Below are 72089 nucleotides of genomic sequence, written 5' to 3'. Positions count from 1 at the left end.
AGTTCACACTATCATTACATTATTATCTTAAACGCACCGGACATGCATATCAGAAGCACTATTGTTTGTATATGGATTCACGTGACTCATGTAAGCGCTAAGAGGCAGCCATAAATGTTCAAACAAAAAAAATATGGATAACTTAATCGATTGTTTTTCAAACTCCAGTCCTCGGCGACCCACCATATTACGTATTTCCGCGTTTACCCATTTACTCCCAATAAAATACAAATTAACTCATGCCACGCTGCACGCGCGCGATGATCGTTAAACACGTCCCAGCAATTAATGCATCGCGTGAAACTACGTCCAAACACCCGATATCTCAATCCTAATTTGAATCGGTATTATTAACGCAGTGTTCATTTATTAGCGTGTCACGTGTTTAACAATCAATCATCGGGCACGTGCAGCGTCGAACGCGTTAATTTGAATGGGTCGGCGAGGACTGGAGTTTGGGAAACGCGGAGTCTTAATCGGATACAAACATTGCATTGCCATGAAGGATTATGGGTGAAAACAAATATTAGCAGACCTCTGTTCTCTGTCTCCACACGTAATATATATTTCAGTTTCTTGGCTTATTGACTATTAGGCTACATTTGGTTATTCTTAGTAAATAATAGTAAATAAATGCTGCGGGTGCCCCCCACCGTTATTAACTCACTTGACGTTTATTGCCCACGCATTTCTTGACTTCCACTTCTCTTCTTCCAGATTCCTTGTCCTCTTTGTTGTCATCTCTTATCCTTCATTCTTTTCCCACTCTTCCCTGCATAACCCTACAGCTCATATCCATACATCACGACGTAGTATTGCGGAAAGTCCTCGCTGAATGTTTTTTGTACAACGCATTTTCGCAATACACGGTTCTCTGTCAGGGGACACGTTTCGCACAATGTGGAACGCGTCCGTTATAACGAGGTTTCTTAGTGGTCGACGGCGAACTACTTTCTTGAGCTGTGCGGCTGAGCAGTTGATACAGTGCGTGTAATAATAAGTACGCAATAGCGTACACGCATCTGAGTTCATTGCCCCACCATGGAATGACTACAGGCGGATTTTATAGTGCAAATGTGATTCAATACAGTGAATCCTCGCTTAACACATTTTCGCTTAACCCGGCACTTTCAGGACCGCATCTACCACGTTAAACGAGGAATTACTCTACAATGGTTCCGTTCCACAGGTATCCTCATTCCTGTCATCCGTCCACCTTCGAATTGTTTCTTTGATGCTTGTTACCAAGAAGCCTGCGTAAAAATATGACTCTACTTGCTGGTTCACCAGATGTTACTTTCAAGCGCACTTCATATCAAGTATGGAATGAAAGTGTAAAAAGCAATACCGTACACAAACCCATAATCATGCTTTCCCGTGCGTCATTGTAGGTAAACTCAAATGCTGCGTGAGAATATTTGGTCTGCAATGCCAATAAGGCTGGTTCGACTAAAATATATACAGTACTGTACCTGTATAGGACTGTATCTTATATGTGAAGACGAGAACGGAGTTGAATTAATTTAATTTAATCCAATAGCTGCAATTCTATGGAATGCCACAAGGGGGTGATCCCCTGTATAAGCTGAATAGACTGTTGGGGCAAGTGCTGTTAGCGAGTAGCACCGTTGAAGGCAGGCACGGCACACGAGGGGGTGGGTGGCCAGCACCATGCCCGACCGCCTTTGTCTCCCCAGTTCCGATGCTTCCACACCGCACCAGGCACTCGTTTTAGGCTCAGTTCAGATATTCGTCACTGGCGTTGGCCGTGAATCGAATTCTGGTGCGCGGGTTCGTAGCGCAGCGCGCCAACCGCGACACTACCGCTCCACAATGTGGATCGATCATCCATCCACTCAACGCAGTCAAACTGAAATTCTCAATGAGGAACTATCGCATTTCCGAGTGATAAACGGAGCATATTTAAACACCCCACGCCCACCCCCTGTTATTTATATGCCGTCCAAAAGGGGATTTCCAGGCAACTTTACCCAGCTCACAATCTTCAAAATCAATAACCCTGCTGTTGTTTTTGTCAGCTCACAATGTGGCAGTGCGGTCACTCGCTCGCTGAAAACAATGTCCGGTGCGAGTGAAAATGAAGATAATTCTTCATAAATATTAGAATCAGAAAAAAACACTTGAAGCAGAGCTTGAATTACGCCCTGTAGCTACTGTTTGTGTGCGTTTATAGCTGAGTTTATCAATACTTTTCTGGATTGAGGGCCGGCCCCAAAGAAAGTAGGGGTTTTAACGTAAGTAGACTTCACGCTGGCCAGTGTGGGTTTACTTGTAATTTAAAAGAATTTATTCGTAAACAAAATAAAAACACTACAGTATCTGCAGGTTACATTTAGAGTAGATCAGGTAATCATGAATGCACATTCAAGAATAAGAATAATAATGCCTTTTATCCAGGAAAGCCTGGCCGAGCCTGAATGCTTTATTATCAATAGTTTATTATTATCCTTTATTATAGAGCCTCAATACTCTTTCTGAAGAGGACCTTGCTTTGGGGTAACGCTAAAAGCTCCGCACAGATAGATCTAGAAGCCATTGCGCAACTGCCACCTGTCCATTTCACAGAGGTGAATACCGTAAAATTAGAAGGCGCATAGGTTGATGGACTAAGTTTTTTTCCTTTTGTTGATAATATAATTATCCCTGTTCATGAACTAAAGTGAACGTCTATGCTAATCTACATGAGCATTATTTCCTCCTGGCACTGACGCATTTATTATAATAAACAGGTGTCATTGTCCCCAAACCTTTTCGATATGAAGGTGAATTAACGTTAATCGATAGCTTATCTGCTATCCTGTGTATGTGGTTAGTTTGTTATTCTACGTCAGCACAGTACCATGAAAAACAACTCGTAGGTAGTTAATGCCAAGTCCACGCTTGCCATTGATGTACTGCAACCTTGAAAAGCTTTGCTATACACTTGTAATAACAGTAGAGTAACCTACAGTGCGAGTGGACTAGTGGCCACGGGATGTAATGACAGGAGAGTCAACCTTTAGAATAGGGGCGTGGCCAGGTGATGTAAGAGGACAGTGGAGTCTATTACGGAGAGGGCAGAGTGGTTAGTCAGTAGGTTGGCTGCGTACAGTGGGAAAGAGGTTCAGCATACGCTCTGCTACACACCCAGGCCAAGCTCAATTCCCACCCACGCCTACTAACGTCATTGGCGAGTCATCTGAACACGTACCCCACTTCAACCACCACCCCAACCGCCCCTCAGCTACCTGCGCGTTACCCAGCCGTAGCCAACCATGCTAACTTCCGATTAGCACGGTCCACTACGTAATGTCCGAAAGAGGTTCAGCATAACATACACACAACTATTGACCGACACGACGTTGGAGAAGTGCCTTCATAACTAAATGTGCTAGTATGTACTCTATTGGCAGCGTACATGTGTAGTGACACAGCGCTGACTGCTGTACAGCATCTGCAACTGCAGGTGAACATTTCGATTTAAAGCTTTCGTGACTGCAGGGATTCATCTTCTTGGTTCTTTCGGTAAAGTCACGTAGAAGGGAAGTAATAAAATAATAAAAACAAAACAATAAAATAATTCTCACGACGTTTCGGCCACAACGCAAGCAGCCGTCCTCAGGTGAAGAACATGTCTGTCGATAAGACAGAGTCTGAATGACACGTCCTAGGCTTGGAGCGTCTATTTAAGCTGGGAGGGAGGAGGAAGAGCGCCTTGACAAAAGAATTTGCATATGAAGAGGAATTTAGCCTATTTATGGGAAATGCATTTGCAGAACCAAGAAGATGCAGGTGAACACTTAGCGCACACGCCGTTGAGCATATTCCGGCAGGGTGGAGGAACTGGAGCAAGGGTCACGGTAGACCTCATAGGGAGGCCCCTGGAACCCTCTGGTGATTTCTAGAAGGAAGGCGTGGCTAGGGCAGAGTCAAGCCGCGCCGAGGAGAATATAAGCAGCAGAGAGCGAAAGCTCCGGGCTGCCGGTTCTGGGAGTTGACTCATCTCGTCATCGCTGCTGTCGTCGCCGCCTTCATCGCTGCCGCCTTTGCCCGATCATTGCGCGGCCGAACAGTAGTTGGCTGTCTTGGTCGATGCCGTCGGTGCAACGTGGGCAAGGTCGTGTCTGGGCCGGGCCGTACGGCACCATGGTCGTGAGAGAGGGGGGCAGAGTTGGTGGCGTGAACATAATAAAGGAAAGAAGGTGCCTTCTGCGACTACCTCGTCTCCGACTGAGTGTGTGCGTCGCATGCCACCCGCACACACACGCCTCGAGAAGGGAGCGATCTACGACACTACACTTGTGAAAATGCTAACCACTATAAAACATATTAACGTGTATCTGTTTTGACATCGCCATTGGCACCTGCACACACTGCCCCTTGGCTAGCATGGCCCCATACATTTTAATGTTGTGTACATCTCGCAGTGGTTCTGAATTCCAGTCCTCATGGCATCACAAGGTACAACTTTTGTGATTTACCACGGTTGTCTCCTTATATGGAGACGAACCCACCTGACACTGCACACACCTGATGGTTTATCATCATGGAACACTATGGAACGGAGTTATGAGGACCAGAGTTTAGATACACTGGCATACAGGTGCAATTAACACCAAAACAATCGACACATTCGTCAATTTAAAAAAGTCTTAAAATATATATTGTAATAGATGACATTAGCCTAACATCAATTAATGTTGAGTCAACGTTGCGTATTTACTGAGTGTGCGCCGAGTCTTCAACATCTCTGAAGCATATGCATATCTCGAGGGTTTAATTTCTCACTCGATATATTACTGAACACCACTAGGCCAGCTTGGAGTAGAGATTATCGGCATAAGGCACTTCCCATAGGAGTACAAGGTATGCCGATCCATAATTCTATCTTCTACCCTATATTTATAACACAGTACATAATAGGTAGTTCTAGGCTATATCAAAATAAAATGCATGGTATGGTTTTTGTTTGACATTGTATGAAAACAGTATTGGCCAATGAGGTGAGATGGATGTGTCAGGGTGCCAAAAAATATTCCCGGAGCTGCATTCCATACTGTTCTGGATTAAATTCAGCACCACATGAACCTAATCTCCAAGTAAAAAATATATTACCTCCATTATATGCTGATTGTTTCTCCCCTATGAAGGTCATGCAAATAAAGAAATCGGTCATCCTGAAGCCATGCTCGACGTTCAATCCTCTAGATATTTAAGCTATTTTCATGCAGCTTCAAAAACTAATAGGACTACAGGCATGTCTGAAAACTGACAATCTGAGTTTGATTTCCTGGCCAAGGTTAGCAATATTGGCTGGACTAACCCTTGGCCCTATTCAACATCAACCCGCACTGACCAGCATGGTGTGGTATGGTCAAGATATAGGGTCTTCAAAAATTACTCACACCGACACGTTGTAACAAGTCACCTGTTTACGCTTTATTCACCTATTCTTGCACCAGTTGTAGGCACTCCTATAACTATCTTTATGGTAATTTATTAATCTTGATTTGAAGCGTTCGTGGCTGCAGGAATCCGTACTCTTTGGTTCTTTCGGTAAAGTCACGTAGGTAGAAATAAAATAAAATAAATCATGACGTTTCGATCACAACATATTTTTTCTGCCCCAGCAGTTCTCCATCTGTATATATGTATCACTTGAGGATGATTGCTTGTATTGTGATCGAAACGTCGTGATTTATTAAATTTTATTTCTACCTACGTGACTTTACCGAAAGATCCAAACTATGGTCACTTATATTTCGATTTAAAGCTTTCGTGACTGCAGGGATTCATCTTCTTGGTTCTTTCGGTAAAGTCAACCTCTCCCCACTCTTATCTACCTTTCACCTCCCTTATCCTGCACTCAGCAGCTCTGCTCTCAGCGACTCTGCACACAGCATCCTCGCACACAGCGTCTCCGCACACAGCGTCTCCGTACACAGCGACTCTACATCTCCACCGCTGCCCTCACCTATGCTCCCTCAGACCCGCTCACCCATCTGTCCCAGGCGGGGGGGATCAGCCAACACCCGCCCAGCGACGGCATGAGGGTTGAGGTCCCGTTGACGGCTGGAGCGGCAGTGGCGAGATGCCTTCACACTTGGTCCCCGACAACAACTCCCTCTCCGCTCACGCACACACCCTTATATCCCTCTGCTAATTATCCGAGACCTCTCGTGTGTCTTTTTAGCTCTCGCCAGGCTGGCGCCTGTTGGCCCATCAATCAACCCTTATCTCCCGTTTTCCTGGCAACACCTCCGGTCTCAACGTGCACACCCGTCGACCCCGTTTGCACCTGCTTCGCCCCTTAATTGGGTGGCGGTTTGTCCGTGCAAACTCATGTTGTACACGCGCACTTGTTTGCCCTCACTTGCCCTCGGTTAACTGTGCTCACCATGTATTTCACTCCTCTATAAAAGTAACACCCACAACTAAAAGCAGTTGGTGGGGGGATTCATCCAGACGTTGAGCGACGAAAGGCTGCAAATTATTGTTTTTCTCACTCAAAAGACCATTGCAAAACCAGCCCGTGTGGGAAAATAATAACCTGATTCTTACTTCCTGATTGTAGATTGAACTTCCCCTCCAGTTGAGATAATGCAATACTCATGTTGTCACGTGACATGTCTCAAGAATAAACATGTATAGCTGCTAGTGGTCCAAGGAGACAAGAAGAGCGTTTTATGGGTGAGGGTTAATTCTAGTAAACTGTGTTTGAAATGTCTTTGAATGTTGTGATGTGATTTTTTGTTTTGTTTACATTACAGTTACTGAGCATGATCGATTACACCACTGTTCAGGGGGAAATAAATCATAGTCAATTCGTTTCTTGAACTTAGCAAGGTAAATAACTTGAGTAAAGAGAAGATGGGAGGGAATTCCAAGTCAAGCTGTCCCAGGAAAGAAGCAGAATGAGAAGTGTTTTCACCTGCTGTGTGGTGAATGAGTGGATGGATGGGTGAATAGTTGAGTGAGTGCGTGAGTCTTGGTCTTCATATGGCAGATCCTGATATAGAGCAAGAACTATAATTTGCCATTGAGGTGATTTAGCCAAATATTTACGTCAGGAGTAGCGGAATATATCACTGTGTTGATGCTTCCTCCATATTTGTGATTAGAGCATTGAATTGTTATATGTTTCATGGTCTGGGTTACCACAATCGCACACTGGAGAGTTTTAATTTTCCATTTGTGCATCAAGTACCTGCATCTGTCATCGTTTGTGTGGATGTTATTGAGGGTTCCCCATAAGCTGTGCAAAGGATCGAAGCCAGGGATGTTCTGCGCTGGGTTATTCACGAAGTGTTTGTGGCTTCTTGTGAACGACATTCGGGGTTTCAAGCATCATTTTTGAAGGTTAAGCGTGTGGGTCCAAAAGGACATAACTTCAAATAATGATGAGGGACATTATTGAGATCCTGCAGTTCACTGGACTTCCTGAAGAGTTGCAACATCACAAAAAATGGATGGGTGATGTGTGACAATACGGGAAGCAAGGGAATCGGGGTCGAGTTGAGAGTTCTAGTGATGTACCACATTGCAGTTTTCAGTTTGACATCAACAAGTCGAGTGTGGCTACTGCTGTCCCATGCTGGTAATGCACAATACTTGGCTACGGAGTACACAATGACCATCACTGATGTCTGTAGGACCAGTGCTAATGCTTCCCAGCTTGTGATTGCCAATTCATGGACTAGATTTAATCTTTTCTTCATCTTAGCGGCTACATTCTGCAGGTGTTCGTGGAAGGTTAACATGCGGTCCAGCTTCACTCCGAGAGAGGTCGGAATTGGATCATGTTTCTGCGCAGTGTTGCAGCAAAAAACACTTTCAGGATATGCTTAGTGTTCCTGTTATTAATTGCAGTGTCTGTTGTTTTGTGGGGGTTTGGCCTGAGCCTCCATTTCTGAAAATATCTCTCCATGGTGTTTAGGTCGACGTTCAAGGTGGACACGATGTCATTTCAGGTGGTTGCTTAAGGTCCCAGGGCAAGGTCATCCAAATAGGAAAATTTGCGTGACTTCTTTGGCGGTATATCGCACATATCGACAGTAAAGAGCATCAGTGCGAGTACTGAGCCCTGTGCAATGTGTCGTTGAGGCATCGTTGTCCATAGCAGGCATAGTACTTTGATGCAGGAGATAATGCTTGTCAGCTTCATCATCATACATTTAATCTAGACGTGTCATAGGCTGGTGGCAGTTCTACAAAGGCTGTGCCAGTCTTGGATTTCTTCTTGAATCTGGCCTCAATGTGCATTGCAAGGATCAACACTTAGTCTCAGCAACAGCCTTTAGGCCAGAATCCTGCTTGTTCTTCGGGGATCACTGACTTGATGCAAGGGCTGATTCTCCGGAGGATGATATGTTCCAAGACTGTGTAGGTCATGCACAAGAGAGATATTATCTTATAGGTTCACAGGTTATCAGTCGGTTTCTCTGGTTTGAGTGTAGCAATATCTATCGCATCCTCTAGCCACGCTTTTGGAATGCATCCAGATTCCAAGGTTAAGGTTTCTACCGTTTGTTTACCCATTGGAGAACTCGGGGGCCTAGTTGATGAAGAAATCCTGGGGGATATAATCTTTTTTGGCTGTCTTCTATTTATTAATTGTGGCTAAACCCTCCTTCACTTCCTCTGTGCTGATGGTGGTGTGGTCTTTTGGAAAAAAAATAAGTAATTGTTCAGTGGAGTTGACGATGGTGTGTGAGTATATGAGTGTTTGTGTTATGGTGGTTGAAAACTAAGAAGAAACCAGATCCACACATCGCAAAGCTGGATGTTAACAAGACCGTGATTAATCAGAGTAACATCCCAATTTCTGACAATCTAAAAACGGTACTGGCCAACGGACTAAATTTCGCCGTCACCCCTAAATATATACCAGTAGAGGATATGATTTCTCAGATTGATGTAGCCCTCAGAGGCATAGGACACATCCATGCGGATGTAGCAAGAGCTGAAATAGCTACTATTCTTAAGAATGCTAAGAAACCCACTAGTAACAAAAAAAAAACGAACGCTCTGAACTCGCGGACCTAAAAAAGAGAGATGATATAGTCATCCTCTCGGCAGACAAGGGCAATGCCACGGTCATCATGGATAAAGATTCATACAACAACAAAATCCTGGACCTTCTTAATGATGGGAGTTACTCCAAAATTAAAAACGATCCCACTAAAAGCCTAACGACAAAAACCAACAGTATCATCACGAGTTCGACTTCCCTAATCGAACCAAGCAAACGTCCCTCTCTAAAACCATCGGCGGCTAGACCTCCCAGACTTTATGGTCTTCCCAAAATCCATAAAGAAGGCACCACGCTATGACCCATCGTGTCGACGATAACTATCAGATACTCTGCTTCCCTTCACAGGCAAGACCTCTTCGGCAGTACTCAACTCAACCCAATTAGTCTATATGGTTAAGGACATGGTACTATCTCCTGATGACATCCTCGTCAGTTTTGATGTAGTATCTTTGTTTACCAAAGTCCCAGTACTGGACACCCTAACAATAATTGAGGACTTAGTCCAACATGGATTGAATTCTGATGTACCTGCGCTGGTTAGGCATTGCCTCACCAACACCTATTTTACCTGGAATGGCACCTTCTACAAACAGAATGAGGGTACCCCTATGGGCTCCTCCTTGTCACCAGTTATAGCCAACATGTTCATGGAAAAGTTTGAATCAGACGCCATCCAGACATCCACCCTGCGTCCTTCCCTATGGAAGAGGTATGTGGATGACACTTTCGTCATCTGGCCACATGGCCTCCCAGCATTGAACCACTTCTTGGACCACATCAATTCTAGACACCCATCCAGCAGATTCACCATGGAAGTGGAGAAAGACGGTAAACTACCATTCTTGGATATTCTGTTTGAGAGGAGGCCTGATGGATCCTTGGGACATTCTGTCTACAGGAAAGCCACCCACACAGATTCCTACTTGAAACCGGATTCCCACCACCACCCATCTCAAAAGAATTCTCTCATCAAAACGCTATACCACAGAGCCCATGGCATTTCTGACCAACACCACCTGGCCGGTGAATTAAGACATGTACATCGGGCCCTCAGGATGAACGGATACTCTGACCGCACTATCCGCCAAGCTGTTTCTCCCACCACACAGAAACAGCCACATGAGACTCCGACCAAAACTATCACGTTACCATACATAGCAGGCGTGACCAAAAATATCTCCAAAATTCTAAACAAACATAAGATCCAAGTCCGACTCAGTACAGTGCATAAAATCCGTGATCTGATTCCATCTGTGAAGGATGTCGTTCCTGACTTACAGTATCCTGGAGTCTACAAATTGAGTTGCATTTGTGGTGATTGCTACATTGGAGAAACGAAACGTCATGTTTCTGATCGTGTCCGCGAGCACAAGTCAGATCTGAAACACGGCAGAACTGATTCTTCGGCCGTTGCCGATCATTGCTACAACTCGGTGGGCTCTCATGAAATTGTCTTTTCCAAGACCAAGGTTCTCTGCAAACCTCCTGGCTACCATCAAAGGTTTGTACACGAAGCCATACAAATATACAAACACAGACATAATTTCAACCGTGATGATGGTTACAAACTGAGTAATCATTGGAAAGATGTGATTAACCATGCAAAAAGATTTAACTACACTTATTTGGCCAATCGTATTTGACAGACATCTATTACAGGTTATTGATAGACAGCCAGGCTTGTTTTACCATGTTTAGTTGTTTCTTTTTTCACACTATTGTTATGTAGGCCAGGCCTTGTTACAAACCGTACCTCTCCATAACAAACGCTCAGCCTCTTAAGCCTCACCTTACCATATGAATAAAAAGTGTGCCGTACTTGGCCCTTCCCCCCTCTCCAACCATTATATATACGGAGTGGTAGCTCTTGCAATCTCTCATTTACTTGATACAGCTGTCGTGGCTGTGACGGTTCCACCTGAAGACGGAAGTTTGTGTTGCCTCCGAAACGTCGTGATTTTTATTTTATTTTACTTTTATTAATTTTAATGGTTTACCTACGTGACTTTACCGAAAAAAACTAAGAATATGGGGAGCAGTAGCGCACTGTGCTACGAACCTGGTGACCCAGGTTCGATTTCTGCCCACGGTCAAAAATAGTGACGATTATCTGAACTGGTCCTGGGCCTCCCATAGATCGACTCAGCCTCACATGAAAACCTGGTGCGGTGTGTAAACATCGCCACTTGGGAGACAACGGCGGTCGGGCGTGGTTCTGACCACCCACCCCCTAATGTGCCATGTTGGTCTTCAAAGGTGCTCACTTACAGCATTGTCCCTACAGTTTGTTAACGCCATACGGGAGGTCTTTGTCTTTGGAATGATTGAACACAGAATGGATGAGACGAAGCAGTCTGCTAGACCAAGCCTTCGGCATAAATGGAAGAATCAGTGAGTGATGTTCAGAGGAACAGGAACCATGGTGGTCACAATAGAAGAGTGGTAAGGAAGCAGTGCACAAATTATGCCATTCACATAGTCGAGTAATTATATACAAGCAGTCATGTCTTGGATTCAGCAGTTTTGTGTAATGGCTTCAACCTGTTGACTCTGAGCAAAGGGTGATGGTGCTGGAGTTAAAAATAGAACCTAAAGGGTGACGGTGCTGAAGTTTAAAATGGAATCTATATTTGCACTAAATTTGACAATTACTCAGAGATAAGTATACAACACTGACGTCTATTATTTACATTTTTCATATTATTCATAATCATTAGAATTAATGCTTTGGTTCCCAAGTCCCCTTTATTACATTAATGAATAATTTTCTGTAGTTACTGTTTTTTGCTTGATATAAATACGTAATTAGCACATCTGAGGTGACTACATGAAGACAATCTATTTAAAGTGTATTCCTTTACGTCTCCCAATCCCCAAGTTTAAAAAAGCATATAGTTGCATCGCTGTGAATATAGTTGGCAAAAGTGCTGCCTCTTCGTCTGACTCTGGTTTTAACAATGCATCCAATTCACAAAATTTCCGTTTGTTATAAATTGTGTATAACATTATAATTATAACGTATTTTTGTGTGTATGTATGTTGAACTTCTTTCACACCGTACGTAGCCAACCATGCTAATCGGAAGTGCGGGGGAAGGACAACAAACTAAAAACTATGGACTTGATGAATAGAAGTGGGCTTTTTTCCAACTCACTCCTGGTAAAAAAACAAGCGTAGGCCAATCTTACAGGTGAGTGCCATTCTCATTTCCAAGTACTAACCATGCTCAAGCATGCTTAAGAGTATAACTTCCGATGAGATCAGTCATATTCAGAGTACATTGGTTGCAGTCGTTTTCATTATTAAATAACGACAGGGTGCTCTTTTCCTTGTCCAGACAAAGACCTGTAAAGCTCTGTGCCACATTTTCACCGTGTTTGTCATAACGGAGAACACAGCAGCCATTTAGCATGACTTTTGATATTTATCCCTCCACTTTTGAGATCTAAGATCGAGGATGAGAATTCAAACGTGGTCTGGAGGGATTTAAGCAACTTGCAACGAGTCATCTGAGTTGCATTCTCAGTCAAGGCTAACAACATGGCCTTAATGCTCCACCCACAACCCACATCGACCCACGTGAAGTATGGGGTAGTGATCGGGTAGGCCTGGTCGTGGCTGGGAGGTCGGGGCAGGGAGTAGCAGTAGCATGATTGGCAAGGGAGAAGGGATGGGGGTTGCTTTAAGGGAGGAACATAAGTAGGGTAGTGACGATGATTGTTTTATGTGCAGTGGGTATTTGTTCCAGTGAAGGAGTGCAAGAGGCGAAAATGAATGATAGCGTGATCGGGCGTAGGGCGAGGGAGGCATGGTGATTGACAGTCGAGACTGGGAGCGTAAAGGATGGGATGGAGCAGAGTCGCAAGGTATGAGAGAAGCAAGATGAGGTGGGGCAAGACCATGGAGGGTTTTATAGACTAGCGTGAGACATTTAAACAACAATAGTTGCCAGGCAGCCAGTGTAGTTGGGAAAGCAGAACACAAGTGTGGGAATTGTGGGGGAGGTAAAATATTGTCTGGGCCAGGGGTCTGCAACCTTTAAGACATAAAGAGCCACTTGGACCCGTTTCCGAAGGAAAAAATAAACTGGGAGCCGCAAAACCATTGCAACTATTAAAACAAATATAACACTGCATATATTGTTTCTTACCTTATTGCTATATACAGGATCGTGCAGTCAGCTGTCAATCTGAATAAAAAAATGACTTTTTCACTTAACAATGTAAAATATATTTTTGCAAATTAATAGCTAAATTACCTGGTTAATGGGATTTTTGCTCCTGAACCTCAGTGCACAGTGTCTGCACATCAGGGCTGTAAGACGTCACCTTCATTTTCACACAGGCTTGCAAGCTGTCATCTGTGAGGCGTGATCGATGTTTGTTTTTAATATAGTTCATGTTGGAGAAGACCTCCTCACATACATATGTGGAGCCGAAGATCGACAGGACTCCAAATGCATACTTTTTCATGTTTATATAAGTGTTGGGGATGGCATTCCATGTTTCGAATACAAGTTTGTCCAGTTTGGGAAGGTTTTCAATATCACTCCATTTATGATTCTGAGCCAGAATGGCCTTCTGACGGGCAACATCCTCAAGAGTAGCGGTCAAGCATTTGAACTTGGACACCCATATATCTTTGTCGGCTATATCGGCCAGTTCCATCTCAAGATCAGGTTGACTTACACCTGCAAATGCAGTCATATTCAATAGGGATGGATCGATCGCCAGGGGAGTGACAGGGAAGGATAATGTCGTTTTTTCCTCTCTGAACTCACAGAATCGTTTCCCAAACGAACTTTGCATTGTGGTGATTGCAGACTTGAAATATTCCAAATTTATCGTATCATGACTTTGTTTGAACTCTCTCAAAGAGGGAAAGTGAGACAGTGTACCTCTCTGTAAATCTTTGACAAACACTGTCAACTTGCGCTCGAATGCCAAAACCTCCTCCAGCATGTGCAGGGCTGTGCCTCCTTTCCCCTGAAGGGTTGTATTTAGCGTGTTTAGATGTGCTGTCATGTCTACCATAAAATGTAATTTTTCCAGCCACTCTGGCTGTTCCAGCTCAGCAAAGGTGAGCTCTTTGCTGCCCAGGAAGGTTTTTACTTCTTCCAAACATGTGACAAAGCAACGGCAACGTTATTGCCTGTCACCGGGCGGGCAGTGTGGAGCGGAGCGGCGACCTGTCAGCAGCGGCAACGCCAGAGCAGGTGTCACAGTGCGCCTCCTCCCCTCGCTAGCATCCGCCCCGGAGCCGCGGTCAAGGTTCAAAAGAGCCGCATGCGGCTCCGGAGCCGCAGGTTGCCGACCCCTGGTCTGGGCTGAGGCATTTTGTATTTGTTGGGAGACGAGCGAAGGCGTAGACAGGTAGACCGAGAGGAAGAGAGATGCAGTCGTCAAGGTGAATGAAAACGAGGGAATTAATCGGGAGTTTAGCAGCAGAGTGTGAGATGAGGGGGTGAATTTGCATGAGGAAATGCAAGTGCTCGTAACAAACAACTCACGCACCAGATACAATTCTAACCTCGTTGCCAATGTATCTTGTCAGCAACCTACCTGCTGTACTGTATTTTATTGCCCTGCCCACCTGCAGCCATGTTACGTGCATGTTGGCGATATCATTGGGTGATTCTCAAAATTGCTGCTCGATTACAGTTTTACACCATGGCACAACTGGCACGTTGCAGAACGGGTTCTATTTGTGCAGTGTTGAAGTCCAATTTTAAACACAACGAACCGATCACTCGGATAAACTGTACTTCACACCAACCAGTACACTCAAACAGTCCAGTGATGGGAGTGGTTGCGTGGGCGACATGAAACATAGCTACCAAAGAATAATTTCCCTGCACACACCTGACATCAGTGGTAGGCGATATCCCAATCAGTGGTGTCCTTCACACCGAGCTCAACCAGCCCGCACTAACCAGAGTGGTGAAGTATGGTCACAAAACCCCACAACAAACTTACATGGCCTGGGCAGACCTTTATCCAGCAGTGGATGGACAAAGTTTTGTCAATTATTATTATGAGCCCATTGCCAAACATATTTTGCATTGGATGCAGCACACCATTTATTTATTTAATACAGTTGATCAAAGTACAGAGAGTGGCACAGTTTGCCGTGCACTATGCTATGAACTCGGCTATCATCAGTGACTAGACACAGTAACGTATATCTACAACGTCCCTGCACCCCCTGCCCACCACTCAAGAACCCGTATTGACCAGCACGGTCCATTACAGTACTGTCAAATAACACCAATAGCCAATATGGCATGGAGAGGCCTTCATATAGCCGTGCATTGACACAAGGCAGTGCGTAATATTAAAACAACAGCTTTTCTCCTAAGTCTTCCTTGCGAGGGATTAAACAAATCAACACATTCGTCAATAACACTGTGGCTTTAGGAAAATATATATAATAGGCTACGTGATGTTTCGGGCAATGGCACTTCTTCATAACGAGGGCCATTGTCAGAAGGGCGCCACGGTGGCGAGATGTTAACTACCTCGCCTGGTATACAGAAGGTTGTGGTGTTCGATCCCTACCCTGACTGATGCCTGTACATTTGGAGTGGATTTTTTACCAGGTCCCGGCTGATATACATTTCCACATAAGCCACTTCTTCAAGCTATTATTTGGAACCAGGTCACTTTGAAAAAGAGCTATATTGCTCAGTGGGCCTTACCTGGTGAAAAAAAGTTCTTTAGTTTAAATGTCACGTCGCCTATTTTTGTTCTTGAAAGGTCATAGGTGTTATTGACGAATGTGTTGAGTGTTTTTTGGTTTTTTAAATCCTGTTTCTGCACTGCCACCACAGCAACAACACCAACTAACGTGCAGGGGAGTTATCTCTTTCAAGGGACAATGAATATTGAACCCAGTGATTAACGTATGCCACGTACATACAGTATGTTAAACACTGGGCAGAACTGGAAATGCAGTAATTTGTTTTGTCCATGACCCACTGGGGGTCCTGGAAAGTCCCTGGCAGCGAGCCACGTGTCGCGCCTTGGCACGTAGCCAAGTAATAATGGCTGGCTTTAACCCTCACCTCTCGCCAAATCAGCATATCACAATAGTACTATACACATCAATTGGCGATGCTTGCAGCGTTGGCAAGTAGTGCACAAGCATAAATAACAAAAGCATAATTTTAATCAATGACACTGTGGCCTTAAAAGGTACAAATATGTTTTAATAAATCTGTATTTGTATCACAATTGTAGATGTATATGAGCAGCGAGCCTGCGAGCAAGTAACATGAACCTATGACTAAATTTAGCCGCAACGCGCTCAGTCTCGTCAGTTATCGGAAGCTAAGCAGTTAACAGCCTGGATAGCGCTCGGGGTTCATGGTTGTGGGAAGCAGAGGGCTGTGCAGCAACACACAATGTTGTACTGTACTTCTATGCAACCCCCCACCCCGCCGTTACCAACCCGTACTGACAAGCGTGGTGAAGCATGTGCCAATGTATGAAGGCTTCCCATGCTATATTGGTCATTGATGTTGTTTTGACCATACTAAACTTTATCTTTTTTATTTTACCGGGTAAGGCCCACTGAGCTCTATAGTTATTTTTCAGAAGCGACCTGGTCACAAACGACAGCTCAACGTAGTGGCTTTTCACGTGGAAATTTATAGCAACCATATACTCGAAACGCACGTTTATAAATGTGGAGGTAAAAAGCAGAGGATCCGGAGAAAAATCCATGCGACCAAAGGGAGCACATGCAAACCCCAAATACACAGGTGTCAGGTTTGGGATCGAATCCGCGAGCCTGGGTTAAAGTGCTGTTTGTGAGCACTGCGTAGTGTAAACCAATTTCGTTATTTACCCACACTGTTACCATCGACGCACTGTCAAGGCGTAGCCAGCATAACCCAGACAGCATTGTCGACTTCGACGTGCATATATAATAATATAAAAACATATTCTGCATTCCAAGCGTTCTCAAGAACAAAAATAGTACAAAGGACTATAGATATATCTAAAATTAGAAGGAAAAAAATCCCCCTTTGTAAAATGTAGATTCGTTTTTTTTAAGGGCTTGAAATTACTGAGGGCAAACGCATGCAGTGCAGAGATTGGTTCGAGATTGGCTCGCTTGGGGCACCTTTTGACAGATGAGTAAATTACAATATTATTTTAAATCAATAAACAATCATTACTAAACCACAGCACTACCGTGATTGTTTTGTCGTTGCATTGAAAATTATGTTTTCATCTTCATCAATAGAACTATCGTGTGTATTACTCATAATACTTTCTTTTGGGTTCGATTGTGCCGGTGAAATGCTATTTTTTTTTTAACTATTACCCTCCACTACGGGACAAAACCAATCAAATCAAGTTGTCACGTGGGCAAATGTGCCAATTGGTCTACACCCTCTAACGCAAAATAAACTAATTATGAATCATACAATTAGTCGTGAAAGCCTACATATAACACTATTACTGTCAGGTATGTTTGTTTCTTCACAATCATCATACTAAGACTGCTACTGATGTCCTGGATGACGTTTGTCCATCACTCCACGTTTAACTTCAGAACCAGGAGCAGTACACGCACGAATCTCCTGTAAAATCCAATAAAAAACCAACTCCACGCATTCGTCAATAACTGTGCCCTTAAAAGAAAACACTATTACACTATAATAGGCACACGAGGAAGGGCACAATACAGTACAATACCTTTGTGTAGGCTTGCCACCTCTGAGTTACACGAACCTGGGGCATATTATGGGGAAGAAGAATATCTTACAATACCGCAAGAGAGGAGAACTACATGGGAATGCATGGTCTTGAGCGGTGCACTATTATTACTATGCATATGACAATAACCAGACACGTTTAATGTCCAGAGAAGGCTAGGGAAGCTACATCAATAGAAGCCTAACGTTCCTGGGAAAACCAGGACAGGGGGGCTAACACAACTTAAAAGCCAACAACGAACAAATCCTAACATTACATAGACACATGTCGTGTTGAAGCGCACACAATATAACTCTGTCACGTCCACACAGGGTATGCATGCGTCGGTGGTAACTGTGGGTAAATAGAGAAACTTGTACATAGTCACGCTCCTATCAAAACCGATTGGTTCTGTCTTTATCCCATGGGGGTGGTGAGGAAGATATACTGCCAGTATGCACGTGGACAGTTTCCACCATAGGCAGACAGCTTCGCATACATATACAGCAGGTACGTTAAGCTTCCTGCCGAAGGCAGACGTCGTCATATTCTGTACCCATCTTATATGCATGTGATATTTTTCCTACACAAGAAAAGCTGCCACAATGACCTTACTGTGAGACATATTCGTGACCTTGAGATAACATTCTCAAAATCACTATGAGCATTTGCCACCCTGAGGGTGACCGATAGCCACGTTTGGGATATTAGCTCAAGGAGCTATTTCTAATTACAGTACAGTACTGTACATACAATTTTTATTGACCGTGACTATGCATACGAGCGAATCTTGTAATCTGTTAGGATCTTTCCAGGAAGTGATAAACAGCTAAGCGCTGGCATTTACGATTCAAGACGTCATTATGGCTAAAGCCGCAGATGCCAACCGCCAGATACCGTAGCCAAAGTCCTAGCTAGCAAACCTGGACCATCTGCATGCTCCAAATCCCATTGTGTTCGTGAGTACACAGTCCAGCACGACAACATGTGCGAACAAACGTGGTGAAATATGGATACAAACAAAACAACTTTGCCTGGACTTCCACGAGATCAGCTCGGCCACCAAATGAGCACATGCTGTGGCGTTAGGTCAACATCAACACTGGGAGACAAAGGCGGCTAGACGTGCCTTTGGCCACACCACCACTTCGTATGCTCTACCAGCCTAAATAGGTGCTGGCTAACGGCACTGGCCCTAACAGCCTGAACGTCCACACGGGGTACGGTGGTGATCTATGTTCTGTTGGTAGTTATGCTTCATTAACATTACAGTATAATATGCTACATATTGCAATCTACACATGCATGCAATGCCGCCCCTAGGGTACGGCGAATCTCGACAACCGCCCCGGGCCCCGCACTTTGGGGGGGCCCCACGCTTCGACGTCACAGTGTCAAGATATAATACTTCCAGCTTCGTTTGAAGGCATTAGGGGCCCACAGTGCGATTTTCCCTGGGCCCCGCACCGCCCCTATTGATAGCCATGCATACTTATGTGTCTGTCAACCCAGCCACGTGAGTTTGATTCCCCGGCACGGCTAACAGTGATTAAGTCCTACTCTCTTTCGCACCCTTCACCAATCTTGCACTGATACATTAATTAGTGGTGGTGAGGATTGGTGATACACATCACTCAGATCGATATGGCGGTGGGGATCAGGCGATTGACAATGGTATTATTCATTTGTTTCTTTAGTGTTACATCATCGTGTAGTCATGTTAACATTTAACTATAACCCTTCACCACCCAACAGAACCAATAAAACCAAGTTGCCATGGGCCCAAATAGACAAATTGATTGTTTTTTTTCACCAAACCAGAATTTTGAAAGGCAAGCAAATTTTTCACAATTCATAAAATGTCAAGATGTCACTCGTCTTTCATTAGGTTTCCTCAAAAAACAAATGCATTTGTATATTTGCCCACGTGGCAACTAGATTTGATTAACTCCGTCGGGTGGTGAAGTATCGTGGAAAACAATCACATTATACCTACACAGTGCTCTAACCCAAAATAAAATATGAATAAAATTATTGGTCAATGAAATACTGCATATGAAATTAACAAAGGAATGAATGATGTATTGCTATATGGGTTATGTAGCTGGATACCTATTAACTACGTATTATAGGACCTAGAACGTGTTATAGGACCTAACCCACATTCACTACGTGTTCTAAGACCTTACTTAGGGTCTATGTTTTCCTGTCCTGTTCATATTACCAACGTTTCGGCTCAGGTTACACATTGTTACCTGCCCATAGGGTTCAATGAAGTACACCTGGAAAGCCCCTTCTGACGGTTGCACTGTGTTAGTGTCTGTCATTACCGATGCGTGCGTACGTGTGCATGTCTGTATGTGCGTTTATTATTGTGGGTGTTTGGCTGAGTATGCGCGTGACTGGCAAAAACCGATTACTTTAATCTGGACCAGTACTGGGCCTCCCCTAGGTCGACTCAGCCTCAAATTAATACCTGGTGCAGTGTGTAACACACTGCCACTAGGGAGACAAATGTGGTCGGGCATGGTGCCGTCCACCCACTTCCTTGTGTACCGTGCAGCCTTCACAAGTGCTCGCTAACAGCACTTGCCCCAACAGTATGTTAAGGCTCTAGGGGGGATCTTTGTTTTTGTTTGAAGACTTTGTATTTATGGTGAGGAGCAGTAATGTTGCGGTGAGCGGTGCACTACAAACCCGGCGACTCTCGACCCTAGTTCGATTCCCGCTTCCGACCAACACCAGTGACGATTATCTGAACTGATCCTGGGTCTCCCCAAGGTCAACTTAGCCTCTGAGTATATGGTGTGGTGTGTAAACATCGCCATAACAAAGGCGGCCGGGCATGTTGCTGGCCACCCACCCCCTCGCTGTTCCGGAGGATCGAAAGATTTTTATTTGTGTACTTACATGTGTGAATGCGCATTTGTATATTTTGGTGCATCTGTCAAGTCATCTAGTTCATTCAACTCATGGCACATAACTGGGTCTGTTCCGTCACCTGAAAGCAATGTCTTCCGCGCTTCACGTGGCCTCAATGTGCACCGAGCCTGGCACAAGCGCCGTGGTGATGTCACCTGCACTTCGTGGAATACGGCGATTTTTGTGTGTATGCAGTCTCCAATAATTACCTGGTGTGGTGTGGTGCTAGCCACCCTCCCCTTCGAGTGTCGTGCCGGCCTTCATAGGGACTAACTAACAGCACATACCCCAAAAATAGGTTAAGGCTATATGGGGGATTTTTGGGTTTGCATGCACATGTGGCCAGCAGACTTACACATTGTTACAGTATTTAGCTCCTGAACATGTTGCCACAGGCAACAATAGAATAGCCTAAATAAGTAGCTGGTGCAGTGCGTAAACATTGGCGCAAGGGAGACAAATGCGGCCGTGCATGGTGCTGGCCACCCACCCCTTCGTGTGCTGTGCTGCCATTAATAGGTCCTCGCTAACTTGACCCACAACATGCCTTTTTGGAAATGTTGCCTCTGTATAAGGAAATAGTTCCGGGCGAATAGAAACAAACCCACTCCAGGAACTAATGTAAGGCTGAGTCGATCTTGGGAAGGCCCATAACTGATTCTGACATTACTCGCCGCCGGGAGTCGAACTCTGGTTACCCGTGGTTTTGTAACACAGTGCGCTAACCACTATGCCACCGTCCCCCACGCTGCAGACACACACACGTGTGATCCCGTCTCTAGCCTTGTCCCAATTTTAGGGGAAAGTATCTGATGTCTGCCGTTACCAGTAATGGTGAAGATCGCGTCGTGAATCCGACCATACTCGTTTGTCGCGCCTGTACCAAAAATTTACAATAAAAAGTCCCAGACTATTCGTATCACACTCGGCACGTACCCAGACTAGTTTGTGGGTGGATGTATTATATACACACAATATATAGAAAGGGGGTTTTGCAGTCCCTTTTTTAACAGAAGAATGTCACATTCTCTACGGAGGGTATATTAACATATTTAGTGTGTTTATAGCCCATTGAAAGTGAGCATTCAGAGAACTTACTCCACACGTCGAGATAAAAGGCACGAATTGGGGGATTTTTACAGGCGAATTGTATCAGATCATCGAGATATGGTGACGCCTATCGCTATTTTTCTTGCTTTCCATTCAAGTTAATATTCTCAGGTTTTTTCGGTAAAGTCACGTAGGCAAAACACCAAAAGTAATGAAAGTAAAATAAAACAAAACAAAAATAAAAATAAAATTCACGACGTTTCGGAGGCAACACAAGTCTCCGTCATCAGGTGGGACCGTCACAGCCAGATTAGCTGCATCAAGTGAAGCAATGATTCAAAATGTAATCCCTTATAAGCAAGTTGAAGGGGGGGAGGAGAGGGGGGGGGGGAGTTCATCAGAATGTGGTAGCCAATGAATGGAACGTATCGGGAGGGAGGGGGGGTGGGAGGGGGAGGGAGCCAACAAAACATTTGGCGACGGCTTGGACGCGGCTGCTGCGCACGCCAACACAATGGGCAGAAAGGGGGGAGGGGAGGTCTGATACACATGATAGAACAAAGGAACGAAAATGCCCATGTTTATACCAATGCAGGCTGAAAAATGAAGAGAGTACTGTTAAAAATAACTGGGGATGTTAACACTCGGTGAAGTAAATTAAAATAGTGCCTGTCAGATAAGATGGTCCAAAAAGTGTAATTAAGTCTTTTTTTTGCGTGGTTAATAACATCTTTCCAGTGATTACTGAGTTTGTACCCATCATCACGGTTGAAATTATGTCTGTGTTTGTATATTTGTATGGCTTCGTGTACAAACCTTTGATGGTAGCCAGGAGGCTTGCAGAGAACCTTGATGATGGGTACAAACTCAGTAATCACTGGAAAGATGTTATTAACCACGCAAAAAAGACTTAATTATACTTTTTGGACCATCTTATCTGACAGGCACTATTTTAATTTACTTCACCGAGTGTTAACATCCCCAGTTATTTTTAACAGTACTCTCTTCATTTTTCAGCCTGCATTGGTATAAACATGGGCATTTTCGTTCCTTTGTTCTATCATGTGTATCAGACCTCCCCTCCCCCCTTTCTGCCCATTGTGTTGGCGTGCGCAGCAGCCGCGTCCAAGCCGTCGCCAAATGTTTTGTTGGCTCCCTCCCCCTCCCACCCCCCTCCCTCCCGATACGTTCCATTCATTGGCTACCACATTCTGATGAACTCCCCCCCCCTCTCCTCCCCCCCTTCAACTTGCTTATAAGGGATTACATTTTGAATCATTGCTTCACTTGATGCAGCTAATCTGGCTGTGACGGTCCCACCTGATGACGGAGACTTGTGTTGCCTCCGAAACGTCGTGAATTTTATTTTTATTTTTGTTTTGTTTTATTTTACTTTCATTACTTTTGGTGTTTTGCCTACGTGACTTTACCGAAAAAACCTGAGAATATGGATCATTGCAGTCACGAAAGCTTCAAATCTAGAATCATTCAAGTTAAGTTTAAAACAACACAAAGACGTATAACTCCACGCCATGGATATTATGGTTTCATCAGCAGCAGTCATGGTCAATCCACTGCTGGGTGAAGGCCTACTCAAGCTGCAGGCGCACATGGCGATCCTACAATGCAATGATTAATTCACTTATTGGGGTAAATGTACTGTACAAAAACTCACCCTGGCTACTTAGAGACGCTGTCATTTTTCGTTGGTCGCACATGTCTGTGATTGCGTGCTTTGGAGGCAAGGGTTGGTGGATCACGTGGACGGTGGTGCTGGTCCTAGCAAATCGGGGGCCCGAAGCAGGAATTAATTGTGCAGACTCCTCGTTTAAATATATAATCTACTAGCGAGAAGACAGAAAATGTATAGTAGATATCGTTGATAAATAAGGTAACAGAAATGTAGACATATAAACGCGGTGAGATAGGTTAGATACAGACAAAAGCTAGAAATTACAAAGAGTAAATAGATTTTTATTTGAATTTGAGCTCACATTTGCTGTCCCCTATTTTTTCTTTGAGTCCTCGGCCTCGTGAGCTGCTTGAGTCTCTTAGCGTTTGCCTGGGGTGCCGATGCGTATAGCTGTGCCACGTGCCTCCATCAGTCTCGAGACTGCTCTTCCAGTGAGTCAGGTATTGGGGAGTGTTTGGCCAAGACAATTTCCAAGCACATGAAGCCAAACTACCCGGGTGTGAGAGGAGAGTGTTGGACTTGAGGCGGGCTGGTCTTTGTCATAATAGACTCTCTCAATCTAAGCACCAGTGCTTAATTCCAGTCGGAATAGTCCGCACCTCTGTTCCGGGAATATGTTTCTGACATGCCACAGCAATCTCGCTCTATTTTAATTCCCATGGTAGGTATTGTGACGATGTGTGCAGTGGGAATGCAAACACGTGCTTAGGGGGCGTCCATAAATGACGTCACGCGATTTTGGACGATTTTTGACCCCCCCCCCCCCTCGTCTTACGGCGTCACAAAAAGTCAGACCCCTCTCAAATATGACGTCACAAAGCTCTGCGCCCCCCCCCCCCCCCAAAACCATATTTCCATTTTGAAAAGAAAATATGCTTCAAATCGCTTTAAACTATCATCATTGTAGTGCGTATCGCTGTATCGTCATATCGTGTCGTCCCTAATTCTCATGAAGATTTAACGTGAATGTGTGGGGAAGACCACAGTGTATTTGCGGTTGGAAGTGTTTCCTTATTTTCAACAGCGTTGCAAGGGGGCAACCCCCTGAGTAGGTTTACATATCACAACAGTTGAAAACAGATCCAATGGAGAGGTCTGCATTGTCACGGCAGACGAAATCAAATCTAATAGGCAGGTATTCGTGGTCAAAGAAGATCAAATCAGATACAATAGATCCAATCTGAGGGGTTGTTATTGCACATTTTGTTCCGGAATCTGCAAATTTGACCACAACCAGGGAGAAATTAGGCGTTAGATGTAATCAAATTAGATTTTGAGAATAAAACAGGAAGACATCTACGTACAGCACGCAGAAGCAAATACCACATTTTACATGTAGACTTTAACGACCAATATCACGATTCATAATTAGTTTATTTTGGTTTAGTTCGTGTCGTTATGAAGTTACATTGTTTGACTTTAACCCTCCACCACTCTATAGATCCAATCTAATAAAGTTGTAACGTAGGCAAATACTGTATGCCAATTGTTTGTCGGCAAAGCAGAATGTCAAAACCCACAATTGCGGGCACATTTTGACCACCGGTGCCCTCAAGCATACTCTTTGGTTCTTTCGGTAAAGTCACGTAGGTGAAAAAATAAAAATAAATTAAATCACGACGTTTTGGGCGCAACACAAGCGCCCATCATCAGGTGGGAACAACCACAGCAAGACACACTTGCTGAAGTAGGCAAAAGAGCTGCTAGTAACAAAGGATTATATAGATGAGGGGGGGGGGGGAGCCAGGGATAGAGAGGGTAGGGGTGGGGGGCGTGGGTCAGAGGAGAGTGGGATGCTGAAGCACGGTAAATTTCCAAGAGACTGGAATGAGCCGGGATGGGCATAAGAAACTGGAATTGCGGGTATGAAGGCCAACTACAGAGCAGCTAAGGTTTTACATGGTTAATAACTTCCTTCCAATGATTGCTCAATTTGTATCCATCTTCTCGATTGAAGTTATGTCTATGTTTATATATCTGGATGGCTTCATGAACAAACCTTTGATAGTAGCCAGACGGTCTGCAGAGCACTTTGGTCTCGGAAAAAACATAATCATGGGAGCCCACAGCGTTAAAGCAATGGTCAGCAACTGCGGAAGAATTAGTCCTGCCGTGTTTCCAATCTGACTTGTGCTCGCGGACACGGTCAGAGACATGACGTTTCGTTTCCCCAATGTAACAATCACCACAGATGCAACTTAGTTCTCAAGCATCTCGGATAAAGTGTGAAAAACAAAAGTCAATGACGGAATCTTGCGGGTGAGCGATGTGTTAGTCCCATTTACGGGAAGCCGATGAGTAACTCTACTATTTTGCTTGCGCCATTTTTAAATATTCATCCAGGACAAAGAGCATGATAACGAAGCAGCGTAACTAGAGACATAACGTGGGCATTGAATTGGTGATGGTCTGTACTATCGTGCTGTGGTTCTCAACCGGGGGTACGCGGACTTGGGGGGGGGGGGGGGCAATGCCCCAGGGGGGACACGAGGGGATTATTAAATGTGTGAAATTATATCATACATGCGAATCACTAGTGAATAATTATGTATGAATCTGGCAATATAGAATAACTACGATAACATTTTAACCCATATGGTAACCTACAGCGATACCAAAGACCTTTATAAAACTCGTTGATCGTAAACAATGTGGTTTCCAAGAGTAAGCAACGCAGCACAAACAATTACGTCACGCATGCTGAGTGTCCGTTGATTTTTTTGTATACTCTTGCAGTTACTAGCTGGTTGGGATACCTCACAAAAATGACAATTGGTTAAAATATTGTTGTTCATTATTGTGTTTTGCGATTTGACCCCCTCCCGCCCCATTGAGGAGGCACGCAGTATTGCATCGCTATAGGGCATCCACAACAGTCACTTCTCGAAGAGGAAATGATACCAATGTGAAAGCACTAAGAGTCACCACCCACTCGTTGCCAAGTCAGTTGTCAGCTCGGCTCGGTCCTATGCTAACGCTCAACTCACACCGGCGGTGCAAGGTATGTGTTGCATCTAGTGCTGGATACAGTCACATTTGCAAAATGTGATGTGTAACTTTATCCTTACCTGTGTATCGATAGTTCAATGTTAAATTGACATTTTATCTTGGTGTGGTCCTGGACTGTTTTTGTTGTTGCTTTGCTGCCTTGCCCAAGCGTGTTAAATCGGACCTATATAATGAAAGCAAGTATTATATATTTATATTTAGTGACTTGCTTACCATTTTCTCCATTTTACACTCCTATAGTTTTTTCCTATTGTTTGCTCTTGTAACTTGCTGACCCGCCCATACTAGACATCTGTGAAAAGGATATCCATAGCTCATCGGATTCCTCCAGTCCAAATAAAGATTCTGATTGCAACTGTCGCTCATTGTGCCCTTCCTGCTTAAATAAATACAATCTAAACTAATAACGTTTCACCACAACGTGTTCTGCGTACAATTCTACAGAAAGAGGGTTTTGTAATTGACGGGTGCAGTCATGGGCAGAGACAAAAAGGCTCCTAGTCTGTTCTTAAACGGGGGAAGAGATTTGAGCGGCAGGGTGGCGAAGTGGTAACACTTGTGCCTTTACAGCAAGACGTCTCTGGGTTCGATTACCGACTGGTGCCATGTCTGCGTGCATTGTGTACGTTCTCCCCTTCTGCATGGGTTTCTTTCGGGTTCTCCGCTTTTCATCTAGAGGTAAGGAAGCACAGAATGTTACTGGTGTTAACCAAACATCTCAATGCGAAACTAAGTACTGTACATGGAAATTTTCTCAATTTGGATTATGCACAGCAGCATCACCCCTCACTTGAAAACTTGGCAGGACTCTTAAACAAGAGACGTGAGACTCAGTGAGGTTTTTTCTGGATAAACAAGATTTACAATATTTAAAAAATTCAATATTATATCCAGCAGGGACTTCTGAGTACAGACTACAAGGAGGAAAAGCAGAATGGGCGACCTACCACTCTGCAATTCCTAAAGCTGCCCTTAGTGTGCCGCTACGAGCAAATGGGCATTCAAATTGAATCCTAATCGACATGAATGTGCTTTAGTCTTGCCCTATGACATCGGGCATGAGCACTGAACCTGACGAATGGTGAGAGTGCTGAGCTGACAAAAACCGATATCCTGGGTTAAAACTGAGTGTCGTGAGTCGATAGGGCACAAATGACCGCACAGAAAAATTTCATGAAATATTTAGTTCTGCACTTAATTTGGCAAAAATTCTAGGTCTGAGAATGTTGACAAACATTTTCTCCAGTAGGGCGAGTGGGAAGTTCCCTCCGACCCCGAGTTAGTGTGTGGATCAGACCTAATTTGAAGGGATATCAGAGGTAGCTCAGTGTTATCTGCTTCCGTGGATCATTCTCTAACATGAAAGGTTGCATTGTGACAAAAAATCCCAATAGATACGTCAACTCATGACAACATAAAGCAAATAATGTATTGCTGTGTGTGCAGTGTTGATCGTGTACAGATCGTGGCCACGTCATCATGAAGGTCTATTTGCCGCTTCTGTTGCTGCTGTGGCAGCTGATCCTGCCGTGTTACTCAAAAGTGGAAAAGGAAAAGCGAAGTATGGATGATTTTGATTGCAATCCTGCACAAAGAAGGATTTCAGACTCACATGTTTCCTTCCACATGCACTTTTATCATCTCAGTTACCTCGTTTATAGCTGGAAAACTTAACACATTCGCTAATGCTAACTCGTTTAAGACTTAGCTTTGACGGCACCTTTGGCGCCATCTCGCTGCCGCGACTGTCCCCGGTTGCCTTCATTTCGCTGCTATGGATTGATGATGCCGTGGTATGCATTCTGACAAGTCACTGGCATCTTGTAGACTTGATGAGATGAAGGTTCTGTACCAGATGGGATATTAAGTTTGAGCTTGAGTTGCAGAGATGATCCCGTTTTGCCAGTTTCCTGGCTATTTTACCATGGAGATCCATGGTGGGTGAGCACAGCAAAATAACAAACTATAGACAAAAAACATCAATATTGTATAGAACTAGTACAGGGTCCTTAAGGAATATAGCACCACAAACAAACGAGGTATTTCACAATGCAAAATAAATCATCTATAAATGATTTATTTTGGTAAAGTCACGTAGATATGTTGAAATAATTCCTGCAGTCACGAAAGCTTTAAGTCAAGACAGCATATAAATAATCTCTAAATTCGTATATACATTCTGCATTGGATAAGACTGGTTCTCCATCCAACAATACAAGGGTTCAGTTCCAGATGAGACATTATTATATTGGTTAGGGCAATAGTTTGTTACCAGATCAACGAGGATTCAGTCCCAGATGAGACATTAGTTTTATATTTCATAAGACTATGGTTCTCTGCCAGATTGAGACAGTTATGTATCGGATAAGACCAGATGAGACATTGCGTATCAGATAAGACAAGGGGTCTCGAAGACTATTGACTGCGTCAGTGGTAAAGCTAAAATTCTCTTGTAATGGGAAGCTTCAGCTTTAACCTCGTGCCATATTCATCGCAGTCTACAACTTCACTTCCCCACTACGAATAACAAACACATCGACATATTGTGGCAGTCTCTATGTGGATACACATGTGTACATAATTTGCATGCAAGGGTGTATGCGTAGTTAAAATATGGTTTTGGGTGCTAGCCACCATGATACAATCTAGTCGCGCTCACTTCATATCCCTGTATGTATATATGTTGAACTTATTTCGCACCGTATGTAGCCTACCGTGCTAATCGGAGGTGTAGGGGAAGGACAATAAACTAAACACGATAAGCAGTTGTAAAGGAATTAGTTTTCAAACAGAAATTACATTTTCAAATATCCTCATGCTGGTATCTCAGCATTGCTAATTAAGAAAACTATGGATACATTTATGTCTAGCTTAAACAAACATGCATGCCTTGAAGTTCCATAGGTCAAACAAACTGCATTATATTCAGTGTTGGTTTCACAAAGGGATGCAAATTAGCGCAGTATAACATTTTTGCACTATTTATATTCGGAGTCCGTGAAGGTATAATTAATTTTTGTTGCATTACAATTGGGAATAATTTTGAGCTGTGTGCTTCAAAGGTTGGTGATGTATTACATGCTTAAAATTTTAAACTGTATATATCAGGTGATCATCAATAGCACATAGCAGAAGCATTCAAAGAAATTGTGCTTGAGATGCTGACCAATACCTCGATGCAATGTTCGTTTCCATCTTCATGGCAAACATTTCCCATGGTAAACATTTAACATGAAGATGGATAATAATAGCCCGTGAGTCAAAATTACATATAGATGCCAACTGTATGTTTCACCCAACCGCCTCACCATGTCGTTTCCTTGTGTGTCCGTGTGTTTCGTGTGTTTGTTTGCACGTGTGTTTAGAGTTCACGGATGTACAGGTGCAGGAAAAATGCAAGTTTTCCTTGAAGGAAATCCACGGTATGAGCTCAAGTTACACAATAGGCACCAGGCTCTGGACGCACCAATCCATTCTGCATATCATTGCATTTGCTTTTCTTTATAGCCTCGCTCTATCTCCCAGCTCTCTCATGCTACCCTTCTCTTCTCTCTTGGGACCGACAGACGTGCTAACCCAAAAGGATTGCTCTAAGTATTACAGAACAATCCTAAAATCCACAATTCGGCAATCCCTGAAGCCCTGAAATTCGTGGATTACTGCACCCATAATCCGCGGGACACCGTGGCGGGAAAAAAAAAGTTTTTCGGAGTTACAAACTGCGATCCTTAGAAGTAAGCAGGGCTAACACAGAGCTACGGCATTTGAGCTGCAGGGAACTACTAAGGGAAATACCGAAAGAACCAAGAATAGGAAATACAAAGGTTTTTATTATATTTGGCAATCTGCACAGGCTAGCTGTGTTGACCTGAATTGTTTCGTAGATAAGATTTTGTTTGCATTTTTTTTATTTAGACACCAAGGCAAAACAATGCATAGCATTCTTTAACGTTCACCCATATGACAAATTTGCCCAATTTGGGTCTAAGTAAAATCCATGTCTTAATCTGTAGATTTATCGCAAAATACATTAGCCGGTAGTCACATGCCTGCAATTCCTTTGTAGTCCACACAAACTTTGTGGTATGGCACCACTTGGCTCTTTATTACCATTCTTACCATTTTGGAATGACATTTTTTTTGTGGATGATGTCTTGCTCAAATGAGCAGTGGCAGGAATAACCTTTTTACAGCCCTGAACCAGTAGTGATAATTCCACATTATTATGGTGGGGCAAGTGTCTCCATAGGACAACCACTATTACTTCCCCACAATGCGGGACCCAATTTATCGACTCCAGAGGTATACTAATAATAATTACAACTTGTAACGCGCTGCAAAATATTCACTCTCGAAGAGACAGATCAACTCGGAGGAACGTAGAGGATCCACAGACGACCAATGAAAGGCAGCCAGATGGTGGGCCAGAACAAAAATCCCCCCGAACCCCAAGTTCTGCGGTCCTCTATATATTAAGGTGCTATCGGCTCATTAATAATGGAATAGATGGAGTCCAGTCCACAGTTGCTCTACCGCGTTATCCAGGCAAGCCACAGAATGACAACCTCGACGCCCATAGGAAAGGCATTTTCTGACATGTGTGATCCACTAACCATCACCGCCTCCACACAGTGCTAAAGTACAGGCGTGCGCCACCACCATATGGCATGAAGGTATGCGACAGCGAATGACCTTGTTATTCTTTTGCTCGAAAAGGGATTTTGGTCATAAAGCCACACCACCCCTTACTGTCCCCGCCAACCAGGACTGTTGATGCCTAGGCACGCTAGCACCCTTGCACAACCCCCACCACTACCCGCTCACTAATACCACCACTGCCCGCTCACTATCCACTCACTATTGCTACCACTAACTGTTCACTACTGTTACCACTACCCGCTCACTACTACCACCACGTCCCACTCATGCTGTCTCTCACTAAAATCCACTCTCCCATGCACAACCCTCCACTGATATCTACCCAGCTTTAGCTTAGAGTTGCCAAGTTTCATGGATAAAAAAGACACGGTACTGCCTTTAAACACACAAACCCAAACCCGCGTCCAGTAAAAAAAAGAGACTAAAGATGAAGAGGGGGGGGCCGACAGAGGAGGGTGTGGGGCCTAAAAGGAAGCTGTGGGGAGGGCCTCAAGTTAGACGGGGCGGGGTCTAAATGGAAATGGGTGGGGATTGAATAATAAGGAGTCTTAAGAAGGGTGTGGGGCAGAGGAGCGACGCTCAACAATGTGCGGAGCGCCTGGCGGATAAAATACAACAGGTTAGAACACTGGAAGGTACAGTTGGTGCATCTGCCAGTCATCTCAGCCAATCCATAGCACCTGGGTTTGTCTCGTGACCTGTCAGCGAGCCTTCAACACTTCACGTGGACTCAAAGTGCACCTGGACTGGCACAGGCGCTGTGGTGACTTCACCATTACTTCGTGGCGAATGGCAGGGTATTGGTGCCTAAAAATAAATTGATGGTGGCCTAAATAGGATAATGAGAAGTCGGGGCAGGATGGAACACCCAATTCCACATGCCGAGGAATAGTCTTTCATCCGTTAACTTTGCTGTTGATCTACGGGTTAATTGAAGCAAATTATCACGTAAGTGCAGCAGGCAGCAAACATATCTTGAGGCAGATGCAGTTACAGGCTAACTATAATTAACAATAATAATCATCTTAGCGAATTTTTTATTTCTACTATATGCATTTGATGGCCTAGTAGACAAGGAGGGTTTATAATCCTGGTTAGGGCTCGAATGGGTGACCACAAATGCATACCAGGTGTTGTAGGCTTGGGCTCTAACAGCAGGTAGATGTCAGAAAAATAGATTCCATCCCTTTACTGGATTTAATCTATTCAATACATCATTCTCTGCGGATCTTTCAGGGTAACCCGCCTCATAAGTGTGGGTTTTCTCTGGGCACACCTGACAAAGGAGTCTTGAAACTAAGTGAGGCATTTTTGGGTAAATATTAATAACAATTGTCATTCGCCAATTAAAATATAAAACAGTTAAAAAGACATTCGAATTTGTAATCCACAGTTTTCACTCGAGCCTCAGAGAAAGAGACAATTAATCGATGTCGAAAGCCACAGACAAACAAGAAGAAAGCCAAAACCGTTTACAAGAATTCCCCAAGCTCTGTGGCCCTATACACTATTGGGATGTGGGAAGAAACCACAGTATCCGGAGAAAACCCACGTGTGCGAGGGAAGGGTAACACTCAATCCCCATACAGGTGGAACAAATGGAGATTAATCACTTGCTTTACTGCCATACCCTAGGAAGCCAGGAGATGGTCAACTCAATACCCACTTATAGGGACTTTTCACGAATTGTATGTGATCCACTAACCCGAAAAAGTGCTGGGTGTACAGGATTGTGCCACTGTAGTCTTGTGCAAATATGGTAATCAATTGGAGAAGCCACGCGGATTCTAACTGCTAGGCAGTCCTGTGCAACCAATAGAAGTAAAAAAAAACATGATTCATAATTCCCGTGTGGATTTTTTAAAGTGGTTCACTTCATGCATTCATATATTTATAACTTTAATATGAAACTATTGTAATTTCAAAATCTTTCAATTTTAGTTTTTATTTGTAATGAATTACAGCTGCCTTATAATGTAATTATTTAATCACTTCACACTCAAAAAACGGCTGCAAAGTTGGGCTCAAGATAAAATATGTGCAGAGCAAAAGTGATACACAACAAGTTTGAAAATTTGTTGGAGGTTAAAGGAAGGTCGGAAAGAAATTCTACGTTCATGCATAAGGCAATTACTGAAGGTGGATCCGAATCGAAATTATTCAACAAAGAGGTTAACAAGAGCAGAGGATTACCACTGTGGAGATGCGGTGATGGGATCAGGTCGTGTGCTGGAGAAAAGCGAATTCTGGCATCGGGGGGCTGTGATGTAGAGAGGCCTTCATCCAGCAGTGTATTGACAATATCTGATACACAACTGTTGTATTATTTTCTTTGCTACACAATGACCTATGCGTCCTCAAATGATCTTTGATCAAACACATATATCTGTTTGTGGCTATTTCTTAAGATTTTTAAAAGTTTTATTTTAGGAATTATAACGATTTTCCTTTTATTTGTGGTATGTCTGGGTTATTGATGTTTATTTACGAAATCATTAAATACGACTGATGTTGATAATGACAAAATGGCGATCCAATCCTGTTCAACACACATTTTCTCGCTGATTTGCTTCTGCTGCTGGAATGTGTTTCTTACTGATATAAATACGACGCTGCCATGGCTTAATAGTTTAGTTTGGTTCGATCATCCGGCATGACAGTTGAATGAAATGCGAGTTTCTTCAATCCCTCCTCCTCTGTCGATCAACACGGTTGGTCGGCAGATTGTCAATATACAGATTTCGTGTTGAGGGGTAACGTGTGGGTGCTCCCACCTATTCCAACACGTCTGTCTAGCATGGAAGAGTAAGCACGATATCCTATAGTCGGTGGACCGTCTGCCAAAAATGAAATAAGCAAGGCATTTCAGATCTGCATCTTTAACCCTTGACCTTTACTGGTATTTTATTTTTTATTCTCACCAGATTGCAAGTACACTGGCTGCCTCGAGGTGACAACGCAATGTGGCGACAAAGAAAATGCGACTGGTAACTTTGAAACGTACACATGCAGATCCGCATGCACACATGCAGATTGAGACTATGCACATGTGCATGCATTCACACATTTTAAACAAAGGCATTCATTTCAACTCTCTGATGCGTTTTCGAGTTGTACCAGGTGTTAAGCCTAATCACCGCTTGTTGCGGAGGGTTTTCAGATCGAGTCGCACGGCTACCCTGGTGAATACTGCTGCTAATATTAAACATGTATGCCGTCGGCTTCACAGTGGATGTCAAATATCCCATGACGCCATTCCAAACAGGGTAGTAGCTGGGCAATATGTGCTGCCATCACAACCCAAATTTGACAAGATTAAACAAACTCCAGCCTGTTCTCCTATAACGTTGTTGTTGTGTTCCTGAAGAACACCACGTTCTGAAAAAAATGGCGTTATAATAAATAATATATAATAATGCAATGAATGCACAGTCTGCGATAACACGTGAGTTGCATATGCAGGCTGAACAAATACTGAGGCGAGTGGGTAGCATTTAGAAGCATCCCGGCTTGTGTGATGCTCCACCGAGGCAGCCGAACAACCGCATATTCCTACTAGCGACATAGTAGTGTAAGTTTTGTTGATTCAATTGCGTTATATCCAATTCGCATCCGCGTTATAAAAAGTCTTCCCTCATACATTCATCGCATTATATCCAATTCACGTTATGAAAAAACAGGCTGTACAGTCGACCCTTCTGCATCGCGACTTTCCTCATATCGTGGGGTCGGCATAAGAAATTAAATGGGAATTTTTGGGGAGGTTTTGGGAGTTTTGCGATTGCCGCAGATGACACGCAAAAAGTTTAGTAACTCATAAATGCATATAATATATGTACAGTACTATATAATATTAATGTATTTTATCTTTTAATACCATAAACATACACAATTGTTTTAAAGTTACATTTTGTAAAAAGTTAAAGTTTGCGAAAAGAACGCGAAAGCCAGCAGACGACATGCAAAGGCTCACAGCACCCCCCCCCCCGGACCCCCACGGCTGGAGGTGCTCGCTTCGCTCGCCAACGGAACCAAAAAAATGTACGCGTTTTTTCCAGATCGCAGGGGGCCTGCGCCCCTAACCCCCGCGATGTGGAAGGGTCGACTGTACTTGCAAATTGCAAAAATCTGTGAAATGTAGCAACATCGTCCCCTACTGAGAAACCACTGCAGGCTTTGTGAATTGCAAACGTACATTACTGTCGAGATAATTTGTTGTCTAAACTTTCACTCCACGTGATGGGGATCTTCTTTAGGCACCCAATGCAGTTTTTTGAACAACACCATACCGTGCGCCACCACACGATGTTCCGCCACACCAGGCACTAACCACCCCCTGCACCTCCACTCCCTGTAGCACTACACTCTCCTCCCACAACCTGTGCCACCACACCATGTGCTAATTTCACCATGCATCATACCCTGCACCACGATGCCTTGCGCCACCACACCCTGTGGCACCAAGCCCTACACTACCACCCCCTATGCCACCACAGTTTAAATGTCCTCATCGTTGTCAAAAGCTTGACACAGAGCCGATAAGTTTACGATGCCTGCGTTTACGCCGGGCCTTCTGATGTGTTTGTGCGTGGGGGTTTACATTATCGTTATGATGGTGCGTTTCTGCCCTCTCCGTGTGACCAGTCTGCCAGTTCACAGAGTGCATCAGCGTGAAGACAAAATGCGAGGAGCCACTCAACCAGTACCTGACGCCGGAGGAAAGTGAGCGCGAGCTGCATGCCCCGGCACCGCATGCATCTCATATTTGAGTGGGAATGAAGGAAACTTGAAGGAAGAAGACACAACTTCAAAAACAAACCAGTTCTCTTTTACCTGCATTTGTTTGCATTTTGACCGCAAGTATTGTGGTTAATGCAGACATGATTCCTCGTAAAAAGGTTTCAGTTTTGTTGCCAGAAAAAAGGGTAAAAATCCATTCTTACATTTTCGTACTGGCAAAGGAGGCCTCATGATACTATTTTACTGTTTGGCCTACCCTTAATAATTGATAATTATTCAATTTGTAATACGCACAATATTTTACGGGCCTGAATGACTGTGCCTCCAAGATCAGTATCACTCAAAAGCCAGGCTTTTGAAGTGTCCATTTAAAGTAGATAACACTGATGCACACCAGCAGAGGAATTTAAATGTATTTTCAAATGTGACATTTTCAGTGTCTTTTCAAATCCCATCTCATCGTCTTATCGTACAGAAAACAGCGAATTCTGTTGTAAAATTCCCCGGCGCAGGGATAGGGTCAACTTCCATTCAATCCCACACTGCACTGTGTCGCGACGTTCTAGCAGCACAGCCTCCTGCAAATTGCAAACACAAGTTGTAACGTATGTGTTTTAAAGGTAGGGGTATAATGATGCATCACTTCATCAATTAATATCAATGTTTTAAGCACACATGGAATCGCGTTTGCAAGATTTTTTTTAAATTAATGTACGTTAAATTAAATTGGTTAACGTGACCCCTCCAGCCACTAGAGGTCGCTACTTCCACCATCATTTTAATGATATTAGATTTTCCAATCAAACTGTCGAATTGAATTGTAAAGATTAATTAAATCGCGGTGGAAAGGTGGGGGGAAGAGGCATTCCACTGCTTGATGAGGTCCTCCACACGCAATGTGGGTCTTCGGGTTATATCACAAAATTGAAGGCGATTTCAGAAGTGGCTCTATGATATTCACTTCCATGGGTCGTTCTCTACGATGAAAGGCCACGATAGGTTTGAATGGAGTTCTTCCTCTCGTGACACGCTACGCCAATAGCACAATCGGCATTTACATTGGCTAAAAATATGAATAAATAACATTGTACAAAAAGCCTGAATGGCAGGTGTAGACCAAGTAAGCCACTTGATGTGTCATCCTTATGTTATCCTGTGATTGATAATCACTTTGCACTGCCTCACAACTGGGCCATCATTCATTTGGAATTCCTGTATGCACTTCAAATCCGGTAAATGTGTATTTGTTTATGTACTTACGATAACTGTGTTCCTTCACACTTCTGCGTGGCAATGGCAGTCTGCGAGGGGGACGCGTTTGATCAAGTGGACTTGCACTGCCTAATTAACTCACGCCAAAGCTATGACGAGCTCACAGGTAACAACTCGCTGCGATCCCTCCTCTGTTGCCATCAATACCTTCACTTGTCGCCGCCACTAACGCCGGTCATCATCACCGGGCATACTTGCGGGCAAGCTATTATTGACACGATCATAAATGTAAAGGTGCGGCACCACAATTGTTCGCTCGTGCCACTGCTGGCAGAAGGGTCTCTGCTAGAGGGAGCTCCTCTACTGCAGTGCAATTTGACCTCCTCGTCGACACTGGCCAGACGTCTTGGACGTGTACGTGAGAGGCAGGAGTGCCCACACTTCACCCCACCACACTAGACCTGGCGATTTACTGTGCTGTGCCCATTTATATTGTTGGGTGGACAGAGGTAGCGGTGAGGGGAGATTCTATAAACTTGCCCATGATTTTAACTTTCATACCCACCGTGTTCATCATTGTCATCAACGGAGGCCTACAACCATGACAACAACCATCACTCGCGTTGGCAATCTGACGGTCATCATTACTCTGAGGAACATGTATCCTGATCCAGCAGTCTACTGCTGGATGAGGGTATTGCCACGGCCGTACGGGTCGTGAGGGTTAATTTACCATACTTCACCACACTGGTCAGTGCATGGTAGCACGGGAGAGCAACGTGCATGGGCGCACAGACATACAATTCAACAATTAATTTTGTTGCAGTCTTCTGCCGCTCAGCACATGGATCCACAATGGTCTATAGCACCTGTTGTATGCGTCTTGCTCTCCCATCCAAGCAACCACCCAGGTTCAACTCTGCTTACCTTCCGAGTTCTCATGGGATTGGTTATTACTCACATAGCCATATTACGATGTCCCTTGAATGTGCAGTATTAGCTTAGTCAATCGAAATTATTTCACAATATAAGTAAAGACTATAAACTTTTTTTTTACCTGTGCCACACCACTGAAAGTGGAGTAGAGGCACGGATATAATGTCTGGAAAAAATAAACTGGAACAGGAAATGGGAGAGAGCAGAGAACGATTTGTAAATAAGAGGAAAATAATTAAAAATGGGACCATATGTCAGAAAAGATGAGGACAGGGAGGAAGTGGCTACATAAGGGCCTCGTTGTTGCATGGGGCAGCGTCAGTTTTCATAGGGAGGTCGGGGGAGGAGTCACGTGATTTACGGGAGGCTTGAGCCGATTTACTTATACAAGGACTTCTCTACTTACGAACATTCGACTTACAAACTTTCAGAGATACGAACAAACCTACCCATATGTCCAGTTGCCTGTTCGGACCGAGAGTCGTAAGTTCAACCGCAGCGCAATAGATGGCGGTGGTGGCATCTACATCTGCAGAACAAAAAAAACCAGTGGCATCTACATCTACAGGAGATTATACAACTTTCAAAGCCATTCCCCGTGTTCAGTGTACATGCCGTACACCATGTTTGGAATCGTCAGGAGTAAATTTGGACTTAGGAATAAATCGATTTCACGAACAGACCTCTGGAACCTAACTCGTTCGTAAGTAGAGGAGTCCCTGTACATGTTTGTGTTTATGTGTAAATGAGAGTTGATGCAATTGGGATCTGCGTGTCTGGTAGGTGCGGGAGGTTGTTCTGAGTCAATGCATCACTGTCCCCACAGCATGCAAGGGCAAGCGCTATGCGAGCGCCAGGAAGCAATGCTTTCAGAGTATCTACAAGAAGAAGATCGAGGCCATTGGTGAGAGCTGTGCTCGTAAATGCGTGGCTTCGAAAGATTGAGCCGGGTCCCCTGCAGATATCCTGGAACTCGTTGATGCTGCGCTGGCTACCCTGTCTGTCCCTGCGGCTCGTCATTGATGTTGTTGATGTTCTTGATGTTGGTGCTGGGCCCTGATTGCCTCATTCCATGCTCTGCTCTCTCTCTTCTCTCTCATGTTATCCCTGCCCAATGCCCTGACTGCCTCCCCCCGCCACTACCCACTTCTTCCCCAATTTAGTGATTTTCTTATGTAAAGGATTTTTTTCTGCAATTGCATTTATTACAAGAGTAATTTTGTTGTACTACAGTTGTAATAGATACATGTATTAACTAGTTTCGATTAGTACTGTGATAAAAAAATACCTCACAATTTTCAATGACACTGTGGCTTTAAAATAAATATATATATAAAAAATGGGCAACGTGTTAGAAAGACCACAGGGATAGAGTTACTAAGGGTTAGAGACTGCACTTAACACCATGGGGCCTGAGATTATATTTTGACAAGTTTCTAAATTGGCATATGAATGGTTATGATGGAGTAACAAAAAGACCCTTCAATAATCGTCGGTATTACTCAGCTAATTTATATTGAAAAGTAAATTTATTTAATGTTTCTGGGACATTGCATTGTGGATAGATGTGTCCTTGTAAAAACAACTCACATTTCACTTAGCAATTCATCCCTGGGCCCAATTACCATCACACTACTATTAAAAATAATCTACGCCTCGAGTTTCCTGGCTGGCTGCTGGCTGGGTTCTGTCCACCCCAACAATAACTCTGTTGTTAGTGGCTGCTTTGAGCCGTTGCCAACGAAACTAGCTGGGTACTTGACGAAACAGGATTTTCCGTGAAACAAATAATCATTGATATGAATTGAAACTGCAGAAAAAAATTCAGAAGACAAAATAACAATAATTGATACTGAAGAAGTGGGAGTAACTAATACAGTATACTGGCACAGTTGTTAAATAATGTTCTCTAAGGCTTCATTTGTGCTTTAATGTCATTATTTTGCCCGAATATTCTTAAAATCTTAGGAAATTTGAAAAAAATCTCAAAACATTATCTTCGCATTTTATTATTAGATAAAAAGCAGCTTAGTGCTCCGAGTAGAGGATTGTGCGAAGCATATGCACATGAGAGCTGTTTATTATTTACCATTGCAGAGAAATGAGTCCTCTACTAGTTTCAATCAAAACAAATTTAAGTCCCTACATTACAGAGGCAGAGAAGTTTGAGAAATAAAATGTGGGGCACACCCAAAATGCTGACCGCTCAGCAATTTGGGCCTTTAGTGGACCTGTGCTTCCCGACTTTGGTAAAATTAAAAAAATCTATACTTGATGGCCCAAAAGTCATAACACATAGGGTTATTATATTTATTTTAACAAATCAGAACAGGGTTATTTCATGTATATTACCAAATGTTCAAACTGCATGAATTATTCTTTGAAATAAATTCAGGACTTTTTTTTATAATTACAGCTGCCTTCTTTAGCATATCCGTAACTAAATAACAACGAATTGAACTCCCTTGTCTTTAGTGCATTTTATTTCCATTTTTTTAAGTAATCTGAAAAGGGGAGGTGAAAAGTAAATATTCATAATCAATAGATACAATATTAACTTAAAGAATAAACAATTTAAATGTTTTGAACGGCAGTGTTAAAATAAATTAAATAGCCCTCACCTACATCACTGTCCCACCTCTCTTCTCGTTCCAGCCAAGAAACAGCTGAACCTCCGCAGCATTCCTGACCGAGTGCTCGGTGAGCAGCATGCCAGCGAAACGCACTCGGACGCATTCTCCGCGCACATCGCAATGTCGTGTCGATCTCGTCCGCCCACTCGTAACACGTTGCGTCGTTTTGTCGTCCAAAGAGTGCGCGCTGGATAAATGTTACAAGAAGACAGAGGAGTGCCTTGAACCGTACCACCTGCAGTATGCTAAAGACCCAGGTGAACGTTCTACACTGTCGCAAATATTGGGGACTAATCCATGAATGGTAGGAAAGGAGTTTTCATTAACAGTTTATGAACAACAAATACACATTACATATAGTTTTTGTCTCTTTCTGCCAATGTGGCTATTTTATTTGAATTGAAAATTAGCAGAACACATTTTTTATCATAATTTTGTTTTTATTTTACCTGGTAAGGCCCACTGAGCTATATAGCTATTTTTCAGAAGCGACCTGGATTAAAAATTATAACTCAACGAAGTATCTTATCATGTACAAATGTATAACAGCCAAATACTCAAAACGCATGTTTTTAAATGGTGAGGGAAAATTGGAGAACCTGGATAAAATCAACATGTCGACGGGGGGAATATGCAAACTCCAAATACACAGGCGTAAGGGTCGGGTTTGAACCCACGACCTCCTGCATACCAGGCGAAGAAGTCAGGCGAAGAAGTTAACATCTCACCACTGTGGCACCTCATGATAGTGAAGGAGTTTTCACCAATATTTGGTGAAAGAATATGCATATACTTTTGGTCTCTTTCTATCAATTTGGCGTGGAGATGTTTGCTGTTGTATTGAGAATATTGTTCAATCGAGAACCTGGTGACCCGGAGTATGAGTCCGAATCACGGCTTACATCATTGGCCAGCGATATCTGTTTAACCTGTCCTGGGTCTCCCTACACCCACCTTCACCAACCGACACTGGCCGGTTGGTGAAGGTGGGTGTGGTGAAGCCTCCATCCAGCAGTGGATGGACAAAGGGCTGTGGAAACACGGTATATATTGCAGAGTGGCCCAAACATCAGGACACTTAGGGTTATTTTATTTATTTTTGAAAATCACATTAGGTTATTTAATTTATTTAAACAAATGTTCAAACTTACTTCCATTAACATTAATGCATGCATTCATTCTTTTTAAATGGATTTGGGACATTTTTAAAAGAGATTACAGCTTCCTTAGTTAGCTTATATAAAAACGAATTGAACTCATTCGTCCTCAGTCCATCTTCTTACCATTTTTAAATGTCATCTGAAAAGGAATATGAAAAATAGATAATAATAATGATGACAGATAAAATATTTACCTAAGGAATAAACAATAAAAATGTTCATTGCCAATATTAAAATAAATGTTTCCTGACTTTTAGACCACCCTGTATATATGCACGCCTACTATAATGCCCCAATGTTCAATATAGTTAGCATTAGCCATTCCATTGGAATGCGATCTTTACCTGGCCATGCCCATAACTTTGTTGGTGGACAATAGGTGCTCTGTCATTGACTTCCACCCTGTTTTTTTTCTGCAGCCTCCTTGCGGGAGTTTCAGTTGGAACATTGTGCCTACGTCGCCAAGGACTTCCCCCATTGTGAGAACAGGGAGGAGCTCCCCTCCACTTATCTTCCTCTTCGTGCTGTGCTCCCATGGCCACGGGGCACCCTCCAGTCTTGTCTCCTCGTCCCCTGACACCATGAGAATAGTCTCTTTTAGCATTAGCACAAGCGTGGTTGGCATTGGCCCTGGTGCAGGCAATGAAATGAGGCCCATGTTGAACTTCCCTCCTCTTCAATTTAACACGTAGGCTTTCGCGACCAATATTATTGATAAAGGTTTTTGGGATAGGTAGTGTAAGTATAAATGTGTCATTAATACGTTCTGCATATTTGCAGATAAACATCATCCATTATAATTTTCATAATTACAATTAACCCCCCTTCTGATCTTTGCACCTGATAGGCTCACAGTGATGACATCATCCTGGTCTATTTAAGACCAGAAGCAGGAAGACTTCTTCACAATGCCTGATGAAGCTAGTTGCAATCACCAGTGAAACATCGCACTCAATTGTAAATGTCGTGAGTTTACTCGCCATCACACCGATGTGCCGAAGTAGTGACTAATTGGAACGTTTTGTTTACGTGACAAACCTTACTAATTGGTTGTGTCGGGTGGTGAACGGTTAACGATACATTTATATACCCTCCTCTTCATAGCCCGGTGCCTGCGTCGCTCTGTCCCGTGGGACCCAGTGAAGCTGCACCACCTGCACACGCCATAGCAAAGCCACCTTCTTCCAGTTTCCATTATAAATGTCACATTTATAGCTGTGAATCAGGAAACCAGGACACTACCTTTCAGGAAGTGACATTGTTAGCAATGAATTATTGATATTAAGACCTTTGTAGATGAGACACATTAAAGGGGAAATGGCATTCCAAACTGTCCTACGCTTGAAATGTTTGTTTTTTGTAAGCCGTTGTAGCTGCAGGAGAGCTCCTTTAGTCTACAGTACCGTAGTCAGTTGCTACCCTTGCATTCAAATTCCCCATGAAAAGTGGGCATTCATGCCGATGTTGTTTTAGGCTTGTCTAGGAAATCGCCTGTGTCCGAGTCTTCAGCCCTTTCCGTTCAACCCAAGGCGCAGTTATTGTCATGTATCTCTGAATCCCAGACATTTATGGTTCTGTGCTTGGCATTTATGTGTCGTGTGTATTTCTTATCCAACACTGTCACACTGTCGTCTTTGGTTCATCTTGAAATGTACCGGTTACTCTACCATTGCTTCGTCATGAAAACGTCATCTGTGGCAGTAGGCCGCCCTCCCCCCACCCGAGTCCACTTCTCCCCAATGCTGGGTGCCTCAACACCTAACATGGATCTCGTTTGACCCAGTGTCATCCAAGTCGGTTTCACGATCAATAATCATCGTCTCATTGTCCACTGGGCTGCAACTATTCATCCTTCTCGTGGGTAACCACTTGTGAGGCACATTATCTCTGTTGCTTACAAGCAAGACAACCTGGGTTTGCAATCGGAGTTTTCCCTCTTCCAGACAGATTTGACTCAACAGGCTAAGCGAGATATATCTGCCCGGTGTTCATTCAGAATTGCTTTTTCATAGAGCCTGTGCAGGTTTAGCCTTGGTGCCCGAGCGCCTGGTTACTGTCAGTCTGTGAGTAGGCCACGTATCAACCAGGGGGATTATGCACTCTGCCTCTGTTTGCAGCTCACAGAGGCAACAGCTGGGGTCCTACGAGGTAGCACTCACGGAAACTCGACGCATCATGCAGACCTGTGCATATTCATCCGCACGACCCAGCGGAGAATATTTTAGGAACCAAAAAATTAGTACCCCTTTTAAAGAAAACTAGCAGTCCACACGTTCTTTAAACATGTCCTTCCCTCCACAGTTAGCCAGCCAGTCTTTTGTCTAATGTAGTATGATAGCGTATCCCGTGCATTTGCGCGGCACCCAGAGCCGGCCGGGGTGGAGGGTTTGGTGGGTGTAGGAGGGATGATGTCAGTGCGATGCACAAACTCGGCTCAATGCTATGGGATGCAGTCACGTTCGCACGTGGACTTAGCCGTGCGCCAGCCAGACAGGAATCCAGGCAAATATGGTATGACGCCAGTCAGGTAAAATAAAACCCACATTGTTTGAGAGACCTTGATATTTGAAAAGTTTGGCACAATTGTGGCAGCATATACATTTAATAATATTATCTGCAATCATCCAGGAAAGCCTCATTGAGTCTCAAGACTCTCTTTCACAAGGGTCCTGCATTGGGATGTTTCGCCAATCTATTAAGGGTTGTCTGTCTTTATGTGGGAGGACACGGGAGAAACCCCACGCAGATGAGGTGATAAGACTCAACGCTTCACAATGTGAGCTGAATCTATTTCTGTACTGCCATCTCCTAGTTACCTCGCTACCCCATGCCTATAACACCCATTCAAATCCTAACTAGGCTCAAATCTGCCCAGCTTCCAAGTTCCGAAGAGATCGGGCACATTTAAGGGGTTTTGTTTGCTTGTACGTTTTGTGTGTGACCTCAGACTGTGAGACCATGGAATGCACCAAGGAAGTGGATGCTTGCGGAATGCAGAATCGGAATTTGATAGAAGAGGAGAACGGGCCTGACAGTGAGTTCCACACCATATTGCACGGAATTGTTTGCCAGCTTAAAGTAAAGAATACATGCAGCCATGGTGTAACGGTTAGTGTACTGGACTTGCAGTTCAAAGGTCGTTGGTTCAATTCGATATCTCGGCAATGCTGGAGTTGAAACAATGGGAACGTTTCTTAAACCTCATCGCCTCTATCTACCAGAGGTTGTCGATCGGCAGGTCGCGAGTCGGTGGGTTAAAGTTCAAATACACCAGCCTCTTCCAAGATGCCTGGCCAGTATGGAAGGGTAGGCCACACATAACTTCCAGAGGGGATCTATAGAGCGTATTCTGGTGGAGGCCCTTCCGCCAGCAGCGACAGTAACTATGGCAAGTCCTCTATTTACATTGGGGATACGTCCATGGAAAACGCAACGTTGGGCAAAAGGCGTAAACTGAAAACCTACTTCACCATTGACTTAATCATATACGTTTAACCCGTAGGCTTTCGCGACAAATATTATCCATAAGTTATTTTTGGGTTGTTTTCGTTGCATATAATGTGTTCATATCGCCTTGCGGCCACTAGACGTACTAACATTCACCGCAATGTAAAGCAAAAAAACTAAAATGTATTACTAAAATCGAATCGTGCCTCCTTGAATTATGACAACTGGGTGGGATTATTCTACCCCTATAATTACATAGTTGATGGTCGAATTTACATCATTGTCAACTTGTGCCATCTGCCCTACTATCAATGTGACAGACCTTTTGACATTGTTATCAAGAGATGACTACTTTGAGCCAGTGCCATGGATCAGAAACCCAAAAATGTGATATAATTAATGCCCACAGCACATTTTTATCAAGCCAACAATACCTTGTATTTTAGCGACTTGAGTTGGCCACATTTATCCCAAAATTCGAGTTGAGAGAGAACTCAAGTTTGATCTTTAACAAAGTTGTGTTTTCCATGATTTACCGAGTTATGACAAGAGTTGGGCAGTTCAGTAAAAAAAATTCGGGTAAGGGCCATTGAGCTTAAGAAGCTCGTTTTCAATGGCAACCCGGCCAATGGTCGATAATGCCAGGCAAGTTACATATGAATGGAGAATTTGCAAAAGCAGGGACATTTTATAAACATGGCTAATTAACAACCTGAACTATGGACAATGGGAGTCAAGCTATCCATCCAAAGTAACAGTCGGCATGACACTCGCGAGTGACAAATGTTCTCCATGAATACTTCTGAGCAAAGACTTTCCCAGACATAGCTTAGTGTAAAAGGGCAAAATAAATTTGCTGACGATAGGTTAATTGTAAAGGTTAAATGTTAAATAAAATGTAAAGTAAAATATTCCCGCCAGCTACAATATTTTTTTATCAATACATTTGGTGCTTTATTTCCACTTGGGCCGATTTTTGACGCGGGGAATCTCATCAATCGCACGTAGCAAAATTACATGCAGTTGAGAAAAAAATATGGATACGCGACTGCCAGGATGGCAACTTCACAGTCTACCAGTCTACCAGCTCTACAGTGCACTGTGTGTGTTGTGTCTCACCGGGTGCAGTGGGTCTCATTGCTGGTGTTGTGGGTGGACTGCTGGTGGCTATCATCGCGGTGGCCTGCGTTGTGCTGTTCATCAAGAAACGAAGCCAGAGCCGTAAGTGCATGCTCATTTGCACCAGACTCTTTGCTGCATCTTATGTTTATAATCGCGTCAATTGCAGTGAGACCTGTCTATTAGCCATTCTTTCCTATTGTCTGTGCCCTAGAATCATTAAAAAAATGCTTTATCTATTTTTTTTCATTGATAAGAGAAGTGATGCAGAAAATTCATGATATACATCCTCTTTTTACCTAAGTTTTTTACAAATCACCAAAAGAACCCCAGTAAATCTCCCCAGGTAATACCTCACCGCCGGCCAGTTTGTTGTCACTCCCCCGCATCTCCAATTAAAATGGTTGGCTACGTACGGTGTGAAAGAAGTTCAACATACATACTAATCGTGTGCCTCTGTCAATCGCACCAAAGGTGGGAGCAGCCCCAATGGACGAGGCTCTCCCGTGCAGTTCAGCCAAGTTTCAACCATCGCCAATGCGTGAGGAAGCAAGAGAGAGCAAGCATGCGTGCACATGCGTACGTGCTGTGTGGTACGAAAATCTCTGTGTCACAGCGATGGGCAACTCAAAAAAACCACACGTGCCACTTAAACCCATGTTTCTTGCGCATATCTTGTTAATTGGACCGTGTAAGTTTCTCGATTTGCATGCAAAGGGCGGACCGTGTACGTCCCGTGCGGTCTTTTGAATTGCCTATGCATGGTTTTCTTGCTCAATGATAATTGCGTTGCTTTGGCTCTGCGTTTTACTGAATAATTCCACTTAACACATTCTATTGCAAGATTGTAACGAATGACATCAAAGACAGCAATAACAATGTAATGATCTGACTAAACAAAATTAAAGCATTGAATCGAATTTCCCCAATATAAATGCAACTAAATCCTAACGTTTGGCCTTAAACCGTTAGGCGCATAAAATATTGCGCTTCTGAGACTGGAGATCCATTGTGTCAAACCCCTTTCTCTTCAATTGCAGTCCCAAGTGGTTCATAATCTATGGATATGTGAGACGGTGCAGCGGATAGCTTGGTTGATATTGATATTGGTTGATATTGGCACTCATGAATCTGGCCCTGAACGGCATTGTCAGCCACTTTTGTAGGTATTATGAAGTTGATCTCCGCTGACATCAAATTGTGATTTAATAAATTGACCCAAAGCGACAAAAGGGTCTCTGTTGAAATGTTGCACTGACGGGATGGATGTTTTTTTGTGTTTTTAAGACAACTGAGAATACGAGAGGACCATTGTACAATTAGAGTCCGCATATATGACCGTTATGCTTTTCGTTGCTTATTATCATTCAGGTGAATTTTCGTGCATTTTGGTGATCTGGATGTCTGCAGGGCGAGGTTCTCAAACTCCAGTCCTCGCGACCCACCACACTCTGTCTTTCTGCATTTACGTTCTGACGCGCCCCTAATACATTATCACCTACCCCGACTGGACATCTGTGGATAAAAAAGTGCTTTATAGCTCCACGGATTCCTCCAGTATAATACTAATGAAATTGTTCGATGCTGCACGGGCCAAATTATTGTTAAACACGTCCAATGTGATGCGATAATCAATCAACGCTGTCTGTGTAAATATAGCACAATCAAATTAATATTGAGATCTCAGTGTGTGTGCACTGTGCTTAGCTCTCGTCACGTGAAACGTGTTTAACAATCATGGGGCTCGTGCGGCGTGGAACGAGTTCATTTTATTTGAATGGGGAGTATATTTGTAAACGCCGAGAGACGTAGTCACGCGGACTGGAGTTTGGAAAACCGTGCTCTATGCGTTTTTATTAAAACTGTGGTTCGCTGGTTCGAGCTGAGACTCCAGACCCCCTCTCACAAAGCAGATGCAACCCTCAAAAATACTACAGCACTTACTCTATAGACACATTAATATGCATAAGAATGCGCTTATTTTAGGGTCCTGCTTTGGGATGTTTAGCCAGTTCCATGAATGAGTGGTTAGTTTAACTCGAGAAATCAGCCCTGAATTACTCTACACTGTTCAAGTGTCCGGTCCTGGAAGACATGTACAGGGTTGTCCAGATGTCGTGTGACCGCCATTTAATTATCTTAAACTTAAAGGTTTATTTAAAATATAAATGAATATACAATGAATATACAAAGGAAAACATGTTATGGATCAATTAATTGGGTGGTTACATGACATCTGCACAACTCTTTAAAGTGCAAGTAATAATATGTAATTTCATATATAGGCTTTCACAACCAATATTATTACGATTCTATTTGGGCTAGATCGTGTCGGTATACAGTCACGTAAACAAAATGTTACTCTAACCCTCCACCACCTGGTAAAAACAATCAACTTGATTTGTTTGGATTTGTAAGGTGGTAAAGGTTTACAAACGAAATCAATTATGAATAAGCAATAAAATCTCATTTTCTTGGTTCTTTCGGTAAAGTCAAGTAGAAGAGAAATAATAAAATAATATAAATATGAAACAATAAAAACAATTTCGATTTAAAGCTTTCGTGACTGCAGGGATTCATCTTCTAGATTATTTCGGTAAAGTCACGTAGAAGGTAAATAATAAAATAATAAAAATAAAACACAATAAAATAAAAATAAAACACAATAAAAATGTTTTATTGTGTTTTATTTTTATTATTATATTACTTCCCTTCTACATGACTTTACCGAAAGAACCAAGAAGAATAAAAACAATAACATTTATATTATTTTATTATTTCCCTTCTACGTGACTTTACCGAAAGAACCAAGAATATGAATCCCTGCAGTCACGAAAGCTTTAAAAAAATCTCATTTGCTCACTCAAAATATTAATTAGTTATCCCTCCATGTAATAAGATGTTAAATGTGTTGTATAACATCATGCAATAGCGGGTAAAGTATCTACAGAGGGCATTGTTACACCTGGACCCAGGGCTGCATCTATGATTAAAGCTGTTGTTAAAAGTGTAGTGACAGCGCTCTACGGTGCCATCACATCGATTAGCACAGTTGGCTACGTAAGGCGCGAAATAAGTTCAACATACATTGTGTACCATTTTTTTCTCCTCATTAACGAAGCTCTGTGTCTATGAATGAGGCGGAGTGTTTTTGTGGATTGTGTGTTCCTTTAGGATAAAGCTTTGCGCGATAATTCTGTTAGATTTTGGCCTGCCGCTATCATGAATATAGGTATCAACGTTCCCACAATATAGCCTGACAGCCTGTTAGGGCAAGTGCTGTTAGAGAGCACCACTGTTAAGGAGCACTGATGGGGTGGGTGGCCAGCACCACGCCTCGCCGCCTTTGTTACTCATGTGCTAATTTGCGTTTGCGTTGACGAAATGCAAATATTCGCCACTGATGGACGTGGGCGACAATCGATATCACGCCACCGAGCTCGTAGTGAACAACGCTAATTACTGCACCACCGCCCCCAATACAGACACACACACAGTCAAATTAATGATTAGTATATTTGTGGAGATTACAAACAACGGGATAAATGGACAATATTTCAATAAACATGGATCGTTGTTGGAAAATTCTAACAACACGCCAAAGTTGGATCTTAACTGAGATGTCTCCAATACATAATTAAAATCTGAAATCAATAGTTATTGTATGCAAAGATACTAGTAGTGCTGCTTGGTGCACATTATTGCAATGGTGTGCTATCTCTCTTTAATAATCGCTGGGGTTAATTTTGATCATATGAGTTTTTACTCTTGGAGTTTATCTTAAATATAATTGTTCATTCATAGGTTTAAGGAGCCGTCGGCAAAGTTGCACAGGATAACGGAAGCTAGCTGTTCACCATTGAACAAAAAACTCAACACATTCGTCAGTAATATTGTCACCTTAAAAAGAAGAAAGGTTATAGTAGGTAACGTTTCGAGTAATGCCCCTTTTTCACAGTACATAGGAAAGAAGAGCCATTGCGCGAGACATCGCTGATTGTATCTTACGATTCTTCAACCAAATCGTGACGCTGGTTCCATGTCAGACTGCGATTCACATTCACTCCAGCGGAAGGCGTGACTGTGCCTGTGGATAGACTTTAGCCTCCTAATGCCGAGGCGGGGCCCGGCTGATATAAATTACTTCTGAGCTGGGTTTTTTTTAATAGCAGCTCAATAAACGTGCAACGTTGAACCAACGTTGGCACGTTATTAAAACCTTTGGACCAACGTTGGCTCAACGTTACATGTTTACTGGGGGATCGGGTGAAGACAACATTCCAGAATAACAGTGGACGTCAACATAATTGGTGCGCAAGCTTTCAGCCGGAACATTCAAGGAACGTTACCATCGGGGATTATGTTGGCTCGTCACATCCACCCCAGTAAAACATGGAACGTTTGACAAACGTTAGGCTAACGGTTCCAACTATGTACCAACGTTGAAACAACGTTGGCACGTTTACTGGGATCTTGCCTAAATGTGTCCTCAGAATTTGAATAAAACGGCTGATAGGTTTATCGGAATATAGGGAACAATAATGGAGGATTATAACGTGGTCTGTTCTCTAGTGTTAGTGCTTTTCAACAATAATCACTACTCCATGCCAGCCTAGCAATGTTCCGGACAATGTCGAGTGATGAATTAAACTCTGCTCCTAACAAGGTGAGTGGTGTTTCTTCGTTGTATTCTTCTGAAATGGCTACATTCAGCAGCCTCATAATGTGTCTTCGTTTCGTAAAAAAACAAGTGCACAAAAGAGGACCTTGCTGTTGTCAGCAAAATTGGGATTTTGGAATTGTCACTCACTCGACTGATGTGATTTGATTTAAATATAGTGGTTTGTTTTCAACACCAGTTTGGTTTTCTGCCTATTTGAATATAAACACGTGCGGTGGTGTAAACATCTCTATATACCAGGTGTGGAAAATATTTGGTGTTTAAATTTCTCTGAAGTGAGAAATAAAGGCTTAAGATTGCTGAATAATTAAGTGTTGTATTTCAAAGCGCGTGCAAAAAGTATCTCAAGTGTGTGTGTGTGGTGGCACAGCAGTAAGTACACTGCGCTACGACTCCGGCCACCCGAGTTCCAGTCCCGCTTACGGCAAACACCAGTGGTGAATACAGTATATAACCTGGTTGTAGGCCTCCCCTAGGTTGACTCGGCTTCAAATGAGTACCAGGTGTGCTGTGTAAACATCGCCACTTGGGAGACAAAGGTGGCCGGGAGTGGTGCTGGCCACCCATCTTGTGTGTGTTGCTGGCCTTCATCGGTTCTTGCCAACAGTATTTGTCCCTACAGTATGTTGAGGCTATACGGGGGATCTTTGTTAACTCAAATGAGATTTCGTTAAACTCATAACATTTTGGCAGTTTTCGCCTTGTTGATGCCAAGACCATCCATCCAATCACAGCAGTGCCATGGCCATAGCGGGTTCGCCGCTTGTTGCATGCAAGGTTTACAGATTGAATCCAGAGGCCACCCTGGTTATTACCGAGGTTGTAATAATTAAATTAATACTTCACAGCGGATGTTCAAGGTCCCCTGACGTCATTCACAGGAGGAGGTCACTGTGCGCCGGCGTCAGGGTCCAACATTTTCCAATTCTAAAAAGTACAATCTCCAAAGCGTATTCCTCACGAGGGAATGCTGTAATACACAGCAGCAATCAGCAGACTAATGCCCCAGGTCGCTCTTGCAAATTAGACTTCATCCTCGTCTCTTGAGTTCTCACTGCATTAAACGCAATTAACTTCGAGCAGTGCTGCCGCATATGCAACAACACTCTAAAATGGTTTTCGTTCAATTTGAGAGTCGCACACTCAACTATTTTAACATTATTTGCACCCTATGACAAATTCAAGCAACCCTGACAAAGACACTGCAGGAATGTTGCACCGTTTTGCCATCAGCTTGGTACTGCTGATCCATTTGTGTTGTATGCAATTGGTTGGATGGAAAGTTAAAAAACAAATTCACGTAAGTGAACAACATAAGCAATAACAATAATGATTATATATTATAACCGTGACCACCCCTGTTGTCGTTTTCAGATCTAGGGTTGCCGCGGTGTAATTATTGCACGATGCGATATTAATATTCACGATATTACAATAATCACGATATCAGTGTCCTACAACTTTTGTAATCATATTTCACAATTGTATTTAATCGTTTTTGTGTATTTCCAGTAAGTATACTACATTTCGATTTAAAGCTTTCGTGACTGCAGGGATTCATCTTCTAGATTATTTCGGTAAAGTCACGTAGAAGGTAAATAATAAAATAATACAATTAAACATAATAAAATACAATTCTCACGACGTTTCGGCCACAACACAAGCAGCCGTCCTCAGGTGAAGAACAGGTCTGTCAGAAAGACGGCGTATGAATGAGCACCACCAAGCTTAGCAGCGTATATTTAAGCTGGGTTAGAGGGGGAAGGGCGCCTTGACAAAGGAATTTGCATATCAAGAGGAATTTAGCATATTTATGAAAAATGCAGATATGGGATTAGTCACTACTTGTGGAATGCGTAGGAGGTGGGGGGGTCTCAAAGTCATATTATGCCCGTGAATTATATAGGATTGGCAGCATCAAAGGGAGGGAGTAGGGTTAGCAGTAATAAAGGGAAGGAATTTTAATAGTAAGCAGCTGCAGCAGCTAAACCACCGCGTAAAAAACTAAAATATAAACTACATCAGTATCATCAATATACTAAATATACTCTCCAATAAGCTGAGCTACTAACAGTAAGTCATACATTACAATTCTATGTCGCAAAAAATATAATATGCCTCCAGCTAAACTTTTTTCTTACATCACACGGGCCTACCCCGTACTATATACTGCCATAGACAAACCCAACATTAATATATACTGCATTACTATACACCACCTTAGACTATACATTGTAATATTACACTATGTATTATTCTACCCACCCAATTGTATACCACACTGCTGTATATTAACTATAGAATTACGATACTATATATTACCTTATACATTATATTAAACATTACACTTTTATACTATTTATTATTATACAATCTGCTATACACGATACCATTGACCGTCGCGTGAAAGGTACTAAGAGGAAGCAACGAAATATGTCAATGGGATGGTGGTGGTAGGAGACTTGCAGCGGAGCAAAGACTCCATTCCCTGCGGAGAATACAAAATATATATAGTCAATGCCAGTGAGTGGACTGCGGTTTGAAAGTCACCGTAAACGTGAACACAATCAGTTAAGATCCGAAATGGTTTATTACGTCCTTCCAATGATTGCTGAGTCAGAATCCATCTTCTCGGTTGAAATTGTCTCTGTGTTTGTATATGTGGATCGCCTCATGAACGAATATCTCATGGTAGCCAGATGGCTTGCAGAGAACCTCTGTCTTGGAGAAGTCAATGTCATGTGAGCCCACTGAGTTGTAACAGTGATCTGCCACGGCTGAGGTGTTTGTCCTACCGTGTTTCAGGTCTACTTTATGTTCACGGATGCGGTCCGAGACATGTCGTTTGGTTTCTCCAATGTAACTGCTACCACAGAGGCAACTTAGTTTGTAGACGCCAGGGTACTGTATGTCTGGAACCACATCTTTAACAGACGGGACCAGATCACGGATTTTATGTTGAATCGGACCTGGATCTTGTGTTTAATCAGGATTTTTGAGATCTTTTTAGTGACCCCAGCAATGTAGGGTAAGGTGATGGTTTTGAATGGCTCCTCAACAGGATCCTTCTTGATGGTTGGAGTGATGGCTTTGCGGATTGTGTAGTCGGAGTAACCATTAGCCTTAAGAGCTTGGCGTACGTGCTTGAGTTCACTGGCAATGTGTTCCTGGTCGGAGATGCATTGGGCTCTATGGTGTAGAGTCTTGATAAGGGAATTATTCTGGGATGGATGGTGGTGGGAATCCGGTTTTAGGTAAGCATCCGTATGGGTGGCTTTCCTGTAGACAGAGTTGCTCATTGAACCATCAGGTCTTCTTTTAATTAGGACATCCAAAAAAGGTAGCTTGCCATCTTTTTCGGCTTCCATGGTGAATCTGATGGCTGGGTGTATGGAATTGATGTGGTCGAGGAATTGGTCTAGAGCAGGCCAGTCATGTGGCCAGATGACAAAAGTGACATCTATGTACCTCTTCCATAAGGTCGGGCGTAGAGTGGCAGTCTGGATGGCGTCAGTCTCAAATTTATCCATGAAAACGTTGGCTACAACCGGAGATAGGGGGGAGCCCATTGGGGTGCCCTTAGTTTGTTTGTAGAAAGTTCCATTCTAGCGGGAAAATAAATGTATTTGTTCTAGATTTGAAGCTTTTGTGACTGCAAGGATTCATACTCTTAGTTCTTTCGGTAAAGTCACGTACGTAAAAAATGAAATTCAAATTAATAAAAAATAAAAACAATAAAATCACGATGTTTCGGAGGCAACACAAGCTTCCGTCTTCAGGTGAAACTGTCACAGCAAAATATCTGTATCAAGTGAAGAGAAGTCCCAAAAGGTACGACCTTATATACTGGTTAAGGGGGGAGGAGCCAGGAAGGGCCGCGGGAGAGGAGGAGTTGTGAGATGGTCGGTACTGCTGCTGGAACTGAGCCTTTGTAATGTAGATGGCATATGTAGATAAGCCAGCTAGGATTAAGCCGCCTTTTGTTATGCTGCTGGGTGGGTAAATTAATTAAATACTATTAAGCCGCCTTTTGTTATGCTGCTGGGTGGGTAAATTAATTAAATCCGAAAAAGGAGAGTACTGTTAAACGCTGGGGATGTTAACACTCGGTAGAGTAAAATAGTGTCTGTCAGATAAGATGGTCCAAAAATGTGTAGTTAAATCTTTTTGCATGGTTGATAACAGATTTTACTTAAAGCTAGCCTATCACTAATCTCGGAGAGAATAAGGTTACTCCGAGTTGAACTCGATAATTTAGACAAGACTCTCTTACAAACACATTTAATGTTAACACAAAAAATGTCCCCTTCTGATTGGAACCACGTTGACAACATGACTTCTGCTTCTGCTGACTCACTGTCAACCAAATGCAAAGCCAACCTGATTTCTAAATTCAACCTCCTATCTAAGAAGAAATCAGAGCCACAAATCACAAATCTGGATGTTAACAAGACCGTTATTAATCAGAGTAGCATCCCTATTTCTGACAATCTGAAAACGGTACTGGCCAAAGGACTAAATTTCGCTGTCACCCCTAAATATATACCAGTAGAGGATGTCATTTCTCAGGTTGATGTTGCCCTCAGAGGCATAGGACACATCCATGCGGATGTAGCAAGAGCTGAAATAGCCACGATTCTTAAGAATGCTAAGAAACCCACTAGTAACATTAGCAAAAACAAACGCTCTGAACTCGCGAACTTAAAAAAGAGAGATGATATAGTCATCCTCTCGGCAGACAAGGGCAATGCCACGGTCATCATGGATAAAGAATCATACAACAACAAAATCCTGGACCTACTTAATGATGGGAGTTACTCCAAAATTAAAAGCGATCCTACTAACAGCCTAACGACAAAAACCAACAAGATCATCACGAGTTCGACTTCCCTAATCCAACCAACCAAACGTCCCTCTCTAAAACCCTCGGCTGCTAGACCTCCCAGACTCTATGGTCTTCCCAAGATCCATAAAGAAGGCACCCCACTACGACCCATCGTGTCAACGATTAACTCCCCTACCTACAACTCTACCTTTCTCTCAGATACTCTACTTCCCTTCACAGGCAAGACCTCTTCGGCAGTACCCAACTCAACCCAATTAGTCTCTATGGTCATGATACTATCTCCTGATGATATCCTCGTCAGTTTTGATGTAGTATCTCTGTTTACCAAAGTTCCAGTGCCTGACACCCTAACAATAATTGAGGACTTGGTCCAACATGGATTGAATTCGGATGTACCTGTGCTGGTTAGGCATTGCCTCACCAACACTTATTTTACCTGGAATGGCACCTTGTACAAACAGAATGAGGGTACCCCTATGGGCTCCCCCTTGTCACCAGTGATAGCCAACATGTTTATGGAAAAGTTTGAATCAGACGCCATCCAGACATCCACCCTGCGTCCTTCCCTGTGGAAGAGGTATGTGGATGACACTTTCGTCATTTGGCCACATGGCCTCCCAGCATTGAACCACTTCTTGGACCACATCAATTCCAGACATCCATCCATCAGATTCACCATGGAAGTGGAGAAAGATGGCAAACTACCATTCTTAGATATTCTGCTTGAGAGGAGACCTGACGGATCCTTGGGACATTCTGTCTGCAGGAAAGCCACACACACAGATTCCTACTTGAAACCGGATTCTCACCACCACCCATCTCAAAATAATTATTTCATCAAAACGCTATACCACAGAGCTCATGGCATTTCTGACCAACACCACCTGGCCAGTGAATTAAGAAACGTACATCGGGCCCTCAGGATGAACGGATACTCTGAACGCCCCATCCGCCAAGCTGTGTCCCCCACCATACAGAAACAGCCACTTGAAACTCCGATCAAAACTGTCACGTTACCATACATAGCAGGCGTGACCAAAAAGATCTCCAAAATTCTAAACAAACATAAGATCCAAGTCCGATTCAGTACAGTACATAAAATCCGTGATCTAATTCCATCTGTGAAGGCTGTCATCCCTGACTTGCAATACCCTGGAGTCTATAAACTGAGTTGCAGCTGTGGTGACTGTTTCATTGGGGAAACGAAACGTCATGTCTCTGATCGTGTTCGCGAGCACAAGTCAGATTTGAAACACGGCAAAATTGAGTCTTCCGCTGTTGCCGATCATTGCGACAATGCGGTGGGCTCTCATGATATTGTTTTCTCCGAGACTAAGGTGCTCTGCAAACCATAGGTGGGACAAAGTCATTGTTATGCAAGTCCAAGTCGAGTCGCAAGTCATCAAATTCATGACTCGAGTCTGACTCGAGTCCAAGTCACATGACTCGAGTCCACATCTCATAGGTGGGACAAAGTCATTGTTATGCAAGTCCAAGTCGAGTCGCAAGTCATCAAATTCATGACTCGAGTCTGACTCGAGTCCAAGTCACATGACTCGAGTCCACACCTCTGCTGCAAACCTTCTGGCTATCATCAAAGGTTTGTACACGAAGCCATTCAGATATACAAACACAGACATAATTTCAACCGTGATGATGGGTACAAACTTAGTAATCATTGAAAAGATGTTATCAACCATGCAAAAAATATTTAACTACACATTTTTGGACCATCTTATCTGACAGGCACTATTTTACTCTACCGAGTGTTAACATCCCCAGCGTTAAACAGTACTCTCCTTTTTCGGATTTAATTAATTTACCCACCCAAAAGCATAACAAAATGCGGCTTAATAGTATTTAATTAATTTACCCACCCAGCAGCATAACAAAAGGCGGCTTAATCCTAGCTGGCTTATCTACATATGCCATCTACATTACGAAGGCTCAGTTCCAGCAGCAGTACCGACCATCTCACAACTCCTCCTCTCCCGCGGCCCTTCCTGGCTCCTCCCCCCTTAACCAGTATATAAGGTCGTACCTTTTGGGACTTCTCTTCACTTGATACAGATATTTTACTGTGACAGTTTCACCTGAAGACGGAAGCTTGTGTTGCCTCCCAAACGTCGTAATTTTATTGTTTTTATTTTTTATTAATTTGAATTTCATTTTTTACCTACGTGACTTTACCAAAAGAACTAAGAGTATAAAAATAAATGTAGTCAGACCAACGGTATGCAAAACGGACAAAAATGTGGTTACATGAAGATCTAGGGGGTTGTCAACATGGACATTTAAATGACCAGAAACTATGACTGGATAGGACATGCTGAGCCCTGAAGCATAATCTGAGAAGTCCGATTACAGTTGATTATCCATTATCCAGCGCGCAATTATCTGGCTTCCAACATTATCCGAAATTTCTGGACCGATCCGGCAAAACTGCGACAATGGCTTTAAACCAGTCCAGCGATTGGCACCACGTGCGTGACAAAACAATAGCTATGCTTGATTTGCAGGTATAGATGGGAATCTGGACAGCGATCAGAATTAATGGTGGGTTTGTTGGCATAAACGAGTCAGGCCAATTGATGAATGCATTCTTCCACTGCGACTCGACCCATGGTGTTTAATTTGGCCGTCGTAACATTCCCAGCAGTTGACAAGCCGAGTGGACAATCTTGGGTCAAGGTGATGCGAAGTGTATTTCAGACCCAGCAGAAATTTACGGGAGTATCTCGTTGCCATATTTCAGAAGTAGGTGATGAGTATAAGTGACAACCCTGGACCCTCTAGCCGGGGTTGTCACAGCACTTATGTTCGCAGGTAACTTCCCAGCCACACAACACCCCTTAACTATGAGCCAGCGGGCAGCAAGGTCGTAACAGATGACCATACAAATGCCCAGGGTAAAAGCAGTGGTGGATGGGAGGCCACCAGTGTAGCCAGATAATGATTGGTCCAGAGGGGGAGGAGAGAGACACGTGAGGGGGTGAGTGGCCAGCACCACACCTCCGCCACGGTTGTCTCGCCAGTGGCGATTTTTACACATCCAATCAGGTACTCATTTGATGCTGAGTCGACCTAGGGGAGGCCCAGGACTGATTGAGATAATCGTCACTGTGTTGGCCATGAGCAGAAATCGACATCGTGTCGCTGGGGTCATAGCACAGCGTGCTAACTGTTGCACTGCTGATCCCCACAAGCATCTACCAAGGTTTTTATGACAAACAAGCAGGTGGTGTAATTTATCTCGATACAACTTGTATGCATACATCTTTTACAGCTGAAGGTGTCATGCACGCGTTCAGAAAGACCCAGTTGAGTTGCCCTCTTCATGCCGTGAAGATTAAGTCGTTACATATGTAGTGAGTCCAACTGAGTTGCAGACGTTTTCTTTCTGGAGCAATACGTTTATTAATACGAACACAACATATGTCTAGGGTGATGACCACCCGACTAACTTCAGTAACATTAACACCTACGCTCTACGCTATCCATGTCCGGACCACGAGCTGGGTTCCAGACCACGTGGCGGAGCCTCTTCAGTACTTAACGTGGATCTTCCAACACTGCATCATGAAGAACCCCGATCCCTTCCTGGGGTCCACCTTATATCTCTCTGAGTCGGGGCCGGCCCTGCCTCTGGCCTCGCCCACCTTCGAGATCTCTCTCGCACTCACCCGAAGGTGCTTGAGCGCTCTCTCAAGACCATGTGACCCCCCCTCATGTCGACGGGGTCAGCCAGAGTGCCATCACCCAAAGTTACCCTGGCTGGTTGACACCCTCTCGCTCCCTGTAATGGGAGCCCGCACCGCACGCTGCGCATTGGTGCCATTGCACTAACAGCGCTCCGCCAGCCTCCACTAGCGCTGGTACTACTACACCTCCTCTCTGGGGTGTAGACAATGACGATGCATCACATGCCGTGGCCTTACAGGCCCGGCACCATACAGTGACATTCTCAGTCACTACATCACGCCCCCCTTCGTAGCACTCAGCTGTCCCGGCTGTCAACTCCCCCAATTACAACCGGATAACATATATAAATGTAACAATATAACGTAACGTGTGCTCCAACAATAACAGAGCCAAATAAATACCCAAACCCACATGTACAAAATTTACGCCATGCATAGTTATACAAAAAACAACACCCAGTGATGAGAAAAAAAAACACAAGCGCGACACACACGGGATCACAGCGACCAACATCTCCCACCATCAACGTGTAACAATGCTCGTGAGCTCAATGGCGGGCAGGATCAGCCAAATACCCGCTACGACTCACCCGGGCGCGACAGCCCATGACAGTGTGGGAGTGTGCGATGCGCGGGAGTCATGCAAATGGAGTATTTGAACGAGTCTGCTATGCAGGACCCTCAGGGGGATTAGGCTCGTCCGCCCTGGAGGCACCGGAGGGAATGAGCGATTGATCCAACGAAGCCAGCTCCTCATGAAGAACAGTAGGCCAGGTCGTCGGGTCCTCCATGTCCCGAACTCGCGAAGCCGACGCGGCCGGCTGTCTGCGAGTCCTCAATTGCGCTGCACCTAAGGGCGGAACAGAATCGCTCTCCTGAGAAGCAACTTCAGCGGGCTCACCCCTCAGCTCGTCGGGCACACCCGACACATGGCCCCTACGATATGGAGATGAAAGCACAATAAACGGCTTCAGGCGAGAGGGGTGCACAAACCAACTCCGCCTGCCCAACCGAACCTGGACACACTGCGGACGCACTACCCGGACAACATCGACTGGGCCTCTCCATGGCTGCAACAATTTTGGAGATGTACCCACCGGTACCTGTGGACAGTGCAACCAGTCCTTATCACCCGGCACCCATTTGTAATGGGAGGCACGTGCTCCTTTAAGCCGTTCGTTAGCTAATTATCTAGATTGCGAATAAACCCTGGAAGCTTCCTGTGCTTCCGAGAGTTTCTGAATAGTGAACCGAACAGAGTCTGACAGCTTAGATTTCTTAATGGCGGGTGCGTCCTGCAACTGCAGATCAATGGGAGGATCGTATTCCTGCCCATACATCAGAAATAACTGGGAGTAGCTGGTGGATGTGTGAGGAGCCATTTTATAAGCGGCAAGAACCGCAGGGTCTTACAAGTCCCAGTCGAGCTGCGACTCACTGACCAGGTGGCTCAACATCGAAGTCAGAGTCCTATGTAGGCGTTCGACCATACCATTTGTCTGCAGGTGATATGGTGATGTGCGCACCTTTTTCGTCGCCAACAAATCACAGACTTCACGCAACAATTTGGAGGAAAAATGTTTGCTTTGCTCGGTCAAGAGGCGCTCGGGAGCACCCTTGTCCAGAACATAACCATTCAGGAACGCCTTGGTAACGGCAACAGCCGACTAATTTGAGAGCGGCCAGGCCATAGGTGAGCATGAGAAATACTTGACGCCCACGAGTAGCTACCTGTTCCCCCGAGCAGAAGTGGGAAACGGGCCGAGAAAATTTTCAGAGCAACCAGCTGGTTAATGCGCCACACCTGAATGGATTTCAGCAGAGGGCAACAAGGTTTCACCGGCGGCTTCCGCCGCGCACACTGCACACAACCTTTTAGCAGATCCTCGACATCCGCTGCCATGGCCGGCCAATAAAAGTCCAATTTCAGTGTGGCAATTGTCTTTTGCACGCCCAGGTGCAACAGGCGTCTATGCACAGCCTGCACAACCTCGCCACGCAGGGCGGTGGGAATGACAATGGCATAACGACGTAATCCCCCGTCCCAATGCATAAGCAGCCCATCCCGTAGGACAACCGAGGCAATGCCATGCCAATCCGTATCCCGGCAGCCTCCCTGACTCGCTGCCGCAGCCTAACTAGGGACGCATCCTCTGCCTGCAGGCGTCCCCATACCTCATAGTCCAATCAAATGACGGGTGGCCAAAACGTCGCCCGACCCGCTCATCGCAGTCCCGGCAGATGTAACGAGAGGGGGAGGGGGAAGTCAACTCGGCTGGTTTACAGCGTCCCGAGCCCGAAAAACATGCACATTCACCCCACCCCCCCACCCTGTTGGCAGCCGCAACAAGGCATCGGCGTTCGTATGGCGAGAGCCTTTACGATACCTTACACTGAATGAAAAATCCTGCAAGATCTCAAGTCAGCGTGATAATTGACCAGAAGGCTGTTCCACACGTAGTACATATTGGAGCGCTGCATGATCAGACCGCACCTCGAAGTGCCTTCCATACAGATAGGGGCGATATTGCCGCACAAAAACCACAATGGCCAGCAACTCACAGCGCGTAACGCAGTACCTCTGCTCGGTCGGAGACAGTACCTTACTGCCATACGCGACCACGTGTCCCGTTAACAACCTGCGACAACACGGCTCCAAAGCTGGTATTACTAGCATCCGTATCAAAGACAAATGGTAATGAAAAATCGGGATAACGCAGGGGAGGAGCATTCACCAGCCCCTCACGAATGGCCCAAAACGCGGCCTCCTCCTTCTCTCCCCAATGAAAAATTTTGCCCCTTAGTCGTCAAAGCGGGGAGAAGTTTCGCAATGGACGTGAACCCGGCAACAAAACGGTGATAATATGACGCGAAGCCGATTAAACTACGCACTTCGCTCGCCGAGGTAGGCGTCGGCCACTTTCGAACACACAGTTTCCTCCGGGTCTGTCACAATACCCGATTCACTAACTACGTGGCCAAAATACCGAACTGATTTCGGAAGGAGGTGACATTTCTGCGACTTAAATTTCATTCAAGTTGGCCGCATGCATCTTAAGGAAAACAGCACGCAGACGATCCAAATGCTCATCGAACGTACGACTGAAAACAATGACATCATCTCAGTATATAAGGCATGAGTCCCATTTGAGGCCCGCTAAGACCAGCTCCATAAACCTTTGGAATGTGGCGCACGCGGAGTGGAGCCCCATAGGGAGCAGGTTAAATTCGAACAACCCTTGCGGCGTACGGAAGGCCATCTTGGGTTTTGAAGCCTCGTCAAGTGGCAGCTGCCAAAACCCCGACAAAAAGGTCAAGAGTGCAAAAGAACCGCGCCTCCTCTAAGGCATCCAGCGAATCGTCCATATGAGGCAAGGGGTATGCATTCGCAATGGAAACCTTGTTAAGCTTGCGAAAATCAACAAAAAAACGCAAGCTGCCGTCGTGTTTCTTAACAAGCACAATTGGAGCACCCCATGGACTGATGGATGGTGAGATGATGTCCGCAGCCAACAACTCATCAACCACCAGACGAACATGTTCCTTCTCAGCCAGGCTCAATCGGCAAGGATTCTGGCAGATCAGGGTGGCATCACCCGTATCAATATGGTGGCTCAAAAGAAATGTGCAGTCCAATGTCGAATTTACTCTTATTGAAAATATCGTAAAAATCGCGCAGAAGCACTCTCAACTTCCCCATTTGGCCCACAGACAAATCGCCACACTCTGCACGTAGTTTATCAAGCCAACCCTCATCAGGTTAGCAGGGCCGGAGTGTGCGAACGCCAGCACTAACACTCCCGACAATGTCCTTCTCAGGGTGTGCCGGCGACGCATGAGCCAGCACGGTACCCTCCTGAATAACAGTCATGTCCAAGCCGGCATTAAGGACCTGAATGAAAGGTTCCTGGTCTCGGGACACCAATGTCTGAGCCGCCACAAGCGCAATACCGCGACTGCATTTATTCCAGGGTCCTAACACTATACCGTCCCACGTAGCATCCAAATCGAGCGGTTTTCGAAGCTGGAGGGGGACTAAGATTTGCGCGCCGACACGAAAGCATCCCTGATCAATACAAATCTTCAGGGGCATTTTGCCTAGGAAATTGGTCCCGAGCGAACAAGGTACAGCTAGGGCCGTGGCGACCAGAACATGACCCGTAAGGCTAACTTCAGCGATGCGCAATGCGACCAATGATGCCCAGCGAGCCGCCATTGGTGGCGAAACATGGAGCATCTACAGGTTCTAAAACCCGACACTGAGGGGGCAAAATATTATAAATAAGTTCAGAAATGATAGTCGAGGATGCGCGGGTGTCCACGAGCATCCGAATCTCTACCCCCTCAATAAATCCGCATAGCTGATGACCCTGCGGCCGCAGCTACTACCTGATGGGCCAACTCCGACCACTGATTCGGTCGGAGGGGGCGAGCATCACGAATGCGTACAGACTCCCCCCGTATCCGCGCATGATCCCGACGCGAATCCGACCCCCCCGATGGATGAGGTGAACCTAGGCGCCGAATGTAGGGTGTGCCATGACTCGTCTTGGGAAGCAGAGAGTCGTAGGACGGTGGTTGACCCAGGAGGCGCTGTCGAGGAACACGGCAGCCCGACTGGACATGCCCCGGCAGTCCGCAGTTGTAGCAGATGACTCGCCTACTGCCGGAACGGGATGACAACCTCGTTCGCCGATGGCCGTCCCTCTGCCGCTCACCACCTCCACGTCAATCGCCACCTCCCCAGTATAATGCGCATGCTGGAGTGGACTCGGCGTCCCCAGGAGCCCCCGGCTCCGCAGAGGACGTGGAGCATGCCACCAACACCCTGTCCCTCTGCAATGTTTACTTTGCCTGGATGCACCTGGCGACTCTTAATGAAGACACGTCATCACCTTCAGCTGGGAGGATGGTGTGAAGATCCTTCGTGACGACCAGCAGCATCTCAAGGACCAAGGCGTCAAGGCCATCATGATCCATCTTCAGGAATGCGTCTTCCGCCAGCGCCAAGAGCGTGCAACAGAAGGCAAGAGCCGAATCACCATCCCCTTTATGTCTTATAGCAAACTTCTGTTCGGGTGTTCAATGGAGGCTCGAAAGCATCAGCCATCTGGTCGAATGCTTGCGTGAGCGTGGACCTCTCTGGTGCCGGGATGGCGAGGAACGCCGCCAAAGCATCATCGTCGAATGCGGTGGAAAGCGCTCTCAGCACCTCCGCCTCTGTCCACCCCGCTAATTCGGCATTGGTAAGAAAACGCCTCTTGAACGCCATCCATCATCCAAATGAAGCAGACCATCTGGATGTTGATTTGCTTGTCAGTTTTTACGTAGTCTCTCTGTTCACCAAGGTTCTTATACCTGACACCATAGCAATCATTGAAGACCTGGTCCAACAGGGACTGAATCCTGATGTAGCATGTTTAGTGAGGCACTGCCTTACCAACACTTACTTCACCTGGAATGGTACATTCTACAAACAAAATTAAGGTACCCCCATGGGTCCCACCCTATCACCAGTGGTAGCTAATGTGTTCATGGAGAAATTTGAAACAGATGCCATCCTGACATCCACATTCCTTGTGGAAGAGATGCGTAGATGACCAGCACTGAACCAATTTCTCAACGACAGTGGAAAAGGATGGTAAGCTACCATTTCTGGACATTCAGTCTACAGGAAAGCTACCCACACTGATTCCTATCTGAAGCCTGATTCCCACCACCACACGGCCCAGAAGAATTCCCTCATCAAAACACTACACCATAGGGCCCGCTGCATCTCCTACCAGCTCCACCTAGCCAATGAACTGGAGCACGTACACCAAGCCCTCAAGATGAATGGATACTCGGACCGCACAATTCGCAAAGCTGTATCCCCAAGATAACCTTCTTAGGATCCAATCAAAACCATCACCTCACAGTACATAGCAGGTGTCACCAAAAAGATTGCCAAAATCCTAAACAAACACAAGATCCAGGTTTGATTCAATACAGTACACAAAATCCATGATCTGATCCCATCTGTGAAGGATGTCATTCCTGGGGTCTACAAACTGAGTTGTACCTGCGGTAGCAGTTACATTGGGGAAACTAAACGACATGTCTCGGACCGGGTTCGCGACCACAAGGCAGATCACGGCAGAACCAATACCTCTGCCGTAGCTGACCATTGTTATAATGCTGTGGGCTCACACGATATTGTTTTTTACGAGACAAAGGTACTCTGCAAACCTTCGGGTTACCTTCAAAGATTTTTACATGAAGCTATCCAGATATACAAACATTGGAAGGACGTGATTAACCAGCGCAGCGACCAGCTCCACAAACTGGTCTGATTAGTCTTCCTTTCCGCAGTGCAGCAGCCAGCTCCGCAGCATCCAGCATTGTAGCAGTGAGCTCCCCAGCAGCAAGCTCCGTCGCAGCGAGCTCCGTAGCATCGAGCTCGACAGCAGCGAGCTCCGCAGCAGGATCATGCTCTGCAGCCTCACGCGTTAGCACGGCCATCTTTCGGATCGCTAACACGGCTGCTTTTGTCACACATGGACATGCAACCACCAGCATGACTGCATCGACTGGCTCATCTCTCATTGACTTTAACATGATATTTTCATTAACTTCGCTCATTGACTTTGACATGCTTTTCTCATTAACTTTAACATGCTATTCTTTGTAACACATAGACTGACATTAACTTGCAAAAATTCTCATTAACTGTTACATGCTTCTCTCATTAAAATGCATATTCTCTTTCTCTCTCCACCGAGCCTTTCTTATGCTAAGTTCATTTCCTTTAACATGCCACGCTATTTGTTACCCTTACACTATAATACCCCATTAACACTACTTTGGCTACCTTTGTTCTCAAAACTTATATAAACTTTTGCTGGTAACAGCTTCTCTTCACAAAGGAGCAGACATCGTGCTGCTCGCAGCAGACATGGCAGCTATCGCGATTTTCACCTTGAAGACGAACGCTTGTGTTGCGTTCGAAACATCATGATGTATTTTATTTTATTTCTACCTACGTGACTTTACCGAAAGAACCAAAGAGTATGGATTCCTGCAGTCACGAAAGCTTCAAATGAAGATTGTAAAGTCGTAGTTTTATAAAAAAATAATTATGCAAATTTCTCACTTTAACATCACTAGCCCCGCCCACTTCATTTATGACCTTTGGGCTACACCCATTTCAAACCTTTAAAACAGCCTGCCTCAGCAGCTTTCCCCCTCTTTTTTCTCCTGATACGATTCCTTGTGTTGTGATCGAAACGTCGTAGTTTTTTGTAAAAAGAAATTTGTTCTACTTAACTTTACCGAATGACCCAAAGAATATGAATTCTTGCAATCACGAAAGCTTTAAGGCAATATTTAACTGCCTCTACGGGGAGAGTTTCCACACAACTATTAGATCTTTAAACAAACTTCGAGACAAGAAGGCTCATCTGATTGAGTCGCTCAAATTTCTGAAGAGATGCCGCGACTCTAAGGTAATACCGATCGCCTTTACACTTCCATCTGCTGCTGTCACTTCTCCTAATACTAAACGCATCTTGTTCAGGACCGGCCTAGCCCTGGTCTAAATATCTCACACTAACACAGCCACCACCGCTCATGTCCTCGTGGTGGTGGTGGCTCTACAATCTTGCATTGACATGCTAATCTCTCACAATACAATGGCCACCTCTGCGCCCTCGTCGTGGAGGTAGCTCTCTGATCTTACATTTACATGCAAATTTCTCACTTTAAAATCACTAGCCCCGCCCACTTCATTTATCACCCTTGGCTACACTAATGTCAAACCTTTAAAATAGCCTGCCTCAGCAGCTTTCCCCCGCTTTTGTATTCTGATGATGATTGCTGGTGTTGCGATCGAAATGTCGTCGGTTTTTTTGTAAAAATGTTTTGTTCTACGTATCTTTACCGAAAGACCCAAAGAACACCACCGTTACTGTTTGCTCTTCATATACTCATTATTTGGCTATCACTCATTCCCCATTCATTCAATCCATCATCATTTACTGTCATCAGTTTCGCTTTCACCGAATTCATGCATTTCAGATTTGCCCGTCGCTTCCTCCCATCTATTTAATTCACCTCATGTCCACCATGACATGCATTAGTACCATTCTTAATTGTCTGTAAAGTGCCTTAGTTAAGGGGCTATATACATCACATTACGATAAGAGGTGGGAGGGCAGAAAGTTAGGAAACGGAGGCAGAATGGAGAGGTAATAATCCGACAGGTGAGGTGAAACGGAAGGTCGTAACCGTTGGTCATTGTGGTTGTATGGCAATACTTCACCACGCTGCACGGTGTGATCTGTGAATGTAAGTGCCCAGGTTCGTTTCACACATCACCTGCTGCTGTTGTTAACCATGGCGGGGAATCAAACCCCACTGTGCGGATTCATAGCAGAATTCACTAACCACTATGCTACCACTACACCCCTTTGATTCAAATAAGGTCAGTGATTTCTACTACTTTTAATTGGAAAGCCACTAACTGTGGTTTTATCGTTACATTGCTATACTTAACTACTGTAGGTTCAAAGTCTCAAAGCAATGACGTGTTTGTGTGACACCACACACTACAATCTCAAGTTTTAATATCTGCACAGAGGCAGCAAAGCGTGAGAAAAAATTAAGTGGCCTATTTTTAGCGATCATACACATGACAATCAGAAGTAGGCATCACTTTCATTTTTTAATGCTCATCATATAATGTAGTCATATGATGGAAGTCAAAGTGCTCATCTTTGTTGGTGGTCGTGAGCCATTTGTGGAAATTCCAAATTGTTTGGACGGGATCAGTCTCGCTTGACCCAATATTTGACTTGCCCCAAAGTTATAGGCCCTGACTCATTATAAGCGATCCTGGAGAGACGATGTATGGGTTGAGTTTATCATTAACGTCGCACAAGACTCCTTTCAAGTGTGAACTCGAAATTGGGATGTCACCTTGGCCAAAGCCGTTAACGCCACCACACCTCGTCAACGCCTTCTACCCTCTGCCAGAATATACAGCTGCTGCACAGTAGATACGTGACTTCCAATATCCACCCTCATGGTCTCCCACCGTCCGCTCTTAGGTCTTCCCCTTGGTTGCCAGACTCGTGGAGACCACTCCAATGCCTGTCGCAGTAATTGGCCCTCCTCCGTCCTGCACACGTCCCACCCAACACAAAACACTTTCCTCCAATGTTCATTGATTCTGCATTGCTGATCCCATCCTGCCATGCAATTCCCAGCATCCGTCTCACACAGCTGGGCTCAACAACAAATCATTTTCAAGCTGCTTAGTTAGAGTTCAGATCTCCAAGCCATAAAGTAACACAGGGAGAACTCCTGCCTCAAATACCCTGTTCTTTATACTCAGCCCTATATCTCTTTGCTTCCACAGTTGTTTCTGTAGCCCATCACAACCCTGCCCTGCTCTAGCAATACCCTTCTTTACTTGCTTCTCACAGACCCCTGCATTTTGGACGTCACTGCCCAAGGACACAAAGTCCTCAACTACGTCAACATTCTCTCCTAATGGAACTCTTGGTCATACTATAAGAATATGAACTGAGCACTCGAATAATTCATCCATTAATTTCCAGTATTTTTCAACCAGCTGAGATCCCAGGGAGACTACAAGTATTTTTTCAATGGAGCCAACATCGCCATTACAATCATCATCGTCATTGTCTTTGCTCTATAACATGTTGACACCCAAACACTTTATGCGAAAACAGACGTATTTGGGTTATGCGGAAAGACTGGTTAGAAAAATAGGAATGTTTAATTTCCCCTCGTGGATCATCGTTGATCAAGAAAACATAGATAACTGTTTCCAGCAAGCGTTTGAAAAACGAGGGACCTTTGACAAATACGTTGCCCAGTAAAAAACTTTAAATGGCTCTGCAATATCTGTTGATTGGTCTTTCTGAATGCGTGCATGACACCTTCAGCTGTAAAAGATGTATGCACTGAAACGTGCATTCGTTATCAGATGTTTCTCATTTTCTTGACTGTCCCTCCAGGTTACCACTTCTTTGAATGTGCTCGGTCTTCAGGTCGGGGTGGTGGTGTTGCAATCATTGCAAAATCGAACTTTAAATTCGTTAAGATTAAATGTTCCAGCTACTCCACTATTGAACACCTTCCTCTTCAATCACCATCCTTTTCTAAACTGAAGCTGCCCATTGTTTACCGCCCACCCGAGACTAACTTTTACAGTAAGAGCATCGATTATATCTGGTGGTTTCGGGATAGGGGAAGGGGGTGCCGGATTTTCACAAACTAGATAATCACTATTTTGCACATTCTTGTATAACATGGTTTAGGTGGTGTGTATATATATTTTTAGTGTTTTAAATGTTTATACTATAGTAAATTAGCATGAAAAACATACAAATATACAAAAATAAATATCCTACTGTTAAAAGTTACTGTATTTACTGTGCTGTACTTACCACTCCAATCTCAAAGACTCTGCATGGGGCGATGTACGTACCATGCTCTTGTGTCAACAACTCGATGTGTCTGACGATGGCCGGACTGATGATGCAACCTTTAGACCCGTTCTCGTGCGAACGCCGAATTGCACAACGCACTTTTCGTCGGATCGTGCTGTATATTTTATGTTTTTATTCCTGTAGTTATTAGTCATGAAAACGTATATACGTGTAGTATTTTTTTTATTGCTTAAGTGACTGGGAACGTCACTGTATGGTGCCGGGCCTGCAAGAGCACGGCGTGCGATGCATCGTCATTGCGTACACCCCAGATGGGGGGTGTAGTACCAGCCCTAGTGGAGGCTTGGTGGAGCGCTGTTAGTGTAAGGGCACCACGCGCAGCGTGCGGTGTAGACTCCCACTACAGCAGGGGTGTCCAAACCTTTTGTAAAGAGGGCCACATTTGATAAAGTGAAGATGCCCGGGGGCCAATAGTTCCTTTTGACATTTTTTTTACCACAAAAGTTACATGAAAATACACAGTGTTATAAAACAATTTTCATTGTCACAATTACCTTTATTTTTCAAATGACAATGTAACCAAATATAAGCTACTCAGGCAGACGTGAACAACACTAAAAACACAATTCTGCCTTTCATTCAGTCAGATAACATTGAACAAATTGTATAGAATACCTTAAATTTCCATGAGTTAAATATCTTTGCCTCATGAACATTTTAAACAGGAGTTATAAGTAATGCAAAGTGGTCTGTTATCATTAAACTTTAAAACAAGTGAATTTTGCCCTTGCCTTTTACAAGGTCTTTCAGAAAGCAATAGTTTGTGTCACATCTACAGGTACATAACATCAACAGTTATAACCAAATCATATTCAAGAGTTGAATAAAACAAGTGCCATAAGTCCAAGTGCATTAGTGTGCTTTAGGCTTTTCACTGTTAATAGCAACAGATGTTACCGTTCAAAACACTCAATTTCAGATTGATCAAGGAACAGATAACTTGCTGACACTAATGAGAAGGGTGATACTGAGATCTAGATTTCAGTAAAGAGACCAGGTCTGGCTTGAGGGCAGTGGTTGAGATGCGTAAAATGCCACACAAGTGGGAGTCACTCATCCTTGACCTCAATCGGTTCTTGTTTAAGTTCATGACTGAGAATCTTTGCTTACACAAATATGTGGAGCCGTATAAGTTCAACATTTTCTTAGCGAATGACCGCATTTCTTTTTCTGCAGTCGCCATGGCAGAAATGACTCAAGAAGGGTTTGCGGCACGGATGCAGAGCCAGATAGAATTAGAATGGTGCTGCCACCGTGTGGGCAAAGGAGGAATTACATTTTTAAAGTTTTAAGATTTATAAGACCGAAGCTGCGGGCCGTATGAAATCTGACCGCGGGCCGTGATTGGCCCGCGGGCCGGACTTTGGACATGCCTGCACTACAGGGAGCGAGAGGGTGTCAGCCAGCCAGTGTTACTTTGGGTGATAGCACTTGGGCTGACACCGTGTACACGTGACCGGAGGTTACAGGAGGGGGCCCCCAGGTGGAGGGAGCTAAAGGGTGGTCACAGGGTGTAAGAGAGGTCTCGAAGGTGGGTGGGGCCAGAGGTAGAGCCGGTCCTAGCCCGGGAAGATATAAGGCGGGTCCCTGGAGGGGATCGGGTTCTTCGTGCTGCAGTACTGGAAGATCCACGTCAAGTCCTGAAGAGTCTCCAACACGTGTTCCGGGACCCAGCTCGTGGTCCGGACCGAGATAGCGTAGCACTTAAGTGTTAATGTGTTCGCGGAGTTATTTGGGTGGTCACCACCCTGGAAGTATGTTGTGTTGGTATTAATAAACGTGTTGCTCCTAAAGAGAACGCCTGCGACTCAGTTGGACTCACTACACAGTGTATAATGTGCTGTATATCATATTTGACACTGAAATCAAGCATAGCTACTGTTTTGTCACGCACGTGATGACAATCGCCGGACTTAGTAGTAGCAGTTTTGCCGGATCAGTCCAGAAATTAAGGATAATGTTGGAAGCCAGATACTCACGTGCTGGATCATCTATAATAAACTGTAATAATGAGAATTGATCAGA

The 72089-nt window shown here is 44.2% G+C and overlaps 1 protein-coding gene and 1 long non-coding RNA gene across 3 annotated transcripts in view; one reads left to right on the top strand and one right to left on the bottom strand.

Annotated features, from left to right (window-relative positions):
* The first annotated feature begins 26262 nt into the window (after positions 1 to 26262).
* On the top strand, positions 26263 to 51307 carry LOC144736923 (uncharacterized). 2 transcript variants are annotated; one of them, XM_078619614.1, is made up of 13 exons: positions 26263 to 26405; positions 27860 to 27974; positions 29779 to 29835; positions 33997 to 34059; positions 35717 to 35794; positions 37113 to 37190; positions 38787 to 38864; positions 40616 to 40660; positions 40773 to 40850; positions 42173 to 42232; positions 44701 to 44787; positions 46329 to 46421; positions 46794 to 51307. In XM_078619614.1, the coding sequence occupies exons 2-13, from the start codon at positions 27893 to 27895 to the stop codon at positions 46862 to 46864; spliced, it is 870 nt and encodes a 289-aa protein (XP_078475740.1). In that variant the 5' UTR covers positions 26263 to 26405; positions 27860 to 27892; the 3' UTR covers positions 46865 to 51307. The 2 variants fall into 2 exon arrangements, with proteins under 2 accessions (XP_078475740.1, XP_078475748.1); XM_078619622.1 differs by lacking the exon at positions 26263 to 26405 and adding an exon at positions 26958 to 27091.
* Positions 51308 to 58066: 6759 nt separating this feature from the next.
* The window catches only part of LOC144736917 (uncharacterized), a 14607-nt gene continuing 584 nt past the window's right edge, over positions 58067 to 72089 (bottom strand). Inside the window, exons 1-3 of the long non-coding RNA XR_013588847.1 lie at positions 70002 to 72089; positions 68621 to 68704; positions 58067 to 60397 (exon numbers count right to left, since the gene is read on the bottom strand). The exon at positions 70002 to 72089 is cut by the window's right edge and continues 584 nt beyond it. This is a non-coding gene — a long non-coding RNA (uncharacterized LOC144736917). The remainder of the gene's footprint in view (positions 60398 to 68620; positions 68705 to 70001) is intronic.

This window comes from Lampetra planeri, chromosome 3 (assembly GCF_965212315.1).
Source record: "Lampetra planeri chromosome 3, kcLamPlan1.2.h2, whole genome shotgun sequence".
NCBI lineage: Eukaryota > Metazoa > Chordata > Hyperoartia > Petromyzontiformes > Petromyzontidae > Lampetra > Lampetra planeri.
This window is presented reverse-complemented; position numbering and strand designations above follow the sequence as displayed.

Excerpts from the sequence above, each read along its gene's own strand:
- LOC144736923 (XM_078619614.1), top strand. The coding sequence starts at position 27,893 with ATGAAGGTCTATTTGCCGCTTCTGTTGCTGCTGTGGCAGCTGATCCTG. Across the intron at positions 29,836-33,996 it reads TTCCTTGAAGGAAATCCACG|ATTGCAAGTACACTGGCTGC; the intron begins GTATGAGCTCAA and ends TATTCTCACCAG. Across the intron at positions 46,422-46,793 it reads CAAGAAACGAAGCCAGAGCC|GTGGGAGCAGCCCCAATGGA; the intron begins GTAAGTGCATGC and ends ATCGCACCAAAG.